This window comes from Ipomoea nil, unplaced genomic scaffold (genome assembly GCF_001879475.1).
Source record: "Ipomoea nil cultivar Tokyo-kokei standard unplaced genomic scaffold, Asagao_1.1 scaffold2845, whole genome shotgun sequence".
Classification (NCBI taxonomy): Eukaryota; Viridiplantae; Streptophyta; class Magnoliopsida; order Solanales; family Convolvulaceae; genus Ipomoea; species Ipomoea nil.
The window spans coordinates 561540-616555 of record NW_017619273.1 but is presented as its reverse complement, the minus strand read 5'-3'; the positions used below and the strand labels follow the sequence as shown (position 1 = coordinate 616555).

At 36.9% G+C, this 55016-nt stretch overlaps 3 protein-coding genes and 2 long non-coding RNA genes across 5 annotated transcripts; 3 read left to right on the top strand and 2 right to left on the bottom strand.

The window, feature by feature from the left end:
* The first annotated feature begins 11353 nt into the window (after positions 1–11353).
* On the top strand, positions 11354–14067 carry LOC109159786. The gene is made up of 2 exons (XM_019307898.1): positions 11354–13118; positions 13163–14067. The coding sequence occupies exons 1-2, from the start codon at positions 11354–11356 to the stop codon at positions 14065–14067; spliced, it is 2670 nt and encodes an 889-aa protein (XP_019163443.1).
* Positions 14068–21763: 7696 nt separating this feature from the next.
* LOC109159711 lies at positions 21764–22313 on the top strand. Its single transcript, XR_002050637.1, has 3 exons — positions 21764–21830; positions 21934–22032; positions 22120–22313. It is a non-coding gene; the product is annotated as an uncharacterized LOC109159711 (long non-coding RNA).
* A 3853-nt stretch (positions 22314–26166) lies between these two features.
* On the bottom strand, positions 26167–30229 carry LOC109159710 (non-specific lipid transfer protein GPI-anchored 2-like). The gene is made up of 3 exons (XM_019307807.1): positions 29726–30229; positions 27661–27735; positions 26167–26547 (listed from the first exon to the last, which is right to left on the bottom strand). The coding sequence occupies exons 1-3, from the start codon at positions 30129–30131 to the stop codon at positions 26390–26392; spliced, it is 639 nt and encodes a 212-aa protein (XP_019163352.1). The 5' UTR covers positions 30132–30229; the 3' UTR covers positions 26167–26389.
* A 6226-nt stretch (positions 30230–36455) lies between these two features.
* Positions 36456–39058, top strand: LOC109159785 (protein FAR1-RELATED SEQUENCE 5-like). The gene is made up of 2 exons (XM_019307897.1): positions 36456–37270; positions 37669–39058. Exons 1-2 carry the CDS (start codon positions 36456–36458, stop codon positions 39056–39058), a joined length of 2205 nt encoding a protein of 734 aa, XP_019163442.1.
* Positions 39059–41845: 2787 nt separating this feature from the next.
* LOC109160025 lies at positions 41846–42704 on the bottom strand. Its single transcript, XR_002050671.1, has 3 exons — positions 42534–42704; positions 42118–42252; positions 41846–41941 (listed from the first exon to the last, which is right to left on the bottom strand). It is a non-coding gene; the product is annotated as an uncharacterized LOC109160025 (long non-coding RNA).
* Between the last annotated feature and the right edge of the window lie 12312 nt (positions 42705–55016).

The following is a 55016-nucleotide window of genomic DNA, read 5'->3' as shown; positions in this document are numbered from 1 at the left end:
GTTTCTAAAACACACAAATAATCAAATAATCAAATATTTAGAAACTAGCCAATTATTTTAGATACCAATTAAAAACAATTAGCACGTAAGTATAAACCAAATTATAGATCATATCATTCAAAAAAAAAATTATAGATCATATATCACAAATAAATTGTTCATGCAAACAAATTAACGCAAACATGAACATAACTTGCGGTCCAATTGTTGGTCCTAGTAACGATCAAAACATGCAATTCAAAAAACAAATTGGATTAAATAAAAATTGCACATTTAGTCACATTAATTTGCATGGCATATGAAATCACGTTAAACACTACATGCAAATTTATAAGTAGATACTAAACACATTGAACTAAATTATTCATGCAATTTTCGAACCAATATATAAACGTATATATTAAATAAAAAATTATATGAGCACAAGTATCAATTTAAATCATGAGATTAAGTCCAGTGATACTTAGCTCATTTCAAGCATTCCCAACTCATGCCTTAAGGTAGAAAATCTCGTTTCGCATAAAGGCTTCGTGAGAATATCTGCAACTTGGTTCTCCGTAGGGATATACTCGATTTTTAGATCTTTCTTTTCAACATGATCCCTTATGAAATGATGTCGTATGTCGATATGTTTGGTTCTTGAGTGAAGCACCGGATTGTGGGTGATAGCGATTGCACTTGTATTGTCACAAAATATGCTAACATCGTCGCAATTCACTCCATAATCCTTCAATTGTTGCTTCATCCACAAAATTTGCGCACAACAACTTTCTGCAGCAATGTATTCGGCCTCGGCGGTACTAGTTGCGATGGAATTTTGCTTTTTGCTAAACCAAGAAACAAGCCTTCCTCCCAAGAATTGACACGTTCCGGAGGTGCTTTTTCTGTCTATTTTACAACCTGCAAAATCCGCATCTGAAAAACCAGTTAGCGTAAAATCTGTACCTTTAGGATACCACAATCCAACATTGATTGTGCCCTTCAAGTATCTTATGATTTTCTTTGTTGCGGTGAGGTGGCTTTCTTTTGGATTTGCTTGGAATCTTGCACACACTCCCACAGCATAAGAAATGTCCGGCCTGTTTGCAGTGAGGTATAGTAGTGAACCAATCATTCCTCTATACTTCGTTTGTTCGACATCTTTTCCATCTTCGTCTTTGTCTAGCCTTATTGATGTACTCATAGGAATTTTGATCGATGATTTTCCATCAAGGCCAAACTTCTTTATCAAGTCGCGGGTGTACTTTGCTTGATTGATGAATATTCCTTCCTTCAATTGTTTGACTTGTAAGCCCAAGAAATAATTCAATTCACCCATCATGCTCATTTCAAATTTATTCTGCATAAGCTTCGAAAATTTCTCACACAAAGAATTGTTAGTGCTTCCAAAAATAATATCATCAACATATATTTGCACTAATAAAATATGATCACCATCTTGAATTCTAAATAGAGTTTTGTCAACAAGGCCTTTGGTGAATCCACAGCTTATCAAGAACATTGACAAGGTATCATACCAAGCTCTAGGTGCTTGTTTCAACCCATACAATGCCTTTTTAAGTTTGTAGACTTTATCACCTTCGCCTTTTACCTCAAAACCTGGGGGTTGTTTGACATAAACTTCTTCTTCGAGTAGACCATTCAAGAATGCGCTTTTCACGTCCATTTGATAAACGGTGAAATCTTTGTGTGCGGCGTAGGCTAGAAAAATTCTGATTGCTTCAAGTCTGGCTACCGGTGCAAAGGTTTCATCAAAATCTATTCCTTCTTCTTGAGAGTATCCTTTTGCAACGAGCCTTGCTTTATTCCTAACAATCACGCCTTCTTCGTTTGCTTTGTTCCGGAAGACCCATTTAGTTCCTACAACATTGTGGTTCATTGGTCTTGGAACAAGTTCCCAAACATCATTTCTTTTGAATTGATCGAGTTTCTCTTGCATGGCGTCAATCCAACTTGGATCATTTAGAGCTTCGTCCACTTCTTTTGGTTCAATCTGAGATAGATAACATGTGAACAATGTTTCCATGGTAGATGATCTTGTTTTCACGCCATCTCGAACATTTTCGATCACTAAATCTGGTGGGTGATTTTTGAGCCATCTTAAGTCTGGTTCAAAAGGGTGCATGGTGCTGGGTGGATTTACTGGTTGAGAAGAGGTAGCACTGTTTCGAATTTCTGCTTCATTTTCTAGATTTCCAACTTCTCCAGTAATTGCATCCAAGGGCTGATTTGCAATTTCCACTTCAACTGCATCCCTGGGTTGATTTGCAATTTCAATACCAATTGCATCCCGCATTTCATTTCTTACTGGATGAGAGATGGGATTTTCTAGAAAATTAATTTCCAACTCATCCATTCCCTGCAAAATATTTTCTTCACACGTATCATCAGCATCACAAAAATCAATATGACACTTGTTACCATTTTGCTCAATATTTTCGCCTTTTTCGTCCAAAGCATCAATATTGACGTGTGATTTTTCATCAAATACCACGTGTATGGATTCTTCAACTACCATTGTTCTTTTTTTCAACACTCTGAATGCTTTGCTGGTAGTCGAATATCCTAGAAAAATTCCTTCATCTGCACGCTCATCAAAAGCTTTTAGATGCAATTTATCATTAATATGAATAAAGCACTTGCATCCAAAAATATGAAAATAACCAATATTTGGTTTTCTCCCTTTATATAGCTCATATGGCGTCTTCTTGTACTGCTTATGGATCATGCTTCGATTTTGCGTATAGTAAGCAGTGTTGATAGCTTCCGCCCAATATCTTTTCGGGAGACCGGCTGCAGTAATCATCACTCGTGCGGCTTCTTTAAGCGTCCGGTTTCTTCTTTCGGCAACACCGTTTTGTTGTGGTGTTCTAGCGGCAGAGAAATTCCATGTGAATTGCAAAAAGCTTGTATAACTCCATTCACGAACTCGATTCCACGATCGGTTCGAATTTTTGATATTTGCAATTCTTTCTCATTTTGTAGTTGCTTCAACAGCTTCGGTAACACTTGTTCAACTTCATTTTTCTTCTTGAGAAACACGGTCCAAGTGTACCTGGAAAAATCATCAACAACAACAAGAGTATATTTCTTACCACTTACACTTATTGGATCAACCGGTCGAAATAAGTCCATGTGTAACAAGCTTAGCGGTCTTGATGTTGATTCGTGCGTGTTAGACTTGAATGATGATTTGATTTGCTTTCCGCGTTGGCATGCATCACACACTTGGTCCTTCTTGAAGATGATACTTGGTAATCCTTCAACTAGATTTTTCTTTGCAAGCTGATTGATGGTCTTGATGTTTAAATGGTTGAGCTTTTTGTGCCATTCCCAATTTGCTTCATTCGAATTTCTGGCCATTAAGCATACTGAATCTTTGCTTGTGCTCCAATCAACAACATACATATTCTTTCGCCTTTTTCCAGTGAGCACAACTTCATTTGAGAGCTCATTTTTGATTAGGCAATTATCTTTGGAAAATTCCACAAGATAGCCTTTATCACAAAATTGACTAGTGCTCAACAAATTGAATTTTAGGCCTTCAACAAATGAAACATCTTCGATCTTCAAACCATTTCTTTCAATTGTACCAACTCCTTTTGTAGTTCCATAATTTTGATTTCCTCCAAATATAACTTTTGGTCCATCGATTTTCTTGAAATTCACTAGACATGATTTATTTCTAGTCATGTGGCGTGAGTAACCACTGTCGATGTACCAAACATCCTACAAAAAAGATTAGTTGGCTTTAGGTACCCATACTTGCTTGGGTCCTTTGTTGTTAGCAATTTTTGGTAACCAAACCCACCTTGATCCTATTGAATTAAGATAAGGCGGTTTGTAACCATTTGAAATACGATAATCATAATTAACTTTTGAAAACATTTTTGGCGCCGGGTTTTGAAAAACATTTTTATATCTAGGCACCTGGGAAGAGGATTGTTGCTTTGGTCTATAAGAAGCATTAAAACAAGATTTACACAGCCAATCCTTTTGAGTGGAATAAAATCTTCCATCTCTATTTCTAGAAAAGCTTCCCTCTTTTCTAAAAATTCTTTTTGCACTTGACTCTTTGGCATATCTTTGCTTGAAGAATTTTTGTTGCTTTACCGTAGTATTGAACTGTTCGGCCTTTCAACATTCAACTTTGCTTTTGTTTGATAGCCAAGTCCTTGTCTCATTGTGTTATACTGACTTTTAACAAATTTTACTACTTGCACTTTATTGTTTAAAGGAGTAGTAAGATTAGTCAGTTTCGGAGGGGTTTGAGAACATGTGGAGTCATAACCGATTCCGGTTCTATCTCCTGATGGCTTTTGCATGTTTACCATTTTATCCATAATTTTGGACGAATTAGTAAACGTAGCAATGGTAGCCCGAAGGTTATGTTCTCTAACCTCTCTTGATTTACACTCTTCTTGAAGTTGAATATTTTCACTCTTCAAGTTACTCACTTCAAGTAAAGCATCTTGCAATTTTTTATTCATCTCTTCTTTTTCAAGAATTAGAATATTATTGCGCTCCTTGAGTTGAGGATGAGTGAGCATAATCTCTTGACAATCTCGCATTAGACTGCCAATAGATTCACGAGAAAAAGAGGAATTAACAGAATTGAAAGAATTAGATGTTACCTCTTCTTCCTCTGCTCCAAGAGCCATAAAGCACTCTTCACTTGAACTCAACTCAATTGATTTGCATATTAGAGCCGTGTCATCTTCCGAACTTGAGCTTTCATCACTTGATGACAATCCATTCGACTCATCATTTTCATTTGGTTCATTGCTAACGAGAGCTTTTCTTTTGTCGCGCTTGAACCTTCGATCTTTGCTTTCGGATTTATTCGGTGTAGATTCAACATTTATGCCTTGATACTTGCTAACGATCGGATACGGACAATTTATTTTGAAATGTCCGGGTTTGCGGCAATTGTAGCATAAATTGTTGTTTTCTTCGACTTTATCTTCTTGTGTCGTGCGAGAGACGAATTTTCCACGAGCAGAATTTTTGTTGTCTCCTCTTCGCATAAACCTTTTGAACTTTTTCACAAAAAGAGCAAATTGTTCGTCAGTTATAAAATCAATATTATCTACTGACCTGGAGGTTGACGGTTGTTCGGCCATTAGAGCTGGATTTCGAATTTCATGAACTTCATCATCTTTGGCCTTCATTTCGAACTCATATGCTTTAAGATCACTAAATAATTTGTCGGTTGACAATATTCTTAGATCTCGGTGATCTCGCATAGCCGTAACCTTCATATCCCAAGTAGATGGTAAGCCTCGTAGAACTTTGAGATTAATTTCCTTTTGGCTAATATTTTTGCCAATGTCATTAATTTCTCCAAGGATTTTGATCATTCGAGCTTCCATATCAACAATGGATTCGTTTGAGAGCATTTTGAAGTCCTCGAACTTCTTCATAGCAATAGTGAGCTTGTTATCTTTTTCTTGTTCATCTCCTTCTCCGATCTTGATGAGAGTATCCCAAATTTCTTTTGCACTTTTACATTTTCGAACCTTTGGGAATATTGTATCATCAATGGCTTTGAACAGAATATCTTTGGCAATGTTGTCAAGATTGTTCCTTTTTCTATCATCCGGTGTCCATTCCGGTTTTGGCTTTGGTACGAATTGTTGAGCATCCGGAGATAGAAGAAAAGCCGTATTTACTTTCAATATTTCGATCGGGCCAGTGGAAATAACTTCCCACATTTCATCGTGTAGAGCTGATAGATGAACCTGCATACGAACTTTCCAATCATCAAATTTATCAAGCGAGAATAATAGATTTTGAGCTAAATCTTTATTCATCTTCTCGGTGGATACGAGAGACAAATAATCCAATTTACACACACTGGGTAAGATGGATCTGCCTAGCAGTCAGAAACAAGGTTGACCCAATTAGGCAACCTGCTCTTGATACTAATTGTTGGTATCGATTAGAGACAAATTCTGACTCGGATAGGCACCAGCTCTGATACCAATTGTTGGTCCCAAAAAAGGTAAGGTGAAAGTCTAGAGGGGGGGGGGGGGGTGAATAGACTTTCAAACTTTTTCGCACAATATAACAAAAGGTAAGCCAGAGATAAACCAAGACTCTTAACTAGATTGTTAGAGTCAGGTGCACAGCGGAATTAAATAAACGATACGGTGTGTGTGTAGATCGTGTCAAGATTATTGACGTGAGAAGCAAGCAAGAGCAGTAAGTAAAGAAAGCAGTAAAGAACACAAGGCAATTTATAGTGGTTCGCGAGGTGATGTAATCCTCCTACTCCACTTGCTCTTTTCTCCAAGAGCTAATTCACTATATCCACCACTTCTTGGTTCCAAGATACAATGAATTCCGTGATCTAGTGCTTTGATCACCAAGCCCACACTAATCACGCCCAGTGCCTCCGACACTGCTGCTTCGGGTTTCACGTCGCCGCGTTACTTTCCCAGGATTTCACAACTCCGTGCTACTTTCCCCCCGTCTTCTACGATCCGGTAGAAACGTATCTTCCGTGATCTGGTGCTTTGATCACCAAGCCCACACCAATCACGCCCAATGTCTTCCCGACACTGCTGCTTCGGATCTCACAGCTCCGTGTGACAATCCAGGATTTCACAACTCCGTGTTACTTTCCTCCTTTCCCTTGTTTTGCTCCAAAACAAGTTTTGCCTTGCTTCCAACTTTGAGATTCTGTAGATGATCTTCGTTGATGCGCTTAATCTCTTGAAGTTGATGAAGATTTCAACACTCTTGGATATTTCTTTTCTAAGCTCTGTATCACTCTGAGTGTTTATCTCACAAAAGATATATCAATTTAAGCTCCTGAGATGGAAAGCTTTCTTTGAATTTTGTATGCTCTGTTTAGCTCTGTATTCTTGCTCTATTGCGTTCTTGCTTCTGCTTTCCAAAGCTTCAATCTTCATCCTTTTATAGCTGGTAATGAGAATCCGTCCGTTGGAAAGAAACGGTCTCATTTTCGAATTTTGCTTAGTTGTATAGTCTTTTGTCAGAAGATAAGATAACGTTGCAGATCTTGTCAGATATTTCAAATTGAGCTTGATGTTTCACACCTCTTGGGATTTTTATCTTCAAAATATATTCTCCAATATAATCCCTTACTAGTTAGACTAGTATTTTTGCTCCTGCAACTTCTTCTAATATCTTCCTCTGTTTTTCGTGTATCTGGGTCTGTATACTGCTTCCAGACTTCATCTCTTCAATTGACTTGGAAATCTCTTCCCTTGTGAAACTTCATCCCTTTCTATTTTGGGAAATGAAATCTCTATCCCTTGCTAGATTTGTCAATTGAATTCTCATCCCTTACTTGATTTGGAATTGCAATCTCATCCCTTGCAATCTATATCTCTAATTGAATTGAAATTGCAATCTCATCCCTTGCAATCTATATCTCTAATTGAATTGAAGCCTTGTAAATCTCATCCCTTCAAATTGATTTCCCTGTACCAATTTGAACTTCAATTCTTCTTATGAAATTGCATCCCTATTTCAATTTCGGGGTTCCAATTTCAATTTCGGGGTTCCAATTTGTCTGGGATACCAATTTGAGAAACTGCATCCCTTCACTTGTAAACTTCATCCCTTAGTCAATTTGGAAATCTCATTCCCTTTGATTTTGCAAATCTCATCCCATTGACCTTGAAATCTCATCCCATAGTCAAATTGGAAATCTCATCCCATTGACCTTGAAATCTCATCCCATAGTCAAATTGGAAATCTCATCCCATTGACTTGAAAATTGTATCCCTTCGGCCTCCCTTTGATTTTGCAAATCTCATCCCATAGTCAAATTGGAAATCTCATCCCATTGACCTTGAAATCTCATCCCATTGACTTGAAAATTGTATCCCTTCGGCCAAACCATCGCCTCTTACTTGATCAGATGGAATTTTAACTTGGCTTCTTCAAAATATGTGAGATGTGAGATTTGAACCTATGACCTTGCACATAATATTTCAAGCTTCTACCATCTCGTCCGTACAGCCTTTTAGTCGTCTTCTAGTTTCACTTAGTGTACTCCTTTCTTTCCATAGATGCTTGATCTTCAAGATAGCTTCATGCAAACTTCTAGTCACGTTCTTTCTTCTTCGGGATTTCTTGAGTGATTTTCTCAAATTTCATATGCATACATCTTCCTCTTCTGTTTGCCATTTTCTCTTGACAAATTCTTGATTTTTGGCTTGATATCTTCTTCATCCATTTCCTCAATTAATGAATTTATTTTTCCCTTTCTTGGTCTAAGACTCGACTTAGTCTAATAAAATAAAATTGGGGATCTACGAATTACAATATGGCTTATCAAAATCTATTACAATTTATTCCTAACATTGATGCATGATCTTATGATAATGCATGTTAAGAGCTTGTATTTAGGGTTCTTGAATTCCCTCCTTTGAGCTATTCTTGGGTTCAAGTCATATCTTTGTTGTATGTGAGGATTTGGGTGTTTTGGACTTGAACTTGACCTTGGAGATGAATTTTCCCGAAGGGAAAATGTGGTGTACAGGGTTGTACCCGCGGGCGGAACGGCGGGCAGTGGCCTACCCGCCGCCCCACCCGCGGGGAACGTGGCTTTGTGGGGCTGTACCCCGCGGGCAAGACCACGGGTGGTGGCCTACCCATGGCTCCACCTGCGGGGAATTGTTTTCCCCGTGGTTCTTTCCTTTTGGTATTTGATGTTTTGACCTCCCGTTGTTGGATTGTTGAGCTTTTGAGTGTCTTCTCGATGTTTCGTATGTCTAGAACGATGTTTTAGGAATCCATGTTAGGATTTGGTGTCTTGAATCGTGCTTAGGGTCGAACCTTGTGATTCGTTGGACTAATATGAGTCTTGAAGGTTCGTTGGAGCCATTTTGGTTTACCCATTTGATGTGCATGCTAGTTTTGATGTCGTTATGCTAGTATGTATGGTTTGTTCTTTTTTGTTGAGGATTGGCAACTTGGATTGCCAATCATGTTGGTATTGGATTGAAGTCCATTGTTGTTGTTGAGTATTCATTTCATGTCTTTCATTGAAACCTCTTGATTGAATCCCTTGAGTTGTGATCTTGGACAAATGTGGTACTTTATTGATCATTCCATGATTAAGCTATTGTTGAGATTATCCGTTGACGTTGTGGTACCCACCTTGTGTGGATTCTATGCTTTGTTGTATCTCTAGATTCCGTGTGTATTGACTCTTGTTAAGATGTTAGATTTGGATGTGATGAGATGATTGAATTGGTAAAGTGGACAATGTGGGGACTTATGTGTGAATTGATCTGGTAGTGGGTTTAAAGCTCCGGATTGCCATTTGGATACTTATGACTTGTGGGCAACTTGGAAAACTTATCCCCGTTTCCAGAAATAGTGACTAACCCGTTGAACTTGGAATCTCAATAGGGGGTGTATACACTTAAAGTTGCTAGATCTGTTTCCATTGGGCTGCGGTCCTAGTCATTGCGATGACTCTATGGTATGTGATCGAAGATTTGGAGTCCTCCACATTGGTCCACTATGATTCGGGTCGTTGAGATGACTCTTTGATGTATGCTTCGGTTTGGCTATGTCCTATGTGGACATGGAACATGTTGTGAGTATGAACCTCGCTTTATTGATTATGAGCATGTCTATGACACTAGTACAAAAAATATCAATAAAATCATATTATTGGAGTCCAAAAGTAGAACTTTGGACTCCTAAAGTGTAATGCGGTGGCATTTTTGTAATTAAAATGCCAATTTTTATTTTTATTATTATTATTTTTTAAAATTAAAATGAATAGGCGTCCAAAGTTGTACAATTTTGGACTCCTATTAGTAATCCGTCTAAAAGGTAAAATAATAGGCGTCCAAAATTGTAGAGCTTTGGACTCCTATTATTAAACCGCTCAAACAATAGGCGTCCAAACTGTGTAACTTTGGACTCCTATTATTAGGGTTTCTTCTTCAGATGCAGCAAAAATCGGACACAAACCCTCCACCACTCCAAACAAATCCCCACCACCACTCCAAACAACTCCTCCCACCACGTCGCCGGCGCCACTGGTCATCTCCGTAGCCACCATCGCAGTCCGTCGCCGCCGTCCGTCACAGCAGATCGAGCGCCGTCGTCCTCCACTCCTCCATCGCCGTCGTCTCCAGCCCAGCCGCCACCAACCCCGGTCGTCGTCGTCAGCCCAGCGTCTCCAGCCGCCACCAGCCCCGAACGGCGTCTCCAGCGCCTCCAGCCGCCACCAGCCCCGGACGGCGTCTCTAGCCCAGCGCCGCCGCCACCGGTCCGTCGCTGCTGCCCACGCAGGTTCGGTTTTTTTCTTTTTTTTTTTTAATGATTTTAATTTATTAATTTGTTATAAATATTATATGTTATTTTTTTGATAATTATTATTTGTTATTTGTTATTTAATTTATTAATTTGTTATAAATATTATTTGTTATTTGTTATAATTATTATTTGTTATTTGTTATTATAAATCAAAGTTATGATATTTGTTAGAAAATGTTTACTGTTAAGGAATTATAATATTTAATATATTTATAAATTTCCATGTATGTAGATGTATATTAGAAATTACAAAAAAAAATTAAAATTAAAATTAAGAACAAAAGAAGCATTTTTTAGAGAAAAAATACACGATTTGAAAAAAAATTTGTCCAAAACAGACAGCCGAGTCAAAAGTTATGCCTTCACGAACTTTTAACACTTTACGGAAGTAAAAAAGTTAAGTTATAATCTAATTAGTATGTTCTGCCCAAAAGAGTAAAAAGACAAATATGTTGTATATTTATAATTATACAAATTAATTTAGTAAGTAAACCTATTAATTATTAATATGTTTTAAATTTATTAATTTGTGTATTATGTATATAAATGCATACGAATTTGATTATGTTTATAACAAATATGTTTTTGTTATATGGATTTGTATATAAATATGTTTTTTAAGAAATATATGTATTCTTAGTTTAGTTTAGATTAATTATGGATTGTATTTTTATGAATTACAGGAGATATGGATCGGAGTTGGATGTATAAAAAAAACAATACACTTGAATATGTTCATGGGGTTCAAGAGTTTATAAAAATTGCCGAGGAATATGCAAGTCAAATTGGTGAAAATTATATAGTGTGTCCTTGTTATGATTGTAGAAATTTAAAAAAGTTTCGTAGTTCTGAACCAATTAAGAGTCATTTGATACGTCGGGGTTTTAAGCCAGGATATGACCGGTGGATATGGCATGGTGAAACTGTACCTACTAGTGAGGGTACAAATCAAAGAAACTGTAGAAAAAATGTAGAGAAAGATCAAAGTAATGAAGATAATGTTGGAAATGATGGAGACAATGACCGGCTAGATGAATTGATGTGTGATATGCAAGGGGATTTGAATGAAATGCCTCAAGAGTTTGAAAGTTTTTTTGAGAGTTCTGGAAAACCTTTGTTTTCTGGATGTAGTAAATTTACAAAGTTATCGGCAGTGCTTAAATTGTATACCGTAAAAGCAAAAAATAGGTGGAGTGATAAGAGTTTCACGGAGTTATTAGAGCTTTTAAAGGGCATGCTTCCTAATGAGAATGAACTTCATTGTTCAACTTATGAAGCAAAGAAAATGTTATGCCCGTTGAGTATGGAGATTGAAAGGATCCATGCATGTCCAAATGATTGTATTTTGTATTGGAATCAATATAAAGACATGCATGTTTGTCCGAAGTGTGGAGCATCACGTTATAAACGAAAAGGGCTTGATGATGCATGTGACCACCAGAAGAAAGGTTCTCCAGCGAAGTTGTTGTGGTATCTACCGGTGATTCCAAGATTCAAACGTTTGTTTGCAAATGCAAAGGATGCGAAGAATTTGCAATGGCATGCTAGTGGGAGAAAAGAAGATGGAAAGTTGAGACATCCTGCCGATTCTCCTCAGTGGAAGAACATTAATAAGAAGTTTCCTGATTTCGGTGCTGAAAATCAAAATCTTAGGCTTGGACTATGCACGGATGGAATGAATCCTCATGGTAACCTGAGCAGTCGCCATAGCACTTGGCCAGTTCTTTTAACAGTTTACAATCTTCCTCAGTGGCTGTGTATGAAGCGCAAGTACATCATGTTATCATTGTTAATATCTGGTCCTAAACAACCAGGAAACGACATAGATGTGTACTTGGCACCGCTTATTGAAGATTTAAAGATGTTGTGGAATGAAGGTGTGACAGTATTTGATGCTCATAGTCAAACCAACTTCACTTTACGAGCCATGCTATTCTGCACAATCAATGACTTCCCAGCATATGGTAACTTGTCAGGGTATACTACTAAAGGGGCTAAGGCATGCCCTGTTTATGAAGAAGAAACAGTTGATCTTTGGTTGAACAACAGTAGGAAGAATGTGTTCATGAGTCATCGAACCTTTCTACCTATTGACCATCCTTATCGAAAGAGGAAAAAAGCTTTCAATGGAAAATCTGAGACTGGAGTTGCTCGCTTACCATTATCAGGGGATGTTGTTTATGAAAGAGTCAAAAACATTGATAATGTGTGGGGGAAAACTTCAAAAACAAGTCAAAAGGGTATTTGGAAAAAGAAGTCTATATTATGGGATTTACCATATTGGGAGCATTTATCTGTTCGACATTGTCTTGATGTAATGCATGTGGAGAAAAATATTTGTGATAGCATTATCGGGACATTGTTGAATATTCAGGGTAAGACGAAAGATGGCATTAAAGCTAGAAAAGATATGGTAGAAATGGGGATAAGGACTCAATTAGCACCTCAAGAATCTGGAAAGATGGCATACTTACCTCCAGCTTGTTATACTCTATCTAAAAAGGAAAAAACAAGTTTTTGTAGTTGCCTAAATGGTGTCAAGGTTCCTTCTGGCTATTCATCTAACATTAAAAAGCTTGTTTCAATGAAGGACCTTAAATTAGTTGGTATGAAATCACATGATTGCCATGTGCTAATGCAACATATGTTACCTATTGCTATTAGAGGAATATTACCTAACCATGTTAGACAAGCTATTACAAAGCTTTGCTACTTTTTCAATGCCATTAGTAGTAAAGTTCTTGATCCTGAGGTGTTGGATTCTGTGCAAGCTGAGGTGGTAATAACTTTATGCAGTTTGAAATGTATTTCCCCCCATCATTTTTTGATGTTATGGTGCATTTAACAGTTCACTTGGTGTGGGAAATTAAAATGTGTGGTCCTGTATTCTTGAGGTATATGTATCCATTTGAGAGATACATGGGAATTTTGAAAGGATATGTCAGAAATCGATATCGGCCAGAAGGGAGTATAATTGAAGCTTATGGCGCTGAAGAAGTCATTGATTTCTGTACTGATTATTTGGCTAATGTTCAGTCCATTGGTGTTTCTAAATCACGTCATGAGGGAAGACTCACAGGAAAAGGTACCATTGGGTTCAAAACACATGTCCCAAGTCAAATAATCCGAAATCAAGCACATTATCTCGTACTGCAGCACCTTTCTGAGGTTCATCCATGTTTGGAACAACACTTGTCTATTATAAGGCAACAAAATCCTTCTAAGGGTGAAATGTGGGTGACAAAAGAACACAATTGTACATTTATCACATGGTTCAAAGATACAGTGATGCAAGAGTTATCTCAAGTGCCAAATAATATCACTGAAACCATTAGGTGGTTAGCGTATGGCCCTGGATTAGTTGTGAGCACTTATGAGGGATATGATATTAATGGGTATACGTTTTACACAAAACGTCAAGATCAAAAAAGTATAGTGCAAAATAGTGGAGTGACATTAGTAGCACAATCAAGAGAGTATTCTAGTGCTAAAGATACTAACCCGGTAGATGCTACTATGTCATACTATGGAGTCATTGATGAAATCTGGGAACTTGATTATAAGGTGTTTAGGATTCCTCTATTCCGATGTTCTTGGGTTGATAACAGGCAGGGTGTTCGTGTAGATGATTTGGGTTTTACCTTAGTTGATTTTGGTCGACTAGGATATCATGATGAACCTTTTATACTTGCATCTCAAGCTAAACAAGTCTTCTATATTTCTGATCCTATTGATAGTAAGTGGTCAATTTGAAAGAATTAATGGGCACATATACATTTATACAACATTGTATATGTGATAATAAGGACTAACCTCCAGCCATAGTTGTTTGCTTGTTTTGCCTTTGTGTTGTTGTATAATGTCTTAGTTGAATTTCTGCAGTGATTTGGGCAGAGTGACTCCCACTTGTCTCAAGTATAATAGGATGGTGTATATTTTGTCAGTATATTGACAGTACTTGAGTAGTGGGAGGACCTCACTTATATAGCCTATCTAACCATCAATATAGGCTTTGTAACAGTTGTAACGGTAACCGTTACAACTGTTACCATTAGCACTCTTTAATGGCTATTAAGGCCATAACCAATCTTGCACCAATCATGGTAAGATGTTACATTCTCCCACTTGGTGCAAGAACAAACTTAAAAGAAACAAAATACATGAACCATAGAGATATGTCCTCTTAATACGAGTAGTATCTACTATAATCACAATGTAACTTGTTCTCTAAGTACTTTATGTGCTTTAACCAAAACTTAAGTGATAAACCTTATGTTTATTCCAGGTCCATAAGATATATATTTTCTCAACAATATGTGCACAATATAATAATGAGAAAATATCTGAATGCTTTAAGAATTGCATAAAAATAACTGTATGTATACAAACTTTACAAAGTGGGCGCAAGTCCCATTTTCTCAACAAAATCCCTAAACTTGAATGGTGGCATGCCTTTAGTTAAGGGATCAGCAATCATCAACTCAGTGCTTATATGCTCAATGACCACTTTCTTATCTTTAACATGCTCCCTGATAGCTAAGTACTTGGTGTCGATATGCTTACTTCGACTCCCACATTTATTGTTCTTAGCCAGGAAGACTGCAGCTGAGTTGTCACAATAAACCTTTAATGGCTTAGAAATAGAGTCCATAACTCTAAGCCCCGAAATGAAATTCTTAAGCCATACACCTTGAGATGTAGCCTCAAAACATGAAACGAACTCGGCTTCCATGGTTGAAGTGGTGACAAGAGTTTGTTTAACACTTCTCCATGAAACAGCTCCACCGGCCATGATAAAAATGTTCCCCGAAGTTGATTTCCGAGAATCAACACAACCGGCAAAGTCCGAGTCAGAATATCCAACAATGTCCAAAACATCCATCTGTTTGAACACAAGCTTGTAATCCTTGGTACCCTTGAGATACCTTAAAACCTTCTTTGCAGCTCTCCAGTGGTCTAAACCCGGATCACTTTGATATCGTCCCAGCATTCCAACAGCAAAGGCGATGTCCGGCCTAGTACAGACTTGAACATACCCGAGACATCCGACAACTGAAGCATAAGGAATATTATTCATGGATTCTCTTTCAAAATCATTCTTTGGACATTGGTCCAAACTGAATTTATCTCCTCTCACTATAGGAGTTGGACTTGGTGAACAATCCTTCATCCGAAATCTTTCTAAGACTTTGTTGATATAGGTTTCCTGCGATAGTCCGAGAGTACCCCGGGATCTATCCCTATGGATCTTTATGCCAATGACATAAGATGCTTCGCCCATATCTTTCATATCAAAGTTCTTAGAAAGGAATTGCTTAACCTCGTGCAGCATTCCCTTATCATTAGTTGCAAGTAGAATATCATCCACATATAAAACAAGAAAGCAAATTTTACTCCCACTTGTCTTTTGGTATATGCAATGATCTAAGGGACTTTCAATAAATCCATATGAAGAAATGACCCCATTAAACTTTATATACCATTGGCGGGAAGCTTGTTTTAAACCATAGATGGACTTTTTTAACTTGCAAACTAAATGTTCACCTTCACTAGAAGAGAATCCTTCAGGTTGTTTCATATAAACCTCTTCTTCTAGATCACCATTAAGGAACGCCGTTTTCACATCCATTTGTTGCAGTTCAAGATTGAAATGTGCAACTAAAGCCAGAATTATACGAAGTGAATCTTTCTTTGACACAGGAGAAAATGTCTCCGTGTAGTCGATTCCTTCCTTTTGAGTAAATCCTTTAGCAACGAGCCTAGCCTTGTATCGCTCGATGTTGCCTAATGAGTCCTTTTTAGTCTTATAGACCCATTTACAGCCAATGGCCTTGGCCCCATTAGGCAACTCAACAAGGTCCCAAACCCTATTGCTTCGCATGGAACTCATTTCTTCCTTCATGGCTTCATACCATAAATCTGATTCTTTACAGTTTATGGCTTGTGAAAACGTTTCAGGATCATTTTCGGCTCCAACATCAGACTCTTGCAGATACACTATATAATCACTAGGAATTGCTGGTCTTTTCCCACGAGTAGATCGCCTTAAAGTTGAACTACCGTCTTCTTGAGAAGTTAGCGGTTCAATTACCACTTCAGGAATTTCCTGAATTGGTTGATCAATTGGAATAATATTAGCATTTTGTGGAACTTCTTCAATAGGTCGTTCAATACCCGTTTCAACTTGAGGGGTGTTTGAAATTATTATCAACCTATATGATAACGTAGAAGGACATGATTCAATATGATCATGATTAGAAATCAAATCATTGAACCGATCCCTCCCACTAATCATGTCATCTTCAAGAAACTTAGCATTTCTTGATTCCACAATCCTAGTTGAATTAGATGGACAATAAAATCTGTATCCCTTGGAGGACTGTGCGTATCCAATAAAGAAACCACTAATAGTCCTCGGGTCCAACTTCTTTTCTTGTGGGTTATATATCCGCACCTCAGACGGGCATCCCCAAACACGCATATGTTGCAAACTCGGTTTCCAACCTTTAAATAACTCAAATGGCGTCTTTGGGACAGCCTTGGTTGGAACACGGTTTAATATATACGTAGCCGTCTTAAGTGCTTCGGCCCACAAAAACTTAGGAAGTTTTGAGTTGCTAAGCATACTCCGCACCATATCAATAAGCGTGCAGTTTCTTCTTTCAGCAACACCATTTTGGTCCGGAGAACCAGGCATGGTGTATTGGGCAACAATCCCATATTCTTGAAGAAACTTAGCAAACGGACCAGGTGTTTGTCCACTTTCAGTGTACCTACCATAGTATTCACCACCTCTGTCGGATCTTACTATCTGTATTCGTTTCCCACATTGGTTCTCAACTTCAGCCTTAAAAGACTTGAAGGCATCCAACGCTTCATTCTTATTATGAATCAAATACACATAGGTAAATCGCGAGTAATCATCAATGAAGGTGATGAAATACTTTTGACCTGGCATATCCATATCTGGACAGCAAATGTCAGTATGTATGATTTCCAATATGCTTGAACTCCTTTTGGCACCTTTCTTAGACTTGTTCGTCTGCTTTCCCTTAATGCAGTCTATACAAGTCTCGAAATCAGTATAATCAAGAGTACTAAGTACTCCATCATTTACTAATCTCTTTATACGTTCAAGGGAGATATGACCTAATCTCCGATGCCATAACATAGAAGAGTTCTCACTAACACTCGATCTTTTGGAACCGGAGTGAACATGCAATGAGCTATAATTGGTATTGTTTTGTAAATTTAAACGATAAAGACCATCAGACAATGTACCGTATCCAACACATGTTGATTTATTGAAAATATCAAAACGCTTGTCTTGGAAATTAAAGGAGAAACCCAACGGCACAAGTCTAGAAACAGATATCAAGTTTCGGGAGAAACTTGGTACATAAAATGTCTTATTCAAAATCAAAACAAAGCCACTACTTAAAATAAGCTTGCATGTTCCAATGGCTTCCACTTGTGACCCCATCTTGTTTCCTGATAAGATGGTTCGTTCACTTCCCACCGGCTTCCTTAGATCCTGCATTCCCTGTAAAGAGTTTGCAATGTGGATTGTTGAACCAGAATCAATCCACCAAGTATTAGTGTTAACTTCAGACATATTAGATTCATAACAAACGAATGAGGATAGAATACCTTTCTTCTCGATCCACTTTTTGTACTTGATGCAATCTTTCTTCATGTGCCCCTTCTTTTTACAGAAGAAACACTTATGCACCTTCTTTATGTCTGCTTGAGGTGAAAGTTTTCCTTTCCCCTTAGCCTTAGAAGTGGAACCTCGAGATTTGCCAGACTTAGACTTCTCGTGTGCCGTAGCCAGCATGGCACTTTCTCCCATTTCCATCACCAATCTTCCTTCTTCTTGAACACACATGGTCATTAAATCATTTATGGACCATTTTTCCTTATGTGTGTTATAAGAAATTTTAAAAGGTCCATACGGTGATGGTAGGGTGTACAAAGCATAGTACACAATGAAGTCGTCCGACATATCTACCCCAAGAGTCTTAAGTTGAGCCACAATGTCCCGCAATTCCATGATGTGCGCACGCACACCTTTGACGGAAGTGAGACGGAGAGAGGAGAATCTCATGATGAGGGTGCTTGCTAAAGCCTTTTCTGAGGTGACGAACTGGTCGTCAATAGACTTGAGCAATGCTTGGACATCGTCATGCTCCTCACTAACGGAGCCCCGAATCCCATCAGATATTTTCGCCTTGATGTACATTGTAATGAGCCGATTGGACTTATTCCATCGCTCATATAGTGCAATTTCATCTTGGGTACTCTTTTCAGTGGGGACCGGTGGTTGCACGTTATGGATAGCAAAGTCCAAGTCTCTCCACCCTAAACTTAGAAGAATCCTTTCTTTCCAAATTTTGTAGTTGTCGCCCCTAAGTTCGGGAACTTCGATGTTCAAATCAGTATGAGTAACGGATTGAGATGCTGTAAAGGTAAATGTTTGGATTAGAATTTTGAGGCATAAAAATTAACTGAATCGCATACATTACCAATGTAAATGATGCATGTCAAAGATCCAAATGCCATAAAAATTGCCTGTGGGCTAAATTTTTACGCAAAAGGGACCTTAGAAAATTTTAGAATAGAAATGGGATGGGAACAAGGTTGAATTTCTATTCTCAACGATAAAACTACCAAAGACTATATGCCGATGCATAATTGCCTGTGGGCTAAATTATGATCATAGTTTGATATTTTTATCCTGATTAACCATACAAATATAACAAAATTGCCTGTGGGCTAAATTTCGTCATATTACATACAATTAATCACAATTTATGCCTAAACTTTATGTGATTTGGAAAAACTTGATATACAATTTTAATTAAATTAATGATGCTGTGGCTACTCCTTAACTAATTAAATTTGTATTATCACATCGGCATAGATTTAACAAAACCAAGTATGCACTTAACATGATAAGCAATTACCGAGTATACTCCCAGGAAAGTTGGTCGAGATGAACTCGGTTAAATACCAACTCCTTAGACAGAGTAGGATTCCAAGGGAACTAGTAGCATATTGGCTATTCTAGTTTTCTTCCCAAGAAATTTTCCCCGGTTCATGCATTCTCATATTATAGCATAACGTTTTGAAGGGTTGATTCAAAAATTTGATGTTCACAGTTTGGAAAAAGACTTTAAGAATAGGTGAACTTTTGATCTTAATGTGCTAACCTTCAGGCACTATCATAGTCGTACTAAACCTTATGTACTTTTATAACCGCAATATGCTAAAGTCCAACTTCTAAGGAATTCAACAAACTCCTAAAAGGCACTACCAAAGTCCAAGTACTAAGGAGTTTAAGAAATTCCTAAAATATGCATTTCTAAGGCATAAAATAAATCGCATAATTGAAATAAATTAGAATTATGCTAATTGGACATAATATGCATATTACAAAAGACAAACTCATATTAAACAAATAAATTGCACAAACATTATAGCAATTTAACACATGAGTTTACAAAATAATAGAATTTAAATTCAATCTCAATTTACAATTTGAATGAAAACTATATTAAAACAATATCTTTTACAATACTTTAAAACCAAATTGTAGGCCCATAACAAATTAAAATTATGTATTAAAACAATTAAAGATTGATGAACAATTTGAAAAATTATATTAATGCAAACTTTATGATTGCTGATTTATATAAGCAGGCCCAAACCACCTAAACAAATTTAAACAAAGGCCCAAACCACCTAAACTAATTTAAACAATTAAATAGATACCCATCAGCCCAAACAAAAATACCTATATTCCCTTTCAGTTAACAAAGGAACCTGGCAGCGCAGATTGAAGCGGAAGAAACGACGACATCCTTAGCCGACGGAGAGAGGGAGAGAGATCGCCGGAAGAGAGGCCGGTCGAAGCCAACGGCAGAAAGCAACTTCGCTCGCCACCATCGCCCGAGCCTCAGCACCGCCACCCCTCCATCTTCGTTCCTCAGCCGCAAAGCTGCCGACACCGTCGCCATCCACTCCGAGATCCCAAGACACGGTTTTAATCACCGTTCCAAAAGCGATCAAAGTCGCCGGAAAGGGACCGTCCGAAATCATCACAGGATCAACGGTGAAGGGCCAAAAGGGAGACCAAAATCGGAGAAAAATTTCTCCGTAACTATAGGTTGGATTTCCCTTTTTTTTTTTTTTTTTACATATATATACATATACACAACTTAGGAAGCAATACGTATACAGATTGCATATACATATACACACTGTAAAACTTAGGAAGCAATACGTATACAGATTGCATACTATACGAAGCAATACGCATACAAATCCAGCCACATATGAATCCAATATTCAAATTGCATATAAAGTTTTCAGAATATACTTTTACAAAATAATAGCAATTTGAACAACTAAGCAGAGATAAACCTGCTCTGATACCAAATGAAAGAATTAATGGGCACATATACATTTATACAACATTGTATATGTGATAATAAGGACTAACCTCCAGCCATAGTTGTTTGCTTGTTTTGCCTTTGTGTTGTTGTATAATGTCTTAGTTGAATTTCTGCAGTGATTTGGGCAGAGTGACTCCCACTTGTCTCAAGTATAATAGGATGGTGTATATTTTGTCAGTATATTGACAGTACTTGAGTAGTGGGAGGACCTCACTTATATAGCCTATCTAACCATCAATATAGGCTTTGTAACAGTTGTAACGGTAACCGTTACAACTGTTACCATTAGCACTCTTTAATGGCTATTAAGGCCATAACCAATCTTGCACCAATCATGGTAAGATGTTACACAATTGTCTTACAAGGCAAAAGAAGTATTGTTGGTGTTGGTGATGTTGTGGATGAAGAGGAATATGACCAATTTGATGAAACCCCACCATTTTTTATTGGTATTCAACCTATGGCTTTAGGTGAAGATAACATTGATACTAATTACATGCGTACTGATCATGAAGAAGGATTGTGGATTGACCATCCGACAGTATAATTTCTAAAATGTAATCTTATTATTTTTTTTTATAACATGTTTATATTTTATAAGATGTTCTTTTTAACATAGTTATCTTATGCATGTGCAGGTATACAAATTCATGGCCGGGGCCGGCGATCACACAGATCCAATGGTAGAGGAGCCTTCAAGGAAAACAGAGTCTAACAAAGTGCGTAAAGTAAGAGGAGCTACAACTTGCAATAAAATGAAAAAGAAGAAGCCAGATGATGAGACTATGTTAATTGAGTTCAATAACCTGAATAGGCCTATTGGCCCAAATGCAAGGAAGTACTCAAATTACCTTGGCATTTTGGTTCGTACTCACATAGACATTAACATTGATAAATGGTCTCAAGTCTCAAGCGGGGTTAAAGAAACGGTTTGGTTGAGAATTATTATCCATTATAGCTTATAAATTCTTTATGAATGTATATTATAGGGAATTTCGATCGGTTGTAAATTTAGGAGGGAGAAGACCTAAAAACAACGTTGCTTGGGATGAAATTGAGGTATATATCAAAAAAAAAATATTAATATTTTTTACAATTTTATTAGTAATGTTTTTATTGTTTAACTTAATAATATATATACATAAAAACTCATATTTTTTAGTCTCCTCAACAACCGGGTGGTGTGGAGTGCGGATATTATGTGATGAGATACATGTATGAAATATGCACTCTATATTCTGATTTTGAACATTTAGACACGGTATGTAAAATTTATTAAAATTAAATAGTTTTAAATTATACTTTATTAATGTGAAACTAATTAATTTATTATTTTAAATTTTTGTAGGCATTTGATGCAAAGCCTTACTCACAAGAGCAAATTGATGAGATTTGTGAGGTTTGGTCTAAATATTTTATTGAAGAATGCATATAACTTTGAAATGTTGAGAACTTTCATTTGAATTGTTGAGAACTTAGAAGTGTTGTGAATTTATGCATTGAAGTGTTGGTAATGAAGTTTAGTTTACTTTTTGTTGAGAACTTTGAAGTGTTGTGAATTTTGGCATTAAAGTGTTAAAGTGTTAGTAATGAAGTTTAGTTTACTTTGTGTTTAAACCTTTGAAGTGTTGATGTATGTTGTGAATTGAATATATTGAAGTTTAGTTTACATATATATATGTTGTGAATGTATTTAGTTTGCTTAGTGCTAAAGTGTTGGTAATAGTATATGTGTATTGAAGTTTAATTTAGTTTACATATATATATGTTGTGAATGTATTGAACTCACAGTATAGTGATTGTGGCTGCATGTACAGGTTGTGAATGATAGTTTTGTACAGGAAAAAACTGAAAATTTTATCAAATAAATATAAAATAAAAAATATATATATATAATAGGAGTCCAAAGTTCGTTGACTTTGGACACCTATTATATTTTAAAAAAAATTAAAAAAAAATACTTTAGGCGTCCAAAGTTTCGTAAATTTTGGACGCCTAAAGGTAATTTTTTTTTAAATAAATACAATAGGCGTCCAAAGTCAACGAACTTTGGACTCCTATTGTAGTTTTAGGCGTCCAAGTAACTTTGGACGCTGACTCTCTATGACAATCAGCGTCCTCTGCATAGGCGTCCAAGCAACTTTGGACTCTTATTGTCCATTTGCTTAGACGCCTATGACCTGTTCTGTAGTAGTGTGATGAACTTTACCTTGTGAATGGTAGGTTGCATCTAGAGTTGTGGTTGTCACTTGTTGATTGTGGTCTCTATTGCTTTGTTGAAGTTGTTAGTCTTGATCTTTATTGAGAGTGTGATATGTTTATTGTTGTCTCATCTCCAGGTTTTCAAATGATATATACTGTATTCCACTGTCTCAAATGCTTTTCCCTATATCTATATATTACGATACTTAACGCGTATTGGTGTGTTACCAGCATCTTTCGCTGACAGGGTGTTATCTCTATCTCTTTACAGGTGTGAACCGTAGTTAGTGTAGCTCTCGTTTTGTTCTAGTTTTCTGTTTGGCCTGTGAGTCGTAGACTTTTGACAATGGTTTTAGTTGTAGCCTGTGCACCTATCTTTTAGTATAGGTGTGGCATAGCACTACCCGGATTATGTTAGCTTCCAGTTTGTTTTATGCTTAATGTTAGACTGTTTTCCTTTAATTAAGCTTTTAAAATGTTGGTAAATTCGGGGGTGTTACAATTATGCCTTGATTATTATTGTTGATTGAGTCTTGAATGATTGAATGATGATGAGTGTTGTGATCATTGCGCAATGATTGATGTGACTGATGAGAATGAGATTGTGATTGGTGGAAATGAATTGTTGGCGGAAAGCACAACGAGTGCTCGGTTATCATGCTAAAGGCACGAACCACCCTTAGACTTGCTGGCTAAAGGCTTGGGTCAGGGTATAAGCACCGCGTTGTAATGTCAGAGCTATATGCGCTGGCCCCTTGGTAGTGGTGCTAGAGGCACGGATCATGCGAATGACACTTCGGTGCTACCATGCTGGTGGACTTGTTGGTGGTTAAGGAGTGGGGCATGTAGTTGCTCCGGAGGGATAAGGGAGGCAATATAAGGGTGGCCTGGAGGTACAGGTTGGAACTGATATAAGGATGGAGAGGAGTAAAGGTCGGAACTTGGTATAAGGTTGAAAGATGAATTGTGTGTTCTGATGATTACTTGCTAATTGATTGTTATTGGATCCCATTGCTTGCCTTTAATTGTTATTTATCTGCTTGCCTGTTTGTTATGCCTTATAAACGTAGGACGCATGTTAGTGGTATTCGTGATGTCGTTCCGTTGCTATATTCTGAGTCCTGATCCTGATTTGAAAGCTAGTGTTGCTTAAGATTATATATGTATTCCAGTTTCAAAATGATTTCCTATATTTATATTTATTGTAGTTAACGCGTGGGAGTGGGTTACTCCGCATCATTCGCTGACGGTTGCTATAATATGTTTTTCAGGTGATGATCATTAGCTAAGGAGTGTGCTAGATGGACTCGTAGTCTTAGTATAGTTAGTACTATTAATAGCAGTGGCCTGCGTGCCTTGGATTGTATTTAATTTATGATCATTACATATGATTTGTAGTTTAGCCTGTGCACCTAGGTTCACAAACCTAGGTGTGGCATAGCACCCCGACTCTTACGAATTGTTTATGCTCTGTTTGGGATGTTCAATGATAGATTGTGTTATTTATATAAGCTTTTAATTGTTTTAAAAATTAGGGGTGTTACACTAAAGCTCTCGTGTGCTGACAACAAGAGCCAAAGTGACTATTGTGAAGATTAAATTCATCCGTTACAGAATTAATCTTGTATTAATTCCAATTTTGAATTCTGAATTTAATTTTCAGGTAGTGGCCTGTTGTTTCAACTGTTGCAATCTGATTTTTATATTAGTTTAAATGTCAAAATAAATGTCATTACTCCAACAACCCTATATAAGAAGGGGTAGAGCAACAACATTTTTATAAGAACAAAAAATAATAGTTTTCAGCTCCAAAATCTCTGTTTCTACTCATTTCTTTAGCGTACTGTGTTCTAAGCCTTGCTCTTGTTCGCACGGGTTCAAAGTTTGGGTGCTCAAACGTTGAACCGTAGCACGTTTTATCCTGGGAAACCTAGGCTACAACGCTCCTAGCACTTGTGGGAGGTAGCAAATAAGGTTTTAAGGAAAGAGTGTTTCGCTCGACTTGTGCTAACAACCTACACCGAACTCGAGCTATATCTCTTCACCCTTTTCTTCCCGATTCTTCCTTAAAATAATAATCTTTTTGTAGGATTGTTATTGAGTTTTTACCAACGAAATATCCAACAACCACCAGTAACCCAATTACAAATTACACACATTTATTTTAGTGAAAATTATAATGAATATCCTATATTGTCTTGCATTCATATACTTTGAATTGTCTATTTAAATAAACAAATTCGACATTCTACTACCTATGTATGACTCCTCATATATAATCTTACATTGATATATTTTAAAATACTTATTTAAATATAAACATTAGGCATTAGCTCATTCCCGTAATACGCGTATAAAACTAGTTATTTTATTGTATATTTTAACATCTTTACATTTTTTTCTTTTAAATTTTTATTTAAATTCATAATAATTTAATTTTTTTCGTGCATCGCACAGATAAAACACTAGTTCATTTAATACCTCTAAAATTGTAGGATCCATTCCCTCCGCTGGTTAATTCACACACACAGATATATATAGAGGGTGATCAACGCACACTAGCTCATCTTTTTTTAATAGCTTGAAAATTGATAAAAATTCTAAATTTGCTGAAACGCCTCAAATGCTCTCTCCTACGCTCTTTCTCTTCCAAATCACCAAAATTTTGACCTCCAATAAATAAATAAATAAATAAATATATAAATATATAAATATATATATATATATATATATATATATATATATATATATATATATATATATATATATATACATATACATATACATATACATATATATATATATATATATATATACATATATATATATATATAAATATATATATATACATATATATATATATATATATATATTTATATATATATACATATATACATATATATATATATATATATATATATATATATATATATATATATATATATATATATATATATATATATATATTTGCTGACAAAAAAAAAATCTCAACAAATATTTTAATGTTGGGATTGCCATAACTAAAAAATATTCTTAATTTGTCTCTCAAAAATAAGTAAAACATAGAAAAAACTCTAATGGAATCTCTCTTATACTTTATCCGCAATAACAATTAACCATTCTCAAAACAAGTATATCAATCAATCTCATTTTGAGAAAACAAAAAATATTGAAAAATATGTGTAGCATTTACTTTAGATCATAGAAATTAAGGAAACCAATACAGAGGAAATTCCGAACATCATATCGATTCATTATTCATAGCCAATTTTCTACATAGGAAATACGAATCCCTATTGCTACCAATAGCAGATGAATACGAAATGTGGTGACACGCATAATTTAGAAAAAAAAAAAAAAAAAAAAAAAAAAGACAATAATAGTAATGGAAAATAAATGAAGAAAATAGATTGAAATTAGAAAAGAGTTGCAAAAAGCATAGCTGCCATGCCAACAAGGAAGTGGCAATAATCAAAGACTGCAAATGTTGGAGCTGCTGCATTGTTATTGTTGTCACCCTTCGGTGATGGACTTGATGGAAACCCTTCTGGACTCCCTACAGGACTCGATGCATCTGTTTTCACCCCAAAATATTAATTAAAATAAATAAATAACAATAACAAATACTCCATACATAACAATTTAATATGCTCACTTTGATTTTTTTTTTCCCACAATAACAGAAAAATCCCTAAAAAAGGTCAAAAACCTCTATTGAGATTGCTCTAACGTGTACAATTATGGATAATACATCTGGTTATACCAAGCACTAACTGCACTATTGATATTATTGTTGCAAAAATCGGCCTAGGCGACCCTAAGCTGAGGAGATTTTACCCTTAGGCGGACATTAGTCAACCGGCTAACTAGGCGGCCAAGTCGGCTAACTCGGTCGAGTTTTTTTTTTTTTTTTTTTTTTTTTTTTTTCTTTTTTTTGTGGAGTGTTGCTTTTCTTATTATTATTACTCGGCTGCCTAGGCGCTCCCAAGCGCCCAACTAGCGCTTTTCTATAAAACTAATTGACATTAGTTTTCTGTTGATAGTACTTGAAACAACAAAAAATAACAGTACTATAAATAATCGGTACTGGAAATGAGTTAATACACAATTTAGTCATTGACTATAGTGATTTTTCTCGATTTATTCTTAAATGTCTTTTTTGTGTTTAATTAGATTCTCAACTTTAATAGTTTTACCTAATTGGGTCATCGGTTGTCAGAATTGAAGACTAAATCGAGAAAAATCACTATAGTCAATGACTAAATTGAGTATTAACTACTATAGTCAAGGACTAATTTGGATAAAACAACTATAGTCAAAGACTAAATTAGGTATAAATAGACAAGAATTACCAAGCTATAGTTATAGTGGACTCAATTAGGTAAACCATCAAAGTCGAGGACTCAATTAAGTACAAAAAGACGTTTATGACTATATCGAGAAAAAACCACAATAGTTGGAGACTAAATTGGGTATTATAGATCTGTAATAGTATAGATGGTTGTACTTGGAGTTATAGTGTGTGTGTATATGTATATATTGATGAAGGGGTAGAAGGGAGATATATTATATTATATTATATATTATATTATATTATATTATATATATATATATATATATAAATTTTTTTTTTTTTGAATCCTATTAACTCTAAGGAGATATACTAATTAAGCAGTTTAACAAATACCAGCCAGCCCAGTAGGTGATTGCGTTTTCCCTTCATCACTTGATGGTGTTGGAGCTCCCACAGGTATACCAATAGCTGCAAAATTATTTAAAAAGAAAAACCAATGAGAATATGCCAAGTGTTTACGGACCGAAGTTCAATCCACTATATTATATTTCTAGTGAAAGTGTATCATATCAATGAAATATAAGGCATGCAAAATATACTTCATGTTACAAAACATGTGTTTTTATTTTCCTTTTAAATTTTAGTAATACTACATGTGTTGCGACCACCTAATCAAAATGTCACGTTAAAAAAAATTTAGTTTATAACAAAAAAAAAAAATTCATGTCAATGAATTACACAACTTATAAAACAATGCATAGAAACTCCCAGTCTCCCATAAATTTTTATTTTAAGTGACATTATAAATGCTTTTGTCTATACCAACCATTTTTCCACATAATTTTTTTTTTTTAAAAAAAAATATTATCTCGTGAAATCTATAATACCAGAAAAACCAACTATTTATACAGCGAATAGGTTAGTTGGAAGTTGTGAAGTTTGTAGCATTTATGAGCAAAACGGGTCCCAAGATGTCGGCCCGAACATTCAGAATTAAAGTGTTTTGGGCCAAAAATGATTTTATTTTTAAACCGCAATTAACGGACCAACGGCTAAAAATAATAACCGCAATTTTTAAATTAAGCAATTTTTCAAGAAATCCTTAAATTAAACCATATATTATAGGATTCTTAACACATTATATAAGTTCTATAGAATCTAAAGTAAGAGAGATACACTTATAATTTTATTATATTATTTTTTATTCTTTTCTTTGAAGGAGGTCTATAGACATTCTTGCGAAGAAGACTAGTGGAAATCAATAGTCTAATTGTAATTTTGAAGAAATTTTATTTATTTTTGCAGATTTTATTCATAAGAATTTCGATGAGGAATAAAAAGTAAGAATTTTAAAATTATAAGTATATCTCGTTCTCTTATTTTAATTTTGTTTTATATAATTTTAATAACATTTTAAATAATCTGACAATCATTAGGTAAAAAGTGTCAGTATAGTAACAATTGAAAAGTGAAAATAGCTACATGAATAATTCAAAGATGGAATCAATTCAATAATAAAAAAAATATTATTTTTAAATTATAAAACTAAAATACGTAGAATTGAATAAAAGAATGGTACAATGTCAGTAATGGGAAATTCTAACAGTATAATCTATTCGTCATGATATTCAAATTTGAATTCTGGAAAAGTGTTTCTTGGAGGTAGGACCACATAGCAGAGCCATTCAGATTTAAAACCTCGAGGATATGCACCACATTTTACTATACATACAAATTTAAAAGAGATACAGGCTAGTTATATGATTAATGATTAAACAAAAAATTTGAATGATAAAAGAAATTCACAATTATTCACTAAAAATATATATCAGATAAATTTTATTTTATGATTTTAGTCATTAAATGACTAAAAATAAATCAACATAAATTACCTATAACTAATTACCTATCCTCATTAATATCATTAATTTTTATTCATATAACAAAATAGTTTTAAAATATGTACTCTCAAATTTAACATCTCACTTTTATTTCTGATTTGACAAATAATAATGATAGACTATTGTCATTATGTTGATCCAAGAAAAATGTCTACATCAAGAATTTAAGAATGGGAGTAAAACTCGGAACTCCATATAGTAATTTCCATAAGGAAAATATTACATGTACTTTCATTTTTTATTCTCAATTTTTACTTTCACACCAAATTTTGATGTAGACACTTGTATTGAAATTCACATTAAAAAAAAATTATCAGTGTCCCTCATATCAAGGAATAAAATTTATAGAATATAATTTGGAAGTATATGTAGTAGAACTCTAAATATAATTTGGGAGTATGTAGTCTAAAAAAAAAAAAGGTGGTTTCCTAGGTGATAGTACACAATGTTCAGATCTGGAAATTAGACCATTTTCATGATTGATAGGACACAAATAAGTAGCAATCAAATTGAAGGTAGATTCCGAAATAATAATGTGTGTAATAATAAATAATTACCTGAGCATAAGGAGGCTGATGGGGTATCAATTTTGCAGACAGAGGGAAGCTTGAGGGCCTTGTTGAGGTCGATCGAAACTCCGATGATCCCCTCCGGGTTAGACAGCAGTTTGCAAAGGCATTCCGGGTGGCTGTCCACCAGTCCGGCCAGCTCCGGGCAGCAACCTTTGTCCGGCTTCGTCAGGTTGCTCCCCGCCTGCACGTAGTTCAAGCAGTCCGACATGTTCAGCAGGTTGTTCAAGCAGTCGTCCGACGATGACGGCGCCAGAGGGAACGCTCCGGGACCCTCCACCGGTGCCATGGGGAACGCTCCGGGACCCTCCGCCGGCGCCTGCGCGTTGCTGCTCACCAGAATCAGGGCTGCCACTAGGAGCGCCGCGGCGGCGGGTATGGTGTTTTTTGCCATTACTGATTGTGCGGCGGCGGCGGTGAGAAAGAGTTGCTGTGCGGGGAGAAGAAGAAGAAGAATGGGAGAGAGACAGAGTGGAAGTGTGAGTATATAATGAGTGAGAGACTTTAAGCCTAGACTTATGGTTGAGTGGAAGAGACTCATTCCATAAATTATTGTGTGGATCACGGTTCAAAATCATGTTGTTTTTATGTTAAAATTTTTTTTTTCCGCATGCATATTAAAATAATGAACATTCTAAGATAAGATAATGTATTTTATGAGTTATAATAATGTACTTTATTTTTTATGTTTTAGAATAATGTACTTTATATGTGTTAGAATAATGAAATTTTTGAAGTAAGATATAGAATACATTTTATGAGTTAAAATAATGTACTTTATGTATTAGAATAATGTTAATGTACTTTATGTATTATGAATAATGAAATTTTTGTGTAAGATAACATATTTTATGAATTATAGTATTGTACTTTATTATGTGTTTTTAGACTGTAGTCTATAGAGCTGTGTACACCACGGTCTACGAAGTAAAAATGTATTCAATTTTTTACTTTAAGTGTAAAATAATCTTAAATTTTTAGACTAGTTGTCTCATCTTTAAAAATATTGTCTATAATTCAGCGCTGAGATTAGTCATTGTATCTAATAGTGAAAATCATTTGTTACACCCAAATAAAAATAAATAAATAAAAAGAGATAAAGAGTGGAAGGCTTTAATGGGAAAGATGTGACAATGGCAGGCAGCCCGGAATTAAAGCCCCCACACCTAATACCAAACTGTGTTTAATCGACCGCATCTCAATTCCCCTTTTGTTTTCAAATATACACACACATACACCTATCACATTTTAATGTTACTCCTAATAAAATAGAATATGAGTTTGACATTACAACGTATTAGGTTGACGTGGGTCATGTCAGCAATAACATGAGCATGTCAATGCTTATCTTCAATATTTAATTATATCAAATCTAAGTACAAAAATTAAAGTGAATAAATTGTAATCACTACCTAAGGGTATGCACTAAGTAAATCTTGGTTGATAGGTCGTTTCAATTTAGGATCGAATTTGTAACTTTGCAGTTACTAAGTCAACAATTTGACTAAATTAATTGTGGTTGTCCCCTATAATACATTATTTTAACACATAGACAAGTGGTAGGAAGTCCTAATATTTGATAAAATTGTATTATGTTTTTTATTAATGATGATTAGGAATGTATAATTGAATGTATCAACAACGTACGGAATTACAAAAGGAAGATATACACAAGTGCAGAGTTCTACTCAGACGGGAAATACAATATAATAAGAGTCTTAATACTCCCCCTCAAGTTCATGTTGGGACAACAACCTGCAACTTGTCACGTAAGAGCGCAAACCATGGAGCAGCTAAGGGCTTGGTAAAGATATTCGCGAGCTGATATTTATAGAAGTAAAATTAACTTGAAGTTCACCTGCAGCCACTTTATCACGAACAAAGTGATAATCAATTTCTATGTGCTTCGTCCGAGCATGAAACACCGGATTAGCACACATATACGTCGCTCTGAGATTATCACACCACAACCTCGGTGTAGTCCTGATAGGAACTCCTAGCTCATCTAACAAAGACACCACCCAAGTGACATCTGCACACACATCCGCAATAGCCTTGTATTCAGCTTCAGTTGAAGATCTAGCCACTGTACGCCGCTTCTTACACACCCATGAAATAAGATTAGATCCCAAGAAAACTGCAAAACAACTCGTAGATTTTCTAACCACTGGACAACCAGCCCAGTCAGAGTCAGAATAAGCATGAATATCAGCATTAGGGGATTTACTCAAGCGCAAACAATAGTGCAAAGTCTCTTTCACATACCGTAACACTCTCTTTAGCTGAGCCCAATGAGCTACTGTAACACCCCCGATTTCAAGGCCATTTTAAACTTAAACATGCAAGATGTCTAACCACAATATAAGCAATCACAGCGAAAGTCTAACTATATAAACTGGAAAACGAGGAATGATATGCCATGTCCACGCTAAGGTGAACGCACAGGCGAGAACAACATCCACATAAACATTCTAACAAGGGGCAAGGTTAAAACAACAACAATCTATTGTTTGACATGCATAAAAGGCACACATGCCCAAAACAAACTACATAGTCTGAGGGGTCTACACTATCCATCACTAGATCGCGCTCGCCACTACTTGGGACCTTAAAAGCACATAAATACATAGGATGACGCCCGGTCAGCGAATGATGCTGGTAACCCACCAATACATGTCAATAGCATATATAGATAGATAGTATATACAAAATCATTTTGAAACGGAATACTGTATATATAAGTTCAAAGCCAAGGATAGAAGTCAACCACAAGACTCTATACCACTCACAACAAGATTAAGGGAATACATCCCAAGACACGTCAAGATGAAACAACGACAACACAAGAAAGGCTCAAGGTGTATTCTACCATCACTCAGTAAAATATCACCTGACATGCACAACACAAGAGGATAAGAGACTCACATTGGCAACACATGCCTTCGCGACATCACACGTCACGAATTGATAAACACACAACGGCAACACATGCCTTCGTGACATCACCGATCACGAATTGATATGCCTTCCTTATGCCCGGTTCCAACCTTATGGCTACCCCCAACCTTTTGTCTAGTTCCAACCTTTACCTTCAGGACTCCTGTCACCAAGTCCAACCTTATTCCTCCAAGGACCGTCGTCTCCCCTCCGACAACCTCCAATATTATCACCGATTTCATAGTACACGAGGGTACCGATCACACACATGGCAACACATGCCTCCCAAGAAAATATGAACCCATCACACAGGTCACAAACTCCATATTCGCGTCATGCCCACCACGAGGACCACTGCCGTACCTTGGTGACTAATGTCCCATACCATTAATCGTGCAATCCAGGTACAACCACACACACAACACCATCATAGGAATCAATCAACGGATCACAACGAAGATATGAAACCATACTCAACAAGAGAAGGATCACAATCCGACAACAACGATGATTAACACAAATCATCATCCACAATAGGAAAGAACAAACCACACACGCTAGCATTTAAACACCGAACTAGCATGCTTATCAAACGGGTAAACTAAACGTAGTTCTGAAGAACACACAAGACTCATCATGGTTCAACGAATCACAAGGTTGAACACTTAGCATGATTCAAGACACCAACACCTACATAGAACCCTACCATATAGTTCTAGGCATATGAAACATCAAGAAGACACTCAAAAGCCCAACAAAAGAACATCGGGAAGTCAAAACATCGAATATCGAATCAAAAGAATCACGGGGAACAAATCCCCGCACAAGCTAACATTGTACCCTGCGGGTGGGGCCACGGGTGGAACCCCACCCGTGGTTCTGCCCGCGGGTACAATACCCTGTACCAAAACATCTCTTCGGGGATTTTCAACACCAAGCTCAAATTCAAGTCCAAAACATCTAAAATCTCACCAAATACAACAAAATGACTTGAATCAAAGGAATAGCCAAGCAATGACATACAAGAACCCTAATAACAAGCTCTAGATATGCATTTTCACAAGACAATGCATCAACACTCACATTTCATAGAAAAATCACATGTATAATCCAATAAATCATCATATATGTAAGCAAAATAGATTTTGTAAAGCATGGGTTACCTCTTGTAGACTCAACCTTCACTTATAACACTTCTCAAAGCCCCTAACAAAGTTCACCTTCATCACCCACTTCAAGAACACACCAAAAGATCATAAAGATTTCATCTTTAGGAAAAGATACCTTAGAAAACACTAAAAACACAAAAGGAACATAGATCCTACCCTCCTAGATGCTCAAGAGTAGGAAAGGTGGAATCTTGGAGACAAACTTTGAAGATCTTGGGAAGCTTAAACTTAGCTATATATATATATATATATATATATATATATATATATATATATATATATATATATATATATATATATATATATATATATATATATATATATATAATTTTGAGAAACGTCCCTTAAGGTACCAAGAATAAACGTTGTGTTTGTTCATAAAGGATTCAAGTTGGGGAATAAAAATGCATGTGATCATAGAAGATATTACTCACTTTTTTAGTAGAGGACATATTACTATGATTCGTGTGTTTTGTTCTTTAATGAAAGTTTGCTAGTACTTGCACCAAGTAGGAGACGTACTGTAAGATTTTCCCGTATAATATATATTATATATTATGGGCCTTAATTATGTGGTGCAAGTGGACTAGGCCCATTAAGTAATTGGTTGGACTGGACATTAGGTTTAAGTCTGTATTTCACACCAATACGCGTATATAAAGCATGCATTGATCAATCGTTATACCCTGCACCACGGCGCACAGTGCACTGTGTGCCCCGCGCCTTCCGAAACGACGTCGTTTTGGGAGGCGCAGTAGGAAGTTGACATGATTATGTATATTTGTTTATACAAGTATGTATATTTTTTTATACAATTATGTACATTTTTTTAATACAATTATGTACATCCGAATCAAGAAATTTTTGTGTATTATGTTAAGAGTTGATGTGTATTATGTTAAAAGTTTATGTTTATTATGTATTATGTTAGATTATGTGTATTATCTTTTAAAAAAGAGTATGTGTATTTTGTTATATAATTATGTACATTCATGTATACAATTATGTGTATTCTAGTATAACATTGTGTACATTTTTGAATATGAGATTTTTTTTTAAAGGAAAATTAACTGCCAAACACTGGGTAGCGAATTTTTTTTTTTAAAAAAAATTGAAACGATGTCGTTTTTCATCTAGGCGCACAATGCAACGCGCGTCGTGGTGCAGGATATAAATTGCCTGTATTGATGGGATACAGGACATATAAATTCATTATATAACATAAAGTTATGGTACTCGTACTCATAAAAGGGTAATTGGAATGCCATCATACTAGATGCTAACTTTTTAAATTTCAACACTATTAACTTTTTATTTTAGTTTTAACAATTTATCCTTTTTTTTATATTACCCTTAGAGCATCTACACTAGTGGATAATATGAGGTTATTTCTATATAAATTCTTTCCAACCAGAGTTAATAGCTGATGTGGGTGGGGTTAATTCAAAAATATTTCTCCTGCAAATTAAGGCATAATGTTAGAAATTAAAAAAAAAACAAAAAAAAAAAAAAAAAAAAAAAAAAAACAAAGCAGTGAGACACAACTGCGTCTCACTAACCACCCAACGGGCATGTAACATGCGCCAGGCTGGGCGATTGAGAGTGGCCGCCAGCTGGCGGCCACTCTTAATTGAATACAATCCTGGTCGTTGTTGGCCGAGCAATGGCCAGAATTGTATCCGTTGCCAGCAACGGTCACATTTCTGGCCGTTGCTGGCAACGGATACTTAATATATATATATATATATATATATATATATATATATATATATATATATATAGGCTTTGGATCTGGTGCACCCCCTCTAATAGATGAGCCCATGAGGCCTAATAATACCCATTGATTAGATTCCCATCTATGGTTGAGATTAAAAGAAATAGTTTCAATTATTATCTATGGTAAGGTTAGATTAGTAATTTGGTTAGCTGATTTAATTAATGAATTAATTTAAAAGGAATATGAATTATCTTTTGATGCTTTTGATGATGGAAATTAAAAGATTGTATCTTGAAAAGGATTAAAAGAATGAAATACCGTTAACAATGGTAGATGTGTGAAGGCAGGAACAACACTTTCGGACTTGCAGCAAATGGACAGTAGCAGTACAGGTAAGTGCATATACACGCCTAAGTCTGTGCATTTCCATGATTTCTCGAAACGGTTTACGGCTGAACAAGGGTAGTCGATGGCCGACGATATTTGTGAGCGTTAAGGACGACCCGCCTGTGCGTACGCCGTTAGAACCTAGTAGGCAAGTTAGGCTGAGGTTGTGGGTTGTTCGATACCCGACTATCCAACGGCCTAAGCGTAAAGATACGTTGGCCAGTGCATGCGACGTACTGCCTAATAGACAAAATAGCCTGTGTCCGAGGTGTTTTTTTTATTTTTTATTTTTTTGGTTTCCACCAGTCCGTGCGTAAACACTGTTATGTCTGTGCATATACCTGCTTTTGTCGAATGGTTATTACCGGAACGCCGGGGTGGGGTGTCCGATAGTTTAATTGAGGTACAACATGTCTGTGCATAATGCATTCGTATCTATGATGTGGGGATGGATTTGAGTGCGTCGGTTTTTTAATTACCTTACTTTTGAGTGGCAGGTGCGCCAACTATGGGGGGCGATGTCGACGAAGAATATTGTTATATGAATATATCCCCGAGTGGAACGAAGATTTGGTTGACGGCTTGCGACACATCCATAAAACCATTTGTTGGGCAATTGTTTGCAACATTAGACGAAGGTGTTGAGTTCTATAACAATTACGCCTCTGTCGCAGGCTTTGATGTGCGCCGCAGTTCAGACAAAAAGAACAAGTACAACATTATCTTAAGGAAGAAACTGGTTTGTTCACGTGAAGGTTTCAAAGCGGGGAAAAAATCGGATCCACCAGAAACGGTAATTGGAAAAAAGACCAAACGTCGTAGGCCATCTAACCGAGTCGGGTGCATGGCAAAGATTGTGTTCAAAATAGACGGTGCGGGGAGGTATTTAGTCACGACATTCGAAGAGGGGCACGCGCACTGTTTGTGCGATGATAGCTATAAACCGTTCTTGAAAGTAAATAGGAAATTGGATGTTGGTCACCAACAGTTCATAACAAATTGCGCAAAGGTGAATGTGGGCTCGAGCAAAAGCTTTAAAATATACGCAGAGGTTGTGGGTGGAACAGAAAACGTTGGAGCAACACAACAAGATTTCAAAAATTACCGACAGGAAGTTTTGGCATACATGCACGGAGGAGACTGCCAAATGGTAATATCCAAATACCTGGATATCAAGGCTGACTACCCTGACATGTACTTCGAGTACGAAGCAAACCATAACGACCAATTGATACGGATTTTTTGGTCGGATGGTGTGGCGCGGAAACATTACAGTGCGTTTGGAGATGTTGTGTCCTTCGATGCGACGTACAAGACTAACCGGTAAGAAATTCTGAACCTTGTATAACTTTTTCTATATGCGGACACCAGAAATATGCGAATTAATGCTACTGTGTGTGTGTATATATTTGACCCTCGATATTTAATAGCACAGATGATAGCGTACTAAGCACAGAGTGTGTGCGTTTTCGCTGATACCCATTGATATCAGAAATTAATTCAGAAAGCTATATTTTCTTCATGTGCGCCACTGTAAAAATGTGTGTATGTGTGTAGTGTCCGATAGTATAATTATCTGATAGTATAATTAAATGTTCATCAGTGGTGGGTGCATAATGTTGTACAAGTTTGTGCATTCTCCCTAACATGTTTTACAAATACCATGATACTGAGTCACGCTAACTTTAATATTGAAATAAACTAACACCATGATGTCCCAGGTACGGCATCGTGTTTGTCCCATTTATCGGGATCGACAACCATAAGAAATGCGTGACATTTGGAGCAGCCCTGATTGACCGGGAGGACGTGGACTCGTACATTTGGGTATTAAAGAACTTCAAAAACGCAATGGGCAGCCCCCCCGCAATCACTGTAATTGATCAAGATCCGGCGATGAAAGTTGCAATTGCACATGAATTCCCTGAAACGCGTCATCGGTACTGCATGTGGCATATAATGACAAAGGTGGGTGATAAAGTGGGCACTGACTTAGCGAGGAACGAAGAGTTTAGACGGGAGCTAAATACTGTAGTATGGAACGACGCCTCAACTACTGCAAATTTCGAGCATGCATGGAAAGCTGTAATGGAAAAATATGCCATAACTGAAAATTCGTGGCTGAAACATATGTATGATGAGCGTGCATCATGGGTTCCTGCGTGTTTTGAAGGAGTTTTTATGGGCGGATTACTACGTACTACATCCCGGTCCGAGGCTGAGAATAGAATTTTCAGAAGCAATACTAACAAGCACCTTTGCCTTACAGAATTCTTCATCCGATTTGAGAGTAAAGTGCGAAAGCAACGGATCACGCACGCACATCTTAGTGGTGCCAGCAACGCACAGACCCCCCCTTTCAAAACACCACTGGGAATTGAACGACATGCATCCGAACTGTACACACTAACAGTTTTTTATGATGTCCAGGAGGAAATTATTGCAGGTTGTTTTGAATGCCGGGTAAGAGCAGTGACAATCGGTGACGGCATCAAGACTTATGAGGTGGATGATAAGCGCGGGACACAGTACGGTTTGACCGTTGAGAATGTGACAATGATTACGCACTGCCCCTGCCGAATGTATACAAGGATTGGTCTATTGTGTCGACACACTTTTGCAGTGCTAATATACGAGAGGGTTGATACCATTCCGCCGCAACAGATCACCCCGCGATGGACACGCAACGCAATAACAGAATATGAAGATGAACTGAGGAAGTATGGATATGGAGGGGCCACAACGGGTAATGAAGCAGGAGATGTAATAAACACGTTCTACAGGTGTTTGGGGATTGCCAAGGGGGACAGTTTAAAATTGCAACAAATGTGTTCTGTTCTATCGGATATGGAGACAACTTGGTGCGGGCACGAAGAAGTCCAAGTGGATGCAGCTAGTGGGAAACAAGCGATCATGGAGTCTTACTGTGGCGTACCCGCACCTGAGACGATTACTGTGCACCAACCACCGGTGACAAGCAACAAAGGGTCGGGTAAACGGATGAGGTCTGCTAAAGAGCTGGCAATGAAGGAGCAAAACAGGAAGAAGCGCACGTGCAAAACTTGTGGCATGGCAGATGGGCATAACAGTAGAAGCTGCCCGCAGAAGTAGAAGTGTTATTAGCTATAGCATGCAATTCTGGAAGTTTTTTGTGAGATCGTTTATTCTGAAACTCGTGCACATTTTTGTATGTTTTTTTCCAGCATTCCCATTTTTTTGAGGAAAATGTTACCAGGGAAGCTTTTATAATATGCATATCTTGTTTGAACAATTCTGTAGGCATTAAGCTTTTTTCCCAGCAATCCCATTTTATAGTTGGCAGTTCCTTATTTCCCATATGGATTTACCTGATTAGGACTTAGAAGTTGTGATGTGGTGACTTTTTTTAATGCCTGATTTTTTATGATGTAGTAAAACAAATGTATAACACAAATGTCTGGACTACTCCGGTACCATATATGCGTTAGTACGCATAGATTGCATGTATAGAATGCGTTGTAGTCGATAGGTACGTGCTTATATGCGTAACGAAAATGTCATGTGCGAAGGAAGTATAAATTGGCTGCGTAATACGGTTATGATTGTTGAGAGCATATTAGTCATATGATTGGGTGGCAGATTTAGTACAAACAAATTGTGCGTTTGTTTCAAGCAGTCAATGCACCGTTAAATTAATCTGTTGTTTGGTGCATTTACGTAGTTAGTGCGTTTATATGTATGAAAGGTCGTTGGTCTACTATGCACTGATCAAATCGCAAAATAATGTAATGGAAATACGTATAATATTTGTAATGGAAATCTGGTCTATTCCAAATCATAACAGAAATACCAAAACAATACATAAAGTTGCTAGTAACATAAGATTGACTATGCACTTGCTAGTAAATGCAATAAACTTATCTAACCTAATGCAATTGATTTGGACTGCTGAGTACCGTAATACGAAAATGCACATGATATGCACTTGCTAAGAATGCAATAAAAATATAGTACAAGGCAACTCGCATAGACACTAACATTTAAACGCACAAACGACGCAATAAAAATATAGTAACATATATCTGATACGCACTAACATAAGTTAAAGTAACCTTTTATCCAGCAAATGCACTAACATTGAAGCTGATACGCACTTATCCATTAATATGCACTGACATAAAATTATGCATTTTACTATATACGCATCGTAATATGAAAATGCACATGCTATTTAATATGCTACTGCACATAGCTCGTATTCGCACATACTATATAGTAAAATGCAGACATAATGTATATGTATGCACATACGCATTGTTAATATGAAAAACCGGAATGAAATCTGGTCTATTCCAAATCATAACAGAAATACCAAAACAATACATAAAGTTAGAGATGTAATAATAAACGCAATGTATATAATAGAGGTGTTCAACGAGACGGAACAATTGATCTCATGGCGGAGTTGAAATTCGTTCGACGATGGGTGTTGTTCTGAAACAGCAGGATTTCGGACATATAGCGTTTGCGTAAAGCAAGCAATGCACGTGCGTCACCCCCGCAAAGACCACAATCCCATGACGCATAGGGCTGTCCAGCATAAGACTCCATGTGTCGCATCGCGAACACACCGCAATCTACTTTGTTCTTCGCATCGCGACATGATAGGCGAACCCTACGAGGTATGAACGTAGTGACCTTCATAAACTGATCTGTGGCCTCCACATCCTCCAGGAAAACGGTAAAAAACTCATGCTACACAAATGACATTGTGTTAATAAATAATACATGCGTCTACACAATGGTGGTTTGAACTAGACAAGTGTATATTAAATGTACAATTAGAACCAAATTGTTAATCAAGCATACCAGCAGGTCAGGTATGTGAAGATATTTGTCTAGTGAGAGACCACCAACAGAAGAGTTATCTAACACATCGAAATGCATGCGTCTAAAATCCACTACAATAACGTAGTAGTGACCAGCTTGAAGTATTGGAAATATGAACTGCAACGCAAGAAAGTTAATCACAACCGAATGTGGTTAAAAACAAGGACAAAAAATAAACACTAACCAGATCAATGTCGCCCCAGGAGTTAAACGGAGACGTGTTCAACTCCTCGACCATGCAATCCGTAAACCACTGCAGACGCCGACCACGTGGTGCAGAAACATTGACAACTGTGTACAACTGATTCATGCGAATACAACCTAAGTCAACACCACTAACCAAGACATAACAAAACCTGAAATAAAAACAATAGTCCGTTAACTCACCGTAGTCGTAAGCGACACCAATAGCCTCGAGGGTGACCCACGAGGCCTCAATATCTCCTTAAAATTCAACACACATGCCCAGGCATTTATTATGCCCACAAGCACTTCCTGACCTTCAAGCAGTGAACGAAATTCTTCCCTCCGTGCAGATCGGCCACTAAATAGAAACAGCTCCTCATCCCTGTCCATGAACAGGCAACGGGCGGTTAGAACCCACTAAAGGGGGGAATTGATGAAATGAAGGTAGACTGCAAAAAGGGATGTAATACATGTCGCTAAGTCTAGATCTAGCAACCCAATCATAGATTTCCTGCGGATCGGGTGCGTTGACACTTAGAGCGTTCGCGGGCACGTGCGCGTGTCCGGTGATCGTATGAATTCAAGTCAAGCGTTCTCAATGCCAGTACGTTGCCAGTTGTTTGTCGCGGCTGCTTCACGGGTGCAAGACACCGCGGTGTGTTACATACAACCATAGGCGGGTTCAGTACTGGTATACGTTGCTATGAAACCAAAAGAATACAGGTAAGCCTCAGGGTATATAAAACCAGTTCCTACAAATGAACGGACAATATTTACACAAACTGCAGCAAAATGAAAACGTACCTCCATCGGAGTCACCTTAGTTGCACTCTCCCCAGGAACACCATCGCGCAAGGTCCTTTTGTTACCCCCGCCAATACGTACTCCCAGGCTAAGTGATGAAGGCTTACGGACAGCTGATACTTGGTGATCACGGGCCTACATACATAGGGGAAAATACGGCTATGGAAATTAAAACAACCAGTCCCTAACGCACCAGTGACAATCTGTGCGCCGCACATACCACGTTTGTGTATCGCGCACCACCCCGGCGTTAAAGCCTAATGCGCACATACCCAATATGGGTGACGCATCCCATTAAAATGAAAACGTACCTCCACCGGAGTCACCTTCGTTGCACTCCCCCCAGGAACACCATCGTGCCGGGGCCTTTTGTGACCCCCCGCAATACGTACTCCCAAGCTATGTGGTGAATTTTTACGGATAGCTGATACTTGGTGATCACGGACCTACATACGTAGAGGAAAATCAGGCTTTAGAAATTAAAACAACCGGTTCCCTACCGCACAATGAAATCAGTGGGCTGCACATACTCCATATGTGTGCCGCAAAAACCCCCCAACTAATACGCACTTACCCAATGTGGGTGACGCATTGCAGCCAGTCTAATGTTATTACGCACCTGCCAGCACCCCCCTCCCAAACGCTGACACAATCACGTTATATCGCACGCCATGCAATACCCACAATGTAAACTCGATGTGTGAATAAAATCGATGTTTGTACTTACTGAACCACATGGGGCGGATGACCAACCACGAGGCACGACATTTGGCGTACGTACGTCATATTCACGGACAATAGCATCCACCACCTCCCAACATTGGGTTGGCAGATCTTGAGACAATCCAAATCCCACCGGAGACGTATCCTGAGTCAACCCAAGACTAAACGAGGGAATGTCCGCGTCAGCCTATGGAGCGACAATAAACCAGTCACAAACTAAAATACTCAATCATTAACATACAAAATATAAACACACATGAAATATTAACACAAAAATACATCCATCCTGCCAACATAGTTAAACATACATGCATCACCGTGCATACCCCGGTACAGTTCAAAAGGGCAACAAGATACCTACGGGTAAAATAGCACAAAAAAAGGACATTCTAGAACCATAACTGAATTAAACAACAGGCTAAAAACGCCTAGCCTTTCTGCGCCGGCGTACTACCTTACTTACGGCTTTGGGCCTACCAACTCCAGGCACAACCTCCGAGGGAGCATCACCACCTGTCTCCACGCACGGAGCGGTGTTAGAACCCGCACATGCAGTACGGGGAGAAGAAGGAATCTGCTGTGTCACGGGGGGGGGGGGGGGGGGGGGCAGTTCCTCAACGCCAACTTTCCCCTGCTGAGCAGCTGTAACAACCGCGTCAACAGCATCTAAATTTGCCGGGTTGTCCCAAATCTCGTCGCCGCTGAGTGCACCAGCAGCCATCGCATCATCCGTACCTGCTGCGCAGGAGGGTCCCACACCGTCAATCACCTGCATAAATTTCCGAGCGCCTAATACAAGCCTATCAAAAGCTTCAGGAGGCCGAGGTAGACCGATATGCTGATCCATGAACTCCATCATGTCCACAAGAGCTAGAGCTAGTGCGTCCGTCTTTTCAGCGTATATCTCTGCCTCAGTCTACAAATTTGTTAAGCAAGAACTCAGCAAAACAAAAACTATCTTAAAAATGCACTAACATAACATTGTCTATGCACTTGCTAAGAATGCAATAAAAATATAGTACAAAGGAAACTCGCACAGACACTAACATTTAAACGCACAAACGATGGAATAAAAATATATTAACATATATCTGGTGCATATTATATATCTGGTGCATGGACACTCTGTGCGAGTTATGCTACTGCACATACATTCTTGTTGCACAAACTATATATTTGTAAATGCAAACCCAAGTAACCATTTATCTAACAAATGCACACGCATTGGAGCTGATACGCACGTACCCATTAATATGCACTAACATAAGATTGTCTATGCACTTGCAAATAAATGCAAACCGAATTAACTAACAGGCAAGGCGCACAGATGCTACATCTAAATGCAAACCAAATAAATGCAAACCAAATTAACTAACAGGCAAGGAAACTCACACAGACACTAACATTTAAACGCACAAACTAACAAATGCACACGCATTGGAGCTGATACGCACGTACCAATTAATATGCACTAACATAAGATTGTCTATGCACTTGCAAATAAATGCAAACCGAATTAACTAACAGGCAAGGAAACTCGCACAGACATTAACATTTAAACGCACAAACGATGCAATAAAAATATAGTAACATATATCTGATACGCCCCAACATAACATATAGTAACCATTTATCTAACAAAAGCACTAACATTGGATCTGATACGCACCTACCCAGTAATATGCACTAACATAAGATTGACTATGCACTTGCTAGTAAATGTAATAAAATTAACTAACAGGCAAGGCGCACAGACGCTACATCTAAACGCATATACTATGAATTATTCTAGAGCATAATTGATCTGGACTGCCGGGTACCGTAATATGAAAATGCACATGCTATGCACTTGCTAAGAATGCAATAAAAATATAGTAAAAGGCAACTCGCACAGACACTAACATTTAAACGCACAAACGATGCAATAAAAATATAGTAACATATATCTAATACGCACCAACATAAGATAAAGTAACCATTATCTAGCAAATGCACTATCTTATGTTAAATGCATATGCTATTTAATATGCTACTGCACATAGCTCGTATACGCACATACTATATAGTAAAATGCAGACACAATATATATGTATGCACATACCATAAACCTACATTGCCAAGAATAAAACCCAACGTGCTTGTTACAGCTAAAAAAAACAGCAGCGAAAACCCCTATGTATTACTATAAAACGAAACTACAAAATATAAATCGAGACACAATAATGGGAGCGGTCCAAAACGAAACTACCTTGGCAGGATCATCCCCCACTGCATTAGGCACCTACAAACATAACATAAACAGTATGAGCAACATACCTCACCCCATACCCTACAAAAGGATAAATAGGGAACATACATACCTCCATAATATATGGACCAACTACCTCACCACGGCCAAATCCACCGCTCCTGAACTCCTCAAGTTCCCTAGCCTTCAACAACCTCGTTGACCATCCACGTAAAGCTGGAAAAGCCCTAGGCACAACCCTCTCACCATGAACCAACCTATCCACATAAAGAAGCTAATAACAAGACACATATTAGCTTTGTTACCACATGGAAAACATCTAACTGCTTATGAAACTGATTATGAAATCCTTACCAGTAAGAATACATAGGGTCCAATAAATGGCTGTTTTGTATCCTTAATCCACGTTTCATGCCTATCAACCAAACAATCAATCACAAATTTGCACCAATTCAGATTCTTAATCCCATCCACGTCCTCGAAGTGGTGGAACCATTCGCCATTCGCCATGGGTGAAGCCATGGGTGAAGCCAATGTGCTAATCGCCAACACAGCAAAATTCCTCTTGAACTCCACGTCGCCCTCGAGATTCTCCTGTACCTTGGTAGAAACCATATGCAAAGTAACATCATGGATTGTCTTCTCAAACTTCGAGCGCCACATCTTTAAAGTATCACTAATGTCGTCCTTCTTCCGTTTAGTGATCACGTCTCCATGCGGCAACCCCAACACAGCATTAACATCAGCCTCCGTAACAGGAATGGTAGAACCATTCTCAACCCGCAAAACCTTGGCTTCAGGATCAAAGTTCGTGAGCAACCACCTGGCTAACGACTTAGGGATGGACATCAAGTCCAGGTTCAGAAGCTCCCCCAATCCTAGCTCAACTACGGCTTTCTTCTGGCAAGCGTTGAAACGCTTCATAGGCTTAACGAGATTCCTGATGGAAGCTCTAGTCTTCAATTGCGGGAACATTTTAACATCAACCTCGTCAGCCTGACTATCCGGCGCAGGGTCGGCGGGGGCTTGGGTCGCTTCGTTATCTTCATGTGGTGCCAAAGACGGCGCGGGGTTGTGTCCTTCGACAGGGGGATCATGCTGTAAAGGTGCAACCGGATCGGCTACACCAACCGGGGGGGAGGGGGGACACCGTGACCTGCATAAATCAGAAAACAACATCGTTTACCGAACCATAAATAAACAATATAAAGGCACTACAAACATATTGAAACCTGCATTTAACATCCCAGGCACACACCATTATACCTATCCAAATTAAAACAAATACAACTCTGAAGGTGCACTGCGCATATGTTATACCCTATAAAAGCACAAACCACATGCACCCCTCGAAAGCATAATAATGCACATACCATAACCGTATATATGCACAGACTTAATACAACAAAAAGAACACTAAAATCACATAATACAGACTAGACATGGACATGCACTTATAATATATCTGGTACATATAATATATATTCCCAAAAATGCACAATCCTTAAAACGAACGACCAATGACCCTAATTGATAAATTAATTAAGGCTAACTAGAAATGCACTCGCATATTCACTACTACGCACATACACATTGTGTCACATCCCCTATCTATCTTTCTTTTAAAAATAAGGGGTATGACACAGTGCATTAAACTGCTAAACAGAGCACTGAAGAATTAATATGCACAAAAATTAAAATTTACACAATCATGTTTGAACATATATAACGCACTACACGATCCTCTATATGCACATACTAACATACTAATCAGAACGCACATACTAATACCTACAACCATTATACCTGACGGTAATAATGTTACCGGAAATATATTGTAAAGTGACGAATAAGAAAGTGACAATAGTTGTATTGCCTTTTGTCTCAGTATAGAAAGTACAGTGTGTCCCCTGCTCAGCTGAGGGAAGTTCTATTTATGCTAGGTCCTAACGGTAACAACATGAAGAGACATCCTTGGGGAGCTGAGCTAACGGCAAAAATATGAAGAGTCATGAATGAGGCGTTGAGGCTTTAACTCTCTCACATCAATGGTGGCATCAAAGGTGGCTTCAATGACAATAAATGTGACACCTGTTGAATTCTAACCGTTGGAGTTCTGCCCGTTGGGTTCCCATGTGATGCTGAGTCAGATGCTCATTTGTGATCCGGGTCGGGTGCCAGCCCTATTATCCTGTCAATACCTATCCAACTTAAGACAACCATTATACCTGATAATCCAGGAAGAGTTTAATGAAAAGAAGCAAAAGAAGTTAACATGTTTAAAATGATAAAAGCCAGATTAAGTATAGATATTATATGCACATGCTAACCAGAACGCACGTACTATATACCAAAAATGCATTTAATGAAAAGAAGCAAAAGAGCTTAACATATTTAAAATGATAAAAGCCAGAATTTTACGTGCTTTTCCACCATCAACAACATATGGAATTGCAGAAAACACCATTCACTACATTTTACTAGCAATTTTATGTTTCATTTTTCCTGTTTTACCATTCACTCAAATCACATCCATATTACCAGAGAGTATAAAAAAAATTACCAATTTTCCATACTAAAGCTAGAATTTATAACAATTACCAGAGAGCACACAAAAAAAAAAAAAAAAAAAAAAAAAAAAAAAAAAAAGAATGAAAGGCCGGCGGATAACAATTTTCCGCCGGAAAAACCAACACCATCACACACATGCAATCCCCAACCCTAACACGCAACTACCCAGTACCCTCTCCCATTCCCCGCCTCCCAATAACAGGATTTCGCCGGAAAATCACCATCTAACACATGCAACACACCCCTAACATCCAAATGAGAATTGCTTGGCTACAGAACCACAAAACCCCCCAAAAACCCCCCTTTGTTAGACTAACATATGATTATCCGAAAAAAAAAAAACTAAATAATAACACAAACCCTAAAATGTAACTAGTATGTTCCCCCTAACAGCACGCATCCCCAGTTCCCCACCCCCTTCCCGCCACCCAGAGCCGGCGGTCGAGACAGCAAACTACCACAGAAAGCAAACACAAAATCCCCCGAACCAGAGGCACACAACCAAAACAACCGAACCGGGGAAAACAGTAGCAAAAATAGGGGGATTGAGATTACCTTCAATGGGAACACCGTTTGACATCCGATGCCTCTTCGATCGACGGACAGTAGACCCATCCATGTTGAATGCCCGAGAGGGAGCGTGAGAGTTCAGATGGAGAGGGAGACCGAGGGTTGTGATGGAGATGGAGAGGGAGAGTGAGAGTTCTGATGGAGAAAGTGATGGAGATGGAGAGTGATGATGGAGTCTCACGCAGAAGACGAAGTGGGCGTGAGAAGGGTCAGAAGATATGCGCTTTACCGAGGCAAAAATTGAATACCCGTTATAATTACAGAAATAGCGGAAATTACTCAATAGTCCCTCATGTCCTCTTAATTAATGATGCACGTGGCAAAAAAGCCAAACTCATCTGGACCATTCATCTAAAATATTTAAGGGTCATAAAAGGTGCTCACGAGCTCATCTGCCAAGGGGGTGTGCACCGGATCCAAAATCTATCTATATATATATATATATATATATATATATATATATATATATATATATATATATATATATATATATATATATATATATATATATACCACTTGTCTTCACAATTTTTTTTACATTTTATCTCACTCTCAATTCATTTCTATTATTCTCTCAATTTCTTTTATCATAATCATGGTTGCAGTAGGCGCTAGGCGCTAGTCGAGCGCCCGGACAGCGCCTAGCGCTTAGACGGTCTAGGCGGCGCTACGCGGGCGCAAAAAAAATAGTGGTAGATATGCAGTTTGACAATTTTAATGAGCTTGTTTTCAACATTTAATCATATAACACATCCAAATAAATGAATTAATGATAATTCATAAGTCATAACATCAAAACAATGATTTTCAAAAAAAAAAAAAACATTAAAACAATATTAAAAATTAAAAATACTCAAATATGAAATACTCAAATACTTCAATCATCCAAAGATTCAAAGTATCAAACTAGTCTACGAGTGTATATATGTCATATTATATATATGTATGCGCGCGCGCCCACACACACACATATATAATAAAAATAAATAGGCCGAGCCGATCGGGTTAACTCGACCGAAATTGACGAGTTCACTCGACTAACTTAGACGCTAGGCGGCCAAATCGGCCGAGTTAGGCGCTAGGCGGACGCCTAGGCGGCCGGTAACTAAGCGGACGCCTAGGGGGAAAATCGCCACGGTCTAGAGGCGCCTAGCGTCTAGGCGGGCGCCTAGATCGATTTTTACAACCCTGATCATAATGGAAAAAGACAATACTTCCAATCAAAATTCTCAATTTCAAACAAATTTTCAATTTCCACCAAATTTTCAATTTTTACAAAACTCTCAATTTCCAAAAAATACCCAACTTCCGGGTAATATATATTCAATTTTCTTCATTTCCGCCTATATTTCAAAGCTCTCAATTTGCGGGGTCTTCTCAATTTCCTATCAACATACCAAGTGGCCAAATTCCGGGTAATATAAAATTTACTCAATTTTCGCCTTTTCCTACACAAAGCGAAAATGAAGTAACAATTACTCCACCACCAAAAAATTCGGAGAGTCGTCGACAAGTATGAAATATCGAGGATGACAAAATGTTGACACGTGCTTATACCACAATCGGACAAGATTCAAGTAAGGGCAATGAGCAAAAGGGTGACACATTTTGGAACCGCATTGAAGCATATTACAACAACAATCATCCCAACGGTGAGCCAAGGAGAACGAGTAAAAAATTAAAGGCGCATTGGGGGTCATATTTCAGCTATAACCAGGGATTTTCATGCAATTTCTTGTAAGTTAATAGGAATGCGGCCTAGTGGTGCCAATGATGCCGATATTGTTGTGCTTGCCTTGGAAGAAAATGAAGCAACAACAAAAGCATCCCAAGGATCAACCGAAGAGTTTCAATACTATTTAGAAAGAAATGCCGAGTTATTGCATCATCAACTCCGTACGGATTTGGTTGAGCATATATGGAGCAACAACGGCAATTAATTTAATCGCTTTGTATTTTAATTTATTTTTAACCGCTTTGTATTTTAATTTTTATGTACTTTAATTTATTTTAAGTAATTAACTTCAATTATCTTTTTATTTTATTTTGTTTTTTTTTTTTTGAATGCTACTAGCTCTATTACAATGTAGTAGCTGTTCATATACTTTCTCAACCTACTGAAACACAAAGAGCCAATAACACCTCCACTGAGGCTCGAACTCACAACCTTCCAAATGGAAGTCCAACCCGGATACGCTTAACAATTCCAGTTTGCATATTTTGCACATTTCCCATATGCATGTTGGGGTAAAATAGATAAAGAAATAAAATATAAATTTATAAATAAAATAGATAAAGAAATAATTAAAATATAGTGGGTTAAATGGTGGGGTCCATAAAAAATTGAGAAAAAACAAAAAACTGATGTGGAGAAGAGTTATTTGTGATTGGGTGAGATAGTAGAGAATGAGGTAGATGCTGAGACCCACAAATAACTCCTAAAAAATCTCAACTGATAAGGATGCTCTTATAACCTTTTACTTGGTGAGGAGTCTTATTCAATTTGAAAGTTAAAAAGTGAAAGATAAATTTTAAAAAGCTAAGTAACATTTCATTCGTTTTTTTTTAAATAAAATAAAAATCATACTTGTTAACTCCATTGCAATAGAATTTTTTTTTTTTTTTTTGCAAAAATTTGTAGCAATCAATCCATTGCAATATTATGTTTGTAACTTAAAATTTTCCACTGCAAATGAATTATTTTTAAAAATGTTAAAAAAAAAATAAATTGCAACCAATGCAATTTTACGTATAATACAAGTTCTGCATGTGTTTCATACCCAATTTTGGCGCATTTTCTATGTTTTGCGCCATGGTTGTAACGAATTACAATGGAATGCAAAATGGTCACAAATTTTGTTGTAAATTATGAATTTTCTAATAGTGTAAACATAACTAATACTCCAACCCGTAAATCTGTGACGAAAGGAGTTTTTTTTTTTTTTTTTTTAGGAAAGTCTATAATACTTGTCTACAATGATTTTTTTTTTTTTTTGTCGAAAAATAAATAAATAAATGAGTATTTTTGTTGCATAATAATTTTTCTTGAGATAAAGATCAATTAAGTCCTCCAACCATGACAAAAATCACAATTAACCTCCCAAATTTCAAAAAGTTTCAATTGGTCCTTCAAACTCAATTACCATTTTTTTTTGCCCGTTAACTTCAGGTTGAATGTCATGTGATTATGATATGACTTATTTAGCACAAAAATTATTAATAATATTTTTAAAAATTTATTTTATATGTTTTATTCTTTAATTTTTAACTCTTTATGGAGAAAAGAAAAAATTAAATTGCAAATGTGTTAACCTAACTTGCACTAATAATTTGAAATCGTTGCAACACCGTCATTGTTGAAGCAGTCACTAGCGACACAACTACTGTTGTCGGCTCCTTTTGGAAAGAGTTCCACTACATGGATTCCCAAATCTTACTCCCTAAATTTTACTTCCTGATGTGGCGAGCAGTGATAAATTACTTTTTTCATGTGAGTCCCAATACAAGTCTCTACATCAAAATTTTATGTGTGAAAATAAAAGTTAAAAGTAAAAAATGAGAGTACATATAGTATTTTCTTTTTGGAAAAAGCAATGACTGGCGCTAGTCACCTCTTTCTTTATTTTAGGGGATGTCATCTAGAGGAGTAGACTAGTGTCGTCATCACCTCTTCCAATTTTAGAAGAGGCTACTAGCACCACTGTTGCGTTTTTCCATAAAAAAAGAGGGAGGCAATGTCGTCACCTCCTTCTAGATTTGGAAGATGTGAAAAGTATCATTGTTAGAAGAGGCATTAAGCATTAGGCATTAACCTGCTAATCAACTTCCAGTGTTTAATTAACTTGCTATAAACTGTTTAATTAATCTGCTATACTTTTAGTGTAATTAAAAGTTTAAAACACCCAGTGTATTTGTGTTATATTGTTGTACTAATTAAACAGTTAACAGTGTGTAATGTTTTAAGTGTTAATAAGTGTAAACTTGTAAAATTTATTAATTGTAGATGTCAACATACTCAATTGAGATGCATGAACAGAATGATTCTGAAGATGAAGCAATCGAAATGGAATGGGTTAGCCTTGATGCAAATGCAAGTACTAAAACACCCAGTGCATTTAAGTCAAAGAAACGAAAAATTAGCTGGGCAAAATCTGAGGTATGGAATCATTTTACCAAGTTTGAAAATGAGGCAAAAAAAAAAAAAAATTAGGTGTAATTATTGTGCGAAAGAACTTCATGCTGACCCTAAAACGAATGGCACAAGCTCATTAAAAGCTCACATTAGATGTCCAAAATGTCCCCATAGTAGTACCAACCCTACTCAAACCGAACTAATTGTCCCATCGTCAGAAGGGGAGTCTTTAAGTTATGGGATGTTTGATGCAACGACAATTCGAAGGTTTGTGGCTGAAATGATCATAATTAATGAATTGCCTTTTAGGTTTGTGGAAGCAAAGGGGTTGTTTAAAAAATGTATGTTTCCTGCTTGTCCCAGGTTTCGTATGCCATCTAGATGGACTGTTGCTAGAGATTGTTACAAAATTTATTTGGAGGAAAAGAACAATATGTCAAACTTTTTGAAATCTTCTTGTGATAGAGTTTCTCTTACGACTGATAGTTGGACATCATTGCAAAGAGTGAATTGTATGTGTCTTACAATGCATTATATTGATAAGGATTGTAAATTGCACAAAATAATACTTAATTTTGCCTAATTTCTAGTCATAAGGGGGAAGATATTGGTAAGGCAATTGAGAAATGCTTGCGTGATTGGGGACTTGATAATGTTTTCACTATCACAGTAGACAATGCTAGTTCAAATGATGTTGCTACGGGGTATTTGAGGAAGAAGTTCAATAATTTGGGTAGTTCTATTTTAGGTGGAAAATTTCTTCACATGAGATGCGTTGCCCACATTGTTAATTTGACTGTCAATGATGCTTTGAAGAAAAGTAATGAATCAATTTGTCGTGTTAGAGGGGCAGTGAGATATGTGAGACAATCACTATCTAGATTGGAAAAGTTTAAAGAATGTATTAAATTGGAGAAAACTCAATCCAAGGCTTTGTTAAGATTAGATGTATGCACTAGGTGGAATTCTACTTACCTTATGTTGGATTCGGCACAAAAATTTAAGAGGGCCTTTGAGAGATTTGAGGAGTTTGATCCACATTATAGTCAAGACCTCCGAAATAGTGAAGGAATTCCGGACCATGATGATTGGGAAAATGTTAGGAGGTTGTGCATGTTTTTGGGACACTTCTATGATTTTACTGTGGAAGTTTCTGGCTCATTGTATGTTACTTCAAATGCTTATTTTCCTGAAATTTGTGAAGTGTATTCTATTTTGCGTGATTGGATAAAGAGCAAGGATCCAAAATTTAGTTCAATGGCACAAAGAATGAAGAATAAATTTGACAAGTATTGGAGAAATGTGGACAAAATGAATATGTTGTTATATGTTGCAACTGTGCTTGACCCTAGGAGAAAGTATGTGTATGCTGATTTTTTTTTTTCTTTCAAAAGGATGTATTCAGATGATGAAGCCTCTAAATTGTCTAAAAAACTTAGAGAAGTTATGGCAGATTTGTTTAATGAATTCAAGAGGTTGCATGAATCTTCTTCATCTTCAGTAAATGAGACTTTTCAAACAAGTGAGCTTGTAAGTGCGGACATGTCTTCTATACCTCAACCTCCAAAGAAAGGGAAACCAAAAGCTGTTAATAAGGAATTCTTAAAATATTTGGAAGAAATTGGTTGTGCTAATCAGATCACAGAGTTGGATAAGTACATTACTGAACAACTTGAGAATGGTGGTGAGGATGATGAGTTTGATATACTTAATTGGTGGAAAACAAATGCTCATAGACTTCCCATCCTTTCAAGCTTGGCTCGTGACGTATTGGCTATACCTATTTCCACTGTTGCCTTTGAATCAGCGTTTAGCACGGGTGGTCGAGTTCTTGATAGTTATAGGAGTTCTTTAACTCCTAGAGTTGTACAAGCTCTCATTTGTGCTCAAGATTGGGTAAGGAATGAAACTGAAGACTCAATTGATGGTGAAATTGAGTACATAACTGGAGATTGATAAAGTTGACATGGGTACATCCTTTCTTTACTTATTATTTTTTGTGTTCAAATATTCAAGTTATAAACTTATAATTTCTTATTTATCTTTATCTAATTATTTTTAAATTATTTGATGTGATTTTAGAATTTTCAAAGATTAGTTTGGAGCCTGTGATGATCAATAGAAGTTGCCAAGTTGGAAGAGTTTTACTATCTTAAGGTAAAATGCCCACTTGATAGTTGCTATTAGTAATACGTACTAATTGTTTTATTGTATTAACACTACTAATACTAATAGTTTTATTATATTTCATTTGATAGGTTTGAAGGAATTGAAGATTTGAAGCTTGGCACTTTTTCATAATGTTCTTTAATTTCTATGAATCTATGTGTTTAATATCTTTGTATTAATATCTGTTTGTGACTTTGGTTTGGAAGTTGGAACTTTGGATTAATATTTGTTAATTGTTAGATTGTTGGTGACTTGTATTTGGACAATTGGACTGTTTTTGTAAGACTCTAATCTGTTTGTGAGTTGTGACTAGCAGTGTGCTAGTAATCCTAGTATCATTTATTTTGAATTTTGAATTTGGACATTGGCAGTAAACAAAATAGTATGTATGTATATGTATTCTGAATTTAGACTTTTGGATTTTGATTTATCTTTTTTAATTCGGCTTTTTGGTAACCGACTGATAACCAACGGCCGGTTATCGATCGGTCATGGAACCACCCTCGGTCGGTTTCGATCAGTTATGAAGGTCAAAACTCACGGTCGATTATTCGGTCGGTTATGTAACCGATCGACTGTTTGCTCATCCCTAATTAAAGGCCATGTACGTAATCAACGATCATGTTATTAACTTTTTACTATTAACATGTTTGTTACATGTAAAAATGCTTCAAGGGTTCAATTGAAACTTTTTTTTTGCAATTTGAGAACTTAATTATTGCTTTTGTCATATATAGTTAGAGAATTTATTTAATTATTATCTTTTTTTTGTCGTATTTTTTCAACTTAGTTAATAT

What these genes read in the sequence shown, in the direction of transcription:
- LOC109159786 (XM_019307898.1), top strand. Translation starts at nt 11,354, where the DNA reads ATGTGTGATATGCAAGGGGATTTGAATGAAATGCCTCAAGAGTTTGAA. An exon ending in AACTTTATGCAGTTTGAAAT is followed by an intron (nt 13,119 to 13,162) that starts GTATTTCCCCCC and finishes TGCATTTAACAG; the next exon opens with TTCACTTGGTGTGGGAAATT.
- LOC109159785 (XM_019307897.1), top strand. Translation starts at nt 36,456, where the DNA reads ATGGGGGGCGATGTCGACGAAGAATATTGTTATATGAATATATCCCCG. An exon ending in GCGACGTACAAGACTAACCG is followed by an intron (nt 37,271 to 37,668) that starts GTAAGAAATTCT and finishes ATGATGTCCCAG; the next exon opens with GTACGGCATCGTGTTTGTCC.
- LOC109159710 (XM_019307807.1), bottom strand. Translation starts at nt 30,131, where the DNA reads ATGGCAAAAAACACCATACCCGCCGCCGCGGCGCTCCTAGTGGCAGCC. An exon ending in ATCAGCCTCCTTATGCTCAG is followed by an intron (nt 27,736 to 29,725) that starts GTAATTATTTAT and finishes ATAATTTTGCAG; the next exon opens with CTATTGGTATACCTGTGGGA. An exon ending in ATCACCTACTGGGCTGGCTG is followed by an intron (nt 26,548 to 27,660) that starts GTATTTGTTAAA and finishes GGGTGAAAACAG; the next exon opens with ATGCATCGAGTCCTGTAGGG.